This window comes from Malania oleifera, chromosome 6, assembly GCF_029873635.1.
Source record: "Malania oleifera isolate guangnan ecotype guangnan chromosome 6, ASM2987363v1, whole genome shotgun sequence".
Lineage (NCBI taxonomy): Eukaryota > Viridiplantae > Streptophyta > Magnoliopsida > Santalales > Ximeniaceae > Malania > Malania oleifera.
The window spans coordinates 79,291,123-79,363,211 of NC_080422.1; the positions used below are offsets into that span (position 1 = coordinate 79,291,123).

General features: G+C 36.7%; 2 protein-coding genes across 2 annotated transcripts in view; one reads left to right on the forward strand and one right to left on the reverse strand.

The window, feature by feature from the left end:
* The first annotated feature begins 7,826 nt into the window (after positions 1 to 7,826).
* On the forward strand, positions 7,827 to 26,038 carry LOC131158665 (RING-H2 finger protein ATL52-like). Its single transcript, XM_058113533.1, has 4 exons — positions 7,827 to 8,355; positions 13,201 to 13,271; positions 13,316 to 13,438; positions 25,796 to 26,038. The coding sequence occupies exons 1-4, from the start codon at positions 7,827 to 7,829 to the stop codon at positions 26,036 to 26,038; spliced, it is 966 nt and encodes a 321-aa protein (XP_057969516.1).
* Positions 26,039 to 66,646: 40,608 nt separating this feature from the next.
* LOC131158351 (vacuolar protein sorting-associated protein 2 homolog 1) overlaps positions 66,647 to 72,089 on the reverse strand; it is a 6,187-nt gene continuing 744 nt past the window's right edge. Inside the window, exons 2-5 of the mRNA XM_058113155.1 lie at positions 71,605 to 71,735; positions 67,738 to 67,842; positions 67,234 to 67,494; positions 66,647 to 67,043 (exon numbers count right to left, since the gene is read on the reverse strand). Coding sequence (XP_057969138.1) covers positions 66,906 to 67,043; positions 67,234 to 67,494; positions 67,738 to 67,842; positions 71,605 to 71,735 — 635 coding nt within the window. The 3' untranslated portion in view covers positions 66,647 to 66,905. The remainder of the gene's footprint in view (positions 67,044 to 67,233; positions 67,495 to 67,737; positions 67,843 to 71,604; positions 71,736 to 72,089) is intronic.

Here is a 72,089-nt window from a genome sequence, read left to right on the forward strand (position 1 = left end):
CTCGGGAGAATTCTTAGCGGTCTGGTCTACCGAACCAGCCAGTTCAAAATGACCTGGTCGACCGAACCTCAAAAATTTGGAAAATCGCCTTGCCCCGGTCGACCGACCACTCAGTTCAAAATACCCTTGGTCGACCGTACCACTTGAGTCCTGGTCGACCGAGACATTTCTGGTCGACCGGACCTCTCGGGTTGCCCTGATTTTTACCGCAGTTAAACATTTTTTAAATAGGGTTAAAATATTTAAAAGGTCATTAAACTTTCCTAATTATTCCCAATAGGTCCCCAACGGTCAAAAATACCTCCTTGCCTATATATACCCATTCATTTATCATTATTAGCAAGGATTAGCAAAGCTTGATTAGGACAAAACTCTCTCAACTCTCAAAATCCTATATTAGCCAAATACTTCTTGAAAACACTCACATACTCTTCAATCTTGATTTCTCTAAGCATTGTGAGTATTTCTATAAGGCTATAGTGCGTAATCTCTCTAGCTCATACTCTCTTTTGGTATAAACTTTGATTGATTTTATTTGAGAGTATAGCATAAAGTTCTTCCACGGATTTCATTTGATAAATCTTGTGTGGGAAGACTTTGAGGGTTGTGGTTCTTGCATTGTTGTTGCAAGATACCTAAACCTAGATTTTGTGTGCAAAAATCCTTTTGCAAAAAGCTAGTCTTTCAAACAACTCCATTGTGCTTTAAACATTGAAATATTGTATTGAGTTTGTTTGATCTATCTTGCTTAGCATATTTAAAACCCTGATCCGATTTTGTGATATTCGAATATTGTGTTTCAAATCTTGCTTAGATACACACTCTAGATCTTGATTGATTATCATACTTGATTGAGTGTTTAGCACACATTAGAGCACTGAGCATATCTACATATCATTCGTGCTTGCTTTATTGATTGAGCTGTATTGGTGCACACATCTGCTTTTTTAGAAGCATCTTTCTGTGTACAAATTTTATACACAGCTGTTGTATTTCCAAGCACGGGCCTGAAGAGGGAGACTAGCCCTGGAATAGTCCCGGATTGGCTTAGACCCGGTTAGGAAAGTTAGGTGCGTCGTCCTGTTAAGGCGTGTAGGTTGAGGTCAGCCCCGCTAATTAACCTGGTTAAGGTTGAGGTCAGCCCTATGTTAATTTGACCTGGTTGTAAATGGTGTCGCTCCAACCTTAAGTGAGCTATTAGTGGAATCCTCTGGCTTGCGAGCTAGAGGCGGGGACGTAGGCACAGTTGGCCAAACCCCGATAACATTTCGTGTGTTTGTTTCTATTTTTGCAGTTTATACTTACAGCACATGTGTGTTATGGGTGAATGATGTGTATGACTTAATTTCCACATTATACTTATCTACGCATTTGGAAATTGTATAGACTGACCCTAGGTGTGTTTATACTTTTGTTGGATAAATTAATCTAGGTGAAAAAATTGTAAATTCCAATGCACCCCCCCCCCTCTCGGGATTGCACCAAAGCTAACAACCCCAAAAAATATATTTTAAATGTAAGAAAGCAAGAAAGCCAAAGGTTTTGAAAACAAAGAGAAAAATGGATTTTTTATCTATTCAGGTGACTGAGGAATAAACCTCAGGCAATTGATGATTTTCCTGAAAGAATTATGAAGAGACAGTGTAGCCTCAGGCGACTGAAGTTGGACCTCAGGCACCTGACCTTGTTTTCAATAGAAAAATAAAATAGTGTGCTGAAGGCTCAGGTGATTGAACTTATAGTTCAGGCGACCAAACCTCAACAACGACTATATTTTTTTATATGTTTTAATTTCAAATTTAAATTTCTTACGCCCCCAACTTTCTAGAAACTTGGGGGACACTCCAAGTAATCTTGGGCAGCACGAATACGACCCTTTCTAAGCCTATAAATACATGGTCTATGAAATCAAATTATACCAAGAATTGAAAATCATCTCTCAAAGCTCTCTTACTCTCAAAGCTTTCTTGCCTACTGAATTGCTACTAATCAACTGAGATTATTCTGAGTTTCTAATTTCTTCTCTGAGCAAAAATTCTAAGTTCTTGAATCTTATCAAGAGAAGAATACCAGTGAAATAATTCTTGAGCTTCATACTTCATTCTTTTTGATATTTTGATTGAAGTATATTGGTGATTTCAAATTGTATTAACCAGCTCTATTTGAGATCATTCTTTGTACGCATATATTTGATCTTCTTCTTGTAGTTTTTGATGGTTCACATCTGTTTGGATCGTTGGACTAAGCGTGGGGTATCTCTTGGATAGGGGGCTCTACCCTTAAGGACGTTTGTAACGGTTTGTTCTGCCCGAAAAGGAATGGTATAATGGAAACCTTAGGTGGTATTAGCCTAAGGCGAGGACGTAGGCTGGGGATAATTCAAATCTCATAAAAAATCTCGGTCTCACTTTTAACCTTTTTCTTTATTTTCTGCATATATAAATTGTGTGGTGTGTATTCAAAGTACAGGAAGTCAAAACCGAGATTGAGAAGACTTTTGACTTAAGAAAGTACATTGATCTTTTGCGGAAACCTTAAAGGGAGTACGTTGATCGTTTGCGGAAATATTAGTTGAAAGAAAGCAAACAAATTTCATTCATAATAGGGCTTGAATCAAATTCATTCACGCAGGACTACAACCAAACTCTACTTTCAGTGTTTGGAATCAACAAAGTGCTGCAACTTGTTTGTTGTGTTGATTGAATTATTTGGTTGTTGTTTGCTTGTGTTGAGATTCAGTGTGGTTTGTGGATTTGTTAAATATCTAAGTATTATTGTGTGATTGTTAAAAAGGGTGTGAATTCATAAAAAGTTTATAAAGAAAATTTTAATAACCCAATTCACCCCCCCTCTTGGGACTACACCTCAACTTTCAGTTAATTATGTATGTGTCATTCTGAGTACTAGTTTGAATTTAGGATTAATTTCGGGGTATCAAGTTGATTAGCAAGGGAGTCAAGTTTGGACTCAAGCCAACTTGTTTTTTTGGTTTGGGTTACTTTGTTTCTTTAGGATGGAAGAAAAGGAGAATAAAATCAGAAGAGTGTAGGCAATTGAGAATGTAGAGGAGAGAGATTGAAAGCAAGGCAAAATAAAAAGGAAAAACGAAACAAGCAAATATGTGTTCGACACAGGGAATAAAATATTTCAAAGGAAAAAGAAGAAAATAGAGAGAGAGAGAGAGAGAGAGAGAGAGAGAGAGAGAGAGAGAGTGTGTGTGTGTGTGTGTGTGTGTGTGTGTGTTAGTTTCACTAAGAATAGCTTTGGTGGTAGTGGTTATCGCCGATGAGAACAACTAGTGACATGGGCAAGCAAACGACGATGTTATGAGCTTGAGGAGGGGTGACAATGCAGTATAAGCCAAATTTCTTCCCCACTATAATCTGCTTTGAGTCCTTATCTTTTTGATTTAGTGATGGACCAATTGACTAAGAATATTCAAAAGGAGGTTCCATGGTGTATGTTGTTTGCAAATGATATTGTATTAATTGATGAAACTAGGGATGGAGTAGAGACTAAGTTAGAATTATGGAGAGAAGCTTTGGAATTTAGAGGCTTTAGGATAAGTAGAAATAACATAGAATATATGAAATGTAGTTTTAGTAATGATAGGAGGAATATTGGAGACAAAGTTAAACTTGATGATGAAGAAATAAATAGCACTTGTAGATTTTGATACCTTAGATATATTGTAGTGACCCGAAGAATAATAGCATTTTAATAATAAGAGGCAGAGAAAATGGATACAGAAACAAAAGGAGGCCGTAGACTTCGTCGACGAATGGGGAGCGTTCATCGACGACATTGCATTTTGGAGATAATATTAAATAATCATAAATTCAGGAAATTACCTAGCTTCGTCGACGAACACAGGGTCTCGTTGATGAAGGTCTTCAAAATTTCGTTGACGAACACAGGGCTTCGTCGACGAGAAAATACCGAGAGACGGTTCGGGCTACTCTGAATTTCGTTGACGAACACAGGGTCTCGTCGATGAATTTTGTGAAGGGCTCATCGACGAGGTGATGTGTCTCATCGACGAACTTGGCCCTATAAATAGTGGAAACCCAGGATATTTCTCATTTCTCTCGCCGCTCTCTCTCTCTCCTATGACTCTCTCTCACTTCTCTCTTCGATTCCGACCCCACCAGTCACCGAATCGACGATCCGAAGCTACCACAACACTCCTGACGGAGTTCTTTGCACATCTACCGTAGCGGATCATCGGGAAAACAGAGTTGGATTTCATCCCAAATTCAGGGTAAGGCCTTTAGCTAGTTTTTGGCTTTCTGGCGGTTATAGGAAATGATATAGACGGAAAAATACTGATATTATGTTCTGGCATATGTTGGTTTCAAGGTGTTTTGTAGGAGGCTCTGCGGGTGTTAGGCTTGTATTCCCTAGGGGCTTTCCAGTAGTCAGGTAAGGGAAATATGCTACGCTAGGAAGTTTTAAAAATATTATACAGTTTATTTAAGGATGAAAATTATGTATTAATGTATCGTGTGGCTTTTGAATATAAACGTAGTACGAAGATATGTTCTATGATATTTTGTGTTCTGATTTTACGATATTTCAGTACCTTGACTATACGATATTTCAGTAGCATGATTTTATGATTCTCAGTACCATGATTACACGAATTTCAATATTATGATCATGTAGCTTCAGTATTATGATTATTCAGTTCTCAGTATTACGTATGAATTACAGTTATAGTTTATGCAGCATCATGATTATTTCAGTACTTCAGAATCATGACAAATCAGATATATATATATATATATATATATAGAAATATATTATATGACATTAGACCCTGTTGGACTTGCAGCTATAGAGCACGGTACTGTTGCTATAGATACTATGTTACTTATTTAGTGCAACCACCTATTCAGATAATACGTGGTAAAGTCGACCACCTAGGCCCTTGAAGAGGTTAGGCTCCCCATCCAGATATGGGTTGAGGTGGGTAGGTCGACTGACGGAGTCGGTGATTTATTCCTGGTTGGCCAGTCAAGGTAAATCCAGCCTACGGGCTACACAACCTTGTCATGAGGGGGCATGTCATGACACAGATAGCCACAGGGAACAGTTTCAGTTACTATTACATAAGTACGAATTTACAGAAACAGGGATTCTACTTATGTACACTAGAAGTATTTTGAATTATAACCATAATACTGTATGTTAAGCAATAGGGAAAAGGGGTGGTGTATTTTATTATTAGTACTGTACTTTGTATTCAGCTATTCATGTTTATATGAACGCAGATTTCATGATATATATATATATATATATATATATATATATAGTAGCTCATTTGCCACACACTAGTAATAGCATACTTCTCTTTACTGAGTGTTGGCTCATCCCAGTGTTGATATATTTTTTTCAGGTGATCCAGGTAGGCGAGCAAACCAGGCTCGCAAATAGAAGGGCTTCAATAGTGCCCTGCCAGAGAGTGAGTATCATTTTTGAGAGCATTTTTTGTATAGCCCTCACCAGTTGAGGTTATTTTGGGAACAATGATATATGTATATATTTTGAGAAAACATTTCTGAACTTTGGTATTGTATGTAATGATTTATGGTTATGTTACATGATTTCCGCTTCTTGCTGCTTAGGTTTTGGTTGGGTTTACCCCCAACATGGTATCAGAGCATGTAGAATATTAGTGTAAAAAAATATATATAATACCTAGTTAATTAGGCAGGTCATTACATCTATTATACAAGCTGAAGGAGAAATTGAAGATGATGTAATGGATAGAGTTAAAGTAGGTTGGGTAAAATGGAGAAGTGCTTCAAGTGTGCTATATGATCGTAGGATACCCTTAAAATTGAAAGGGAAGTTTTATAGGACAGCTATAAGACCAGCTATGCTATATGGATTGGAATGTTGGGCGACGAAGAAAAATAATATCCAAAAATTAAAAGTTGTCGTGATGAGAATGCTTAGATGAATGAGTGGTATAACATTGAAAGATAAATTAAGGAATGAACATATTCGTGGATAGTTAGGTGTAGCTCCTATAGAAGATAAGCTAAGGGAGGGACGACTCAGATGGTATGGACACTTGCAACGTAGGCCTTATAATACACCTGTGAGGAAGAGTGACTTAGTTACTGTGAGGGGCAGTAGAAGGGGTAGGGGTAGACCTAAAATAAATTGGGAGGAGATAGTGAGTAAGGATTTAATATCCTTGAATCTATCAAAAGAAATGGTCCATGATCGCATAAATTGGTGGAAAAAGATTCATATAGCCGACCCCACTTAGTGGGACTAAGGCTTGGTTTTGTTGTTATTTTGTTGTACTATAATTCAAAGGATCCACAATCACTCTTCAAGATTTAACAACACTAGCTTCACTAGTAAGCTATACACTTAGCCAATAAAATTGAATTAAATCAAGTGTTAGTTTACATAAGCGAGAAACCAAGCAAAAGTGCAAGAGAAGCTAGTACTTGGCAATATATTATACAACAATGTAGAGCATTCTAAATAGAAAAAAAATTTTAATCAAAATTTAAAATGATAAGGGAAGTGCATATAAAAGTGAAATAAAAAAGGGAAGGAAGTTCAACTACGTGAGTCGCATACAAGCTTAGAAGGTTGTGAATCAACTTGACAATTCATGAATAGTATAGTCATAGAGGCACAAGATCACAAAGGAATAGGAAAGGAATTAACTTTTGCTTTGACTTCGAAAGGACCAAACCAAGAGAAAAAGGCGGTGTTACCACAAAAACCTTTATGTCGTAAAGGCACAAGACCACAAAGGGATAGGAAAGGAATTAAGTACTTCTGCTTTGACTTCGAAGGACCAAACTAAGAGAATAAGGTGGTATTACTACAAAAACCTTTATGTCGATGAGTAAATAAACAAACTAATCTGGCCCATGTCAAGAAAATCAAGCTCAAACATTAGGAAAAATGGTGCTCAAAAACTGGAAAGTATTATTGCTAATAGGGAGATTAGTCTCGCCATGTGATTATGCAGTTGGTACCAAAGTAACAGTGAACGTCACTCTCTAAATTTACTTAATTTAATCGACATTAAATTCATTTCAAGCAAAAGAATGAAATGTTGACACATGACAAGCACTCTAGCAAATGCACAACCAATATCAACAATTAATCCATGAATTTTTTGGCAATATAAATGAGAAACTTAAAGTATTTTTATTTTTAATCAATTTTCGAAGGTTAAGAGCAATTCATTGCCACAACTTTTTAGAGAGAGGAGAAATGCTTAGAAAGGTTGGTACCTCCCCCGACTCCCCCGAACAATTTGAAACCCACACAAGTTATCTTCATGTTTTGGCCCACTAAAATCTTATGGGACTCACATCATTAGCTTACACATCAAACTATAAATTTTATTGTGTCGGTTTAAGTGCTAATATGATACCTTTCACTTGATAAGTTTTAATTTTTATATGCAAGAATCGCCCCGTAATTATCCGGGAGAGAGAGAGGGAGACATTTATCATCCACCTCACTACAATCCCAAAATGGGGCCAATAATAATTAATAACCAATCTTAATTGTTCATATCTATCACACAAGATTTAATTAGGTTTCAGTAATCAAGTTTTTTTTCTCTCTATTTTCCCCAAAACACCATAACCACCACTTTAATTTGGATGGGAGTGTTGGGTAATAGATTCTTCAACTATTAATTTAATATATAAGGCATAAGAATTAATCTTACACAACTAAACACTTGGCAGAATCTCAAACTTCAATTTCCCCTAAATGAGGTCTATATATTCCCCCCAATACAGTCAATTTAATTAAACCCTAACGTCCCAGTGATTTCAATGGGAGACCTTCCGTCCTCCATGGCTCCATCTCCCGCAAACTCAACCTCCACCACTCCGTCAAACCTCAATTTGACCATGTTCTTGCACACTCTCGCCGTCGTCGGGACCGCCGCCGTTGTCTTCACCGCCTACAACTTTATCGTCATCCGCTGCTGCGCGAACCGCCGGGGCCAGTACCGCGGCTTCCGACCGGAGCCGGCTCGACTCCGTCTAGAGAGCGCGAACGCAAAGGCCTGGGTGCCTAGTTTCAGGTACGAGAAGAAGGCGGAAGGGGACGGCCGAGATCAGGGCTTCGACGGAGACGGAGACTGCGCCGTCTGTCTTTCGCCGTTCGAGGACGGCGACGAGGTGCGGCGGCTGCCACGCTGCAGCCACTGCTTTCACGCTCCTTGTGTGGACATGTGGCTCCACTCTCACGCCGACTGCCCGCTTTGCCGCACCGCCGTGGAACCGCCATCTCTCGCGCCTCGGCAACAAAACGCGGTGGTTCAAGAGAGGAATTCGAGTGGAGTGGTGGATTCAGCTGGTACAGTTTGATTTTTTTTTTTTTTTTGGAGCTTGAATTTTGTTGTATCTGAATATGTATTATAGTTTGTTGAAGCTTAAACAAATTTAAATCTATATTTTAGGATTCATGTTCTTAAATGCAATTTTTTATTTTTTTAAAAGCATTAATTGCATTGTCTGCTGATTTATTGTTTCTGGTAAATTATATATTTATATATATATATATATATTGTTTATTATAAATTGATGGACACATTATGCCGAAGGTATAGTATTAAAAAAATGTTTCCTTGTAAATATTATTGTAAAGTTCATTTTATATTAACTAATTTTAATTGACAAGTATAGCCTCTATTATAGGAGTCAAAAATCAAGTCATACAAGTTGGGAATACAACAACAACAACAACAACAACAACAACAAAATCAAATCTTAGTCTCATTAGATGAGGTTGATTATATGAATCTTTTTCCGTCAATTTGTGTCATTACCATTTCTTTTGATAGATACAATTTGGGAATAGTTTTTTTTTTTTTTTAATTCTTATGTATCTATATTTTACATTTTATAGCATTTGGAACAATAATCCCTATTGACAATAACAATAAAATCTATACTACCAATAAAAAGACAAATAAAAAATAGGCATTTTTTCACATTGGTTGCCTAAGGAAAAATGACATATTCTAATTGTGTTTTTTAAGAGTTATCTACTTTAATAAAATATACCTATTCACAAAAGACATATGTTTTCACATTAAAGTGCTTTGAAAATGTGTTTTTTGTTGAAAAGTAAACTTGACAGTGGCAACAAAATTTGACGACGGCTGCCGCACCAACCAACCGCCTCTGTTGATTGGCGATCACCAACCTCACCTACTAGCCACAATCGTTGATAATTTGATTTAGAATTTTCTATAAATAGGTGTGTGTGTGTGTGTGTGTGTGTGTGTGTGTGTGTGTAATGTAATATGAGGTGTAGAGAGGGTGAATAGTCAGTGAGCGAGAGTGATTTTGATTCCCCTGTAATTCAGTTTTTGAAATAAAATGGATAGTGTTTATTGTGCAAATACTCACTGTGTTTCAGTCACAACCAGTGATTGAGTGTCCCCTCCACCTATCAGTGGTATCAGAGCGTCCAGGTATGCTGAAATCCGCCAAATAGAGACGAACAGAGGAAAAATTCAATTTTCTCCCAGATTTGAAGTTGCTCAAAATTTAAAATTGAGCCTACCACTATGAAATTCGCGTCGAGACAATTCTAACGGTGAAAACCACGTCTCAAACGGACTCCAGGAGACACCATACGTGCTCACACGCGCCCCCAGCGTATTCAGCGTCCTCCCCACGCGCCGCATGTGCCGATGAAGACTCCAACAGCCAGCGTCATGCGCTCCATGCGCCCCACACTCGTTTTCCTCGCCTTTTGGTGAGATCCGACCCAGCCACCCGATCCGAGACCCAGTTCAGCGACTCGCGCCTAGCAACCCGGCTCCATCCCCTCGAGCACGACCCGACCCGACTTCTGACCCGCGTCTAGCTACCGACACACGGCACGCGCATAAGCCGCCATGTAGCCCTACGGTAAGTACTAACGCCGTTAAACGGCCGTTAAGTTAAACCGACCTAGTTTAAACTACCAGAACTTCCTATAGCCGGTTCGGTGATTTTTTAACTGGTTCTTTGCAACCCAAAACCGGTTCCTATGATTTTTCAACCTTCTGAACAAATTGGTGGCATCAGATTTGCCAAAATCAACCCCCATATCTATAAGAACCGGAAATATGAAAAATGGGTTAAATATTAAGAGATGGGCAAAATTAGAAATTGCCCGGGTCAAAGGGTTATAAAGGAAATTCTCATTTCTTCCAAGTTAAGCAAAGTTAGTTTTTTATCTCTCTCTCTCCCTCTCTAAACCTCTCCCTACTCTTTCTCTCTAGAATTCTTCGTCGATCATGGACGGAATCGGAAAACGGAAGCTACCACGAGGATCATGGAAGGATTCTCTACAACTTCTACCGATCGGAATCTCATTTCGGAGATTTTTGGGTTTTGGCGTAAAATCGAGGTAAGGCTCGGTTTTCAATTCTAATCCGATAGATTTGTAGGTAGTATTGTGAACATATTCTGTACTGTGATTTGTAGGTTTTGGAACTCGGTTTGCTGTTTAGGGACCTTGGAGTTCGGGATTTGCTTACGGGGTTAAGGTAAGGGGAACTATGTTTATATTGGTTATTTTTTAAATCGAATTCGATGGAACTGTAGTCCACGGTCCTGTGTGTGTTTTGGTTACTCATTTGGGGGGATCTAACGAGGAAAACTATAGGTTATTCATTATTACAGTTTTGGGAAAAAGGGAGTGACGGGTTGAATCCCGGGTTTTGTTGAAAATCGAGTATATATGTGATTTATACTGTGATATTGGGATGACCGTGTCTTGACTTTTTTTAAACTGTATTTGTTTGGAAAACCATGATTTAGATTACCAAATGAGTATGGTTTGTTTGGTTATATGAGCATGTATGTGTGTGTGATATGTTGAAATGCTAGTAGGAACGCGGTTTCAAAATTGTCTCAAGTACTGAAAGTGTCCGGCTCTATATCCGAGGGCGTGTTATCGCCTGCCATGTAGGCAAGAGTGTCCGGCTTTATATCCGAGGGCGTGATCCTATTTCGGCAGATCAGGCCGAAGGGTGTGGATCCACCAGTTTAGCGCCGGTATGATGCCATGGGAGTCAAGGACTAGCCATGTGCCGGTGGAGCCGTATTTGCGGGTTGGCTACGGGCCAACGCTGTATGTCGTGGGCCAGCTTCGAGCCGAAGAGTGCGACAACACTGAGGATTACTGATCATGTGTATGTATTGTGACGGAACTGCGTATAAATGGCCGTCGTATGTGTGCATGTATGCACTGTGTAATTAGTACTGGAATGCATTTAACTGCATGTATGTTGTATCATGATAACACTTAAATGTCACACTGCGATATAACCTGTGTTCTTCCTTAGTGAGAGGTGTCTCACCCCTACTGTACGTACATTTTTATAGGTCCTTCGGGTAACCGGAACTAGCGTCTTGGTGTAGGGAGCGTAGTGGCCGGTGTATTGCGTTAGCGCTTGGGTAAGTGCTAGGACTGTAGTTTCGTTGGGTTGCCATTTTGAGTTGTATTTGGGTACCCAGTTTGTACGTTTTGTTAGAGCCATGTTCTACTCTTGTATAGACTCAGGTATGGTACTGCATATGTTGATATAGAATGACTTTTTCTACTGTATATATGATTATGATTGGATGTGTTTAGGGTGCCTGGGAACCCCACGGGGTCGGACCCTCATCCTTTGTACTGTATCTATGATGATTTGTGTGATACATGGACATGTTAGATTATATTTTCACCCTCAGGTCCCATTTCCGGGTTCGGGGCGTGACAACTTGGTATCAGAGCTAACCAGGTTACTAGATCTTGTAGACTTGGTTAGGCTTAGTTATGAGTACATACCAGAGTATATGGAATGAGTAGAGTTGGTTGAGGGTTGTTCGGTTGCTAGACCAGGAATTGTCGATGGTATTCCGTGTTTTTCCTGGGATGACGATTCCAGTAAAAGCAGGACAGATCATTGATGACTTTCGTATCGGTGTGATAGGACAGACCTAAACTTGACAGGAAGTAGTTAACACGATTAGTATAGATCATTGGGTTAACTATATGTGTTATAGGGATACTGATAGATTCCTATTATGTTGCAGAATGGAGCCCAAGGATAATAACCTGGGAAGTGGCTCCGAGGAGACTGCGAGTGATGAGTCTCCTTCTGTGCCTCGAAGTTTGACGAGGCAGGTATTGCGGGAGATCGGGCGGAGTGTGAGGAGACGCGAGCGCTCTCCTACTGCTGTGGGTGCACCATTGAGAGGTTCACACGCATGCATCCTCCGACGTTCTCTAGAGGACCTAACCCGACGACAGCAGAGGACTGGATGGAAAAGACTGAGAGGATCTTGGAGGTCCTGCACTGCACGGATAGGTAGCGAGTTCTTTATGCTACCTTCTAGCTATCTAGGGAGGCGTTTCGAATGTGGACTGCGGTGAATCTGTTGGAGAAGCAGAGAGCTGGTCCTGAGGAGATGACGTGGAGCCAATTCAAGGAAATTCTTTGATAGATACTTCCCGGCTTCCGTACGAGATGCGAAGGTAGATGAGTTTTCTGCGCTGACTCAGGGGAGTTTGACGGTGCAGGGGATGCAGCTCGATACATAGAGTTGTCTTGCTTTGCACCATGTATGATCTTAAGCGAGTATGAGAAAACTCGGAGGTTCGAGAAGGGTTTGAGGAAGAATATCCGCAGACTAGTGGGTATGCTTCTGATCCGCGAGTTCTCGGTGTTGGTGGATAAAGCCACGGTGATTGAGACTGGTATCCGAGAGGACGAGGTGGATTAGGAATCAAGGAAAAGGACGGTACCTTCTGGTTCTCAGACGGGATCTCGTTAGGGATCATGGAAGAAGAGGAGTAAGGGCTCGGGTTACCACCAGAATAGCGAGCGCCAGGACTCTTAGATGAGCCAGACTGGTGGTTGTTGTACCAGATGTCACAGGTGGCACGAGGGAGAGTTTCGGTCATTTAGGGGTAGTTGCTACAATTGTGGCCAGTCAGGCCACATGTCTCGTGATTTTCGAGCACCGAGGCAAGACGTGCCTGCAGTTAGTGGGGACCGAGGGAGTAATCAAATACCTCGGGGAACCGCTCATACGAATACAGCTCCGGCCAGAGTATACTCTCTTACTCCAGCGGACGCTGAGCATGCAGGTAACGTGGTGATAGGTACCTTATTATTGCTTTCGAATAAAGATTTTGTTCTGTTTGATTCAGGTGCAACCCATTCTTTTCTATCTGTAAATTTTGTGGGACAGTATGGGATTGAGACCCGAGACATGAATGAGGTATTAGCTGTTACTACATCATCTGGGAGTGTATCTTTCTGTAGGAAGATGTTGATAGACTATCCAGTGAAAATTCAGGGAAAGCTGTTACCGATGGATCTTGTGGTATAGACATGTCAGGGTTCGACGTCATTTTGGAGATGGACTGGTTGTTCTCCAGTTATGCCGTGATCGACTGTCATAGAAAGGTGGTAGTTTTCAGACCTCCTAGGGAGCAAGAGTACGAGTTCGTGGGATCGTGTGTGCGTTCAGTGCCACAGATTCTGTCGGCACTACAGGCGAGGAGGCTACTCTTGGATGAATGTCAGGCGTACTTAGCTTGTGTGGAGGAACCGCCGCGGGATGAGTTGAGACTTGAGGATATTCGGGTAGTCAGCGAATTCCCGGATGTGTTCCTAGATGATTTACTCGATTTACCTCCGGATCGTAAGGTGGAGTTTGCGATAGAGTTGCTGCCTGGTAAGGCGCCGATTTCTAAAGCTCCATACTGAATGACTTTAGCAGACTTTTGGGAGTTGAAGGAGCAGCTGCAGGAATTACTGGACAGGGAATTCATTCGACCTAGTGTTTCGCCCTGGGGAGCTCCAGTATTATTTGTGAAGAAGAAGGACGAGTTGATGCGGATGTGCATTGATTACCGTGAGATTAACAAGGTAACTATGAAGAATCGTTATCCTTTACCTCGTATAGATGATCTCTTTGACCAGTTGCAGGGGACGCGGGTCTTTTGGAAGATCGATTTGCGATCAGGATATCATCAGGTGAGGGTTAGAGCGGAGGATGTAGCGAAGATGGCTTTCCAAACCAGATATGGCCACTACGAGTTTTTAGTCATGCCTTTTGGATTAACGAATGCTCCGGCGGTGTTCATGGATCTGATGAACAGGGTTTTCCATGAGTACCTAGATCAGTTTGTGGTGGTATTCATTGATGACATTCTGGTATACTCGAGGAGTACGGAAGAACACGTGGAACATTTGAGGTTAGTGTTACAGATTCTGCGAGAGAAGAAGTTGTATGCTAAGTTGAAGAAATGTGAATTCTGGTTGAGTCATATTGCGTTCTTAGGCCATGTGGTTACTGGGGATGGAATATCAGTTGATCCTAGCAAGATTGAAGTTGTGGTCGATTGGGTAAGGTCGAAGAATGTGTGGGAGGTTCGGAGTTTTCTAGCACTAGCGGGATACTATCGTCGGTTCATAGAGGGTTTCTCTAAACTGTCTGGACCTCTAACTCGATTAACCAGGAAGGGAGTCTAGTTTGAGTGGACCAATGATTGCGAGCAGTGCTTTCAGGAGTTGAAGCACTGGCTGGTTACTGCTCCAGTGTTGACCATTCCTTCGGGGGATGGTGGATTTGTGATTTATAGCGACGCATCTCTGAAGGGCTTAGGATGTGTGCTTATGCAGTAGGGTAAGGTTGTGGCGTATGCTTCTCGGCAACTGAAGGAGTATGAGAAGAATTATTCTACGCTTGATCTGGAGTTGGATGCTGTTGTGTATGCACTGAAGATCTGGCGACACTATTTGTACGGGGTGCAGTGTGAGATCTTCACTGACCATAAGAGCCTTTGGTATTTCTTCACGCGAAAGGAGTTGAATATGAGGAAGAGGCGGTGGCTAGAGTTGATCAAGGACTACGATTGCACGATCAGTTATCACCTAAGGAAGGCAAATATGGTGGCTGATGCGTTGATTTGGAAGTCAGGACCTACAGCTGTATCTGCGGTTGTAACTCAATGTCACATTAGACGGGATTTGGAGAACTCAAGTATAGAGTTGGTGGTTGGTGATCATCAGACTTATTTTGCTGGTTTGGTGGTCCGACTGACCCTATTTGAGCGTATAAAAGCCGCGCAGGCTAATGATGCAGAGTTGGCAGAGGCTATGGAAAAGGTTTAGCAGGGATTGGCTACAGAGTTTAACATCTCTGAAGGAGTTGTGTTGAGGTTTGGGACCAGACTATGTGTTTGAATGATGATGAGATCAGAAGGACGATTCTAGAGGAAGCGCATCGTTTTATGTATACGGTACATCCTGGTAGTACAAAGATGTATTGGGACTTGCGCGAGACCTTCTGGTGGTCTGGTATGAAGAGGAAGATTGTTCAGTTCGTGGAGCAGTGTCTGACGTGTCAACAGGTGAAAGATGAACATCAGAGGCCGGTAGGGCCATTGCAGCCTTTGCCTATTTCGGTGTGGAAATGGGAGCATATTTCCATGGATTTTGTGACTGGATTGCCACTAACGCTTCACGAGAAGAATGCTATCTGGGTGATCGTGGATAGATTGACAAAATCTGCTCATTTCATACCAATGAAGGTTAGCTATCCTTTGAGTAGGCTAGCAGATTTGTATGTGCATGAGATTGTGAGAATGCACGGGGTACCGGTGTCCATTGTGTCAGATCGAGATCCGAGGTTTACTTCTCGATTCTGGACGAGTTTGCAAGAGGCATTGGGGACGAAACTTACTTTCAGTACAACGTTCCACCCCTAGACTGATGGACAGTCGGAGAGGACGATACAGATATTGGAGGATAAGTTGCGAGCTTGTGTGTTAGACTTTGGTGGTAGTTGGATACATTTTATGCCACTTGTGGAGTTCGCTTATAACAATAGCTTCCAGTTTAGTATCGGGATGGCACAGTTTGAGGCTTTGTATGGTCGGAGGTGTCGATCTCCCTTGTGTTAAGATGAAGTTGGTGAACATCAGGTGTTAGGACCTGAACTTGTGCAGCAGACGTCTGAGAAGGTGGGTTTGATCCGGGAGAGGATTAGATCAGCTCAGAGTCGGCAGAAGAGTTATGCAGATGTTCGCCGCCGTGATTTAGAGTTTGAAGTGAGAGGTAAGGTATTTCTGTATATTGCTCCGATGAAAGGAGTGATGAGATTCGACAAAAAGGGCAAGTTGAGCCCGAGGTATATCGGACCATTCGAGATACTTGAGTGAGTGGGTCCGGTAGCCTACAGAGTTGCATTACCTTCAACACTTTCGAGGGTCCATGATGTGTTTCACGTCTCCATGTTGAGGAGGTACGTGTTGGATCCTTCACATATTATTAGTTATGATAAGTTGGAAATTGGGGATACTTTAGCGTATAAGGAGATACCTGTTCAGGTTCTGGACCATAAAGTTCAAAAGTTTCGTACCAAAGAGATACCATTAGTGAAGGTACCGTGGCGAAACCACGAGGTTCAGGAAGCTTCTTGGGAACTAGAAATGGAAATACGCCAGAAGCATCCACAGTTATTTTGAGCACTTGTACATGATCCTACTGTGGGTTGGGATAGGTGGTTAGTCGTCGGGAGTGTGAGTATTGTGAACTCCTGAGACTGTTGTATATGTAACCACGATATTCCTCCGCCAAAAGTGAGGGTATGTATGTGTATGTGTATGATGGGACTACGCTGTGATGATCGCCAGTTCGCTCTTGAGTTGTGTCTATGTGTATGTGTATGATGAGATTGCGCTGTGTTGATCGTCAGTTCGCTCTTGAGTTGTATCTATGTATTTGATTGTATGTATGAATCTAGAAATGAGAGATGACAAATTTCAAGGACGAAATTTTTGTAAGGAGGGGAGATTGTAAGAACTCGAAATATGAAAAATAGGTTAAATATTAAGAGAGTGGCAAAATTGGAAATTGCCTGGGTCAAAGGGCTATAAAGGAAATTTTCATTTCTTCCAAGCTAAGCAAACTTAGATTTTTATCTCTTTCTCTCTCTCTCTCTCTCTCTAAAGCTCTCTCTACTCCTTCTCTTTAGAATTCTTCGCCGATCGTTGAAGAAATCGAAAAATGGAAGCTACCACGAGGATCATGGAAGGATTCTCTACAACTTCTACAGATCGGAATCTCATTTCGGAGATTTTTGGGTTTCAGTGTAAAATCGAGGTAAGGCTCAGTTTTCAATTCTGATCCAGTAGATTTGTAGGTAACTATCTTGTGAACATATTCTGTATTGTGATTTGTAGGTTTTGGAATTCAGTTTGCTATTTAGGGACCTTGGAGTTCAGGATTTTCTTACGAGGTTAAGGTAAGGGGAACTATGTTTATATTGGTTATTTTTGAAATCAGACTTGGTGGAACTGTGGTTCACGGTCCTGTGTGTGTTTTGGCTACTCATTTAGAGGGATCAAACGGAGAAAACTATGGGTTTTTCATTATTATAATTTTGAGAAAAAAAGGGTGACGGGCTGAATCTCGGATTTTGTTGAAAATCGAGTATATGTGTGATTTATACTGTGATATTGGGATGACCGTGCCTTGACTTTGTTTAAACTGTATTTATTTGGAAAACCATGATTTAGATTATCAAATGAGTGTGGTTTGTTTGGTTATATGAGCATGCATGTATGTGTGATATGTTGAAATGCTAGTAGGAACGCGGTTTCAAAATTGTTTCAGATACTGAGAGTGTCTGGCTTTATATCCAAGGGCGTGTTATCGCCTTCCATGTAGGCAAGAGTGTCCGGCTCTATATCCGAGGGCGTGAGCCTATTCCGGTAGATCAGGTCGAAGGGTGTGGATCCACCAGTTTAGCGTCGGTACGATGCCATGGGAGTCGGAGACTAGCCATGTGCCGGTGGCGCCGTGTTCGCGAGTTGGCTATGGGCCAACGCCGTATGTTGCGGGCCAGCTTCGGGCCGAAGAGTGTGACAACACTGAGGATTACTGATCATGTGTATGTATTGTGACGGGGCTGCGTATAAATGGCCACCGTATGTGTGCGTGTATGCACTGTGTAAATTAGTACTGGAATGCATTTAACTACGTGTATGTTGTATTATGATAACACTCAAATGCTACACACTGATATAACCTGTGTTTTTCCTTACTGAGAGGTGTCTCACCCCTACTGTACGTACATTTTTACAGGTCCTTCGGATAACCGGAACTAGTGTCCTGGTGTAGGGAGCGTAGCGGCCGATGTACTGCGTTAGCACTTGGGTAAGTGCTAGGACTGTAGTTTTGTTGGGTTGCCATTTTGAGTTGTATTTGGGAACCCAGTTTGTACGTTTTGTTAGAGCCATGTTCTGCTCTTGTATAGACTCTGGTATGGTACTGCATATGTTGATATAGAATGACTTTTTCTGCTACATATATGATTATGATTGGATGTGTTTAGGGTGCCTGGGAACCCCACGGAGTCGGACCCTCATCCTTTGTATTGTATCTGTGATGATTTGTATGATACAGGGACAGGTTAGATTATATTTTCACCCTCAGGTCCCATTTCCAGGTTCGGGGTGTGACAATATCTCTGTTTTTATATATTAAATTCCATGGCGAACGGTGTTACCCAATCGGTCATTCCAAAGTTGACCCAGGAGAATTATGACAACTGGTCTATTCAAATGAGAGCCATTCTAGGTGCTCAGGATGTCATGAATATCGTTGAAGATGGGTACAGAGAAAGCCCATCAAAAGAAACCGAAGCAACTATGTTCGATGCTCAAAGAACAATCTTGCGAGTCGATCAAAAGAAAGATTGCAAGGCGATGTCCATAATCTACCAAGGCCTTGATGAGGTCACATTCGAAATCATCGCCTCCGTCAAAACATCCAAAGAAGTTTGGGACTCTCTCTAGCGAACACACAAAGGTGCAAACAAAGTAAAGAAGATTCGTCTTCAAACATTGCGAGGTGACTTCAAATCTCTAAAAATGAAACCTACTGAATCTATTGCTGACTACTATACACGAGTTATGGTAGTATCAAATCAATTGAGAAGAAATGGAGAGACTCTCAATGACGAGAAAATTTGTGAGAAAATTTTGCGATCTTTGGATTCAAAATTTGCTTATATAGTTGTGACCATGGAAGAAACAAAAGATTTGGAAACCATGTGTGTAGAAGAACTTGTGGGCTCATTCCAAGCCTATGAGTAGAAAGTCAACAGAAGGAGTGATGATATAGCACTGGAGCAAGCCCTCCAAACGAAATTGTCCCTCACTGCAGATAGATACGACAAAGGGGGGACGCCACAGCAAGGAAGAGGACGAGACCAAGGATCTCGTTGAATAAATTCTAAAAATTTTGACTCTAGAGGAGGTGGCAGAGGCGGAAGAGGTCCCATTAGAGAAGGACGTAATCAACAGAACTATGTCCCATGAGGCAAAGGACAATGAAGAAGAAGATGATACAATAACTGCCTGAACGTAGACAAAAGAAACGTTTAGTGCTAGACACTATAATAATGAGTGTTGGAGGCGACAATAAGAAAAGGTTAGTGAGGAAGCTAACCTTGCCGAAACTGAACATGTAGATGGAGAATCATTGTTGCTAATGGCACACAGCTCGACCCAAGACCAGGTTGAAACTTCCAAAGATGCAGAATTAACGCTTGAAGAAGAAGAACCCACATAGACAAAGAAGTGACTATCGAGTCACAAGTTCCCGAAGTGCATACACCTCCACACAGTTACCATTCACCACAGAGGAATGGAGCTTCATCACCAATTGAGCATGAAATTTCAGACATGAGGCCTATAGGTGCCTGTAACCTAGCTAATCTGTATGAAAATACAAAACCAATGGAAGAGTATGTTACTCTATACTGTCTATTGCTAACTAGCGACCCGGTTAGCTTTGAGGAAGCTAACGAAGAAGATAAATGGAGAAAAACAATGGATGAGGAGATTTAATCCATCGAGAAGAATAAGACTTGGGAGTTGACAAATCTCCTAAAGGGCTGTAAAACTATTGGTGTGAAATGAGTCTATAAGACCAAGAAGAATGTTCAAGGAGAAGTTTAGATATATAAAGGAAGAATTGTTGTCAAATGCTACAAATAGGAGGAAGGGAGTGATTATGGAGAAATCTTTGTCCCGATTGCCAGGCTTGAAACCATTAGATTACTAATTTCACTATCAGCACTAAATGGATGGAAGATTTACCAGTTAGATGTGAAATCGGCATTTCTAAACGGCTTTCTAGAAGAAGATATCTATATCGATCAACCACCTGGATATGTGAAGAAGGGCAAAGAAGATAGAGTGTACAAGCTGAAGAAAGCACTCTATGGCTTGAAGCAGGCACCTCGTGCGTGGAACATGAGGATTGATGACTACTTTCAGAATAATGGATTTGAAAAGTGTCACTACGAGCATACGCTATACATGAAGATGGAGACAGACGGAAGCATGCTGATTGCCTACCTATATGTTGATGATCTGATCTTCACCGGCAACAATCTAGAGATGTTTGTCGTTTTCAAAAGGTGCATGGTCAAAGAATTCAAAGTGACGGATATTGGCCAGGTGACTCATTTCCTTGGCATAGAAATCGTGCAAAGCGAGAAGAGAATTTTCACCTCCAAGAGCCACTATGCAAAAGAAGTACTGAAGAAGTTTGGGATGGACAAATGCAACCCTGTGACAACTCCGGTTGAAATGGGATTGGAATTGAGAAAAAATGAGGAAGGAGATGTTGACCCCACATATTTCAAGAGTTTGGTTGGAAGCTTGAGGTATTTGATGTGCACTAGACCAGATATACTCTATAAAGTTGGACTTGTCAGCAAGTACATGGAGACTTCTGACCAATCCCACTTGAGTGCAGCGAAGAGGATACTCTGCTGTGTCAAGGGTACCATCATTGATGGTATGTTCTATTCATCAAGAGGTGATTGCTAGCTTATCGGCTATTCAGATAGCGATTGGGGAAGAGATTTTGATGAAATAAAAAGTACGACGGGATTCACATTTTTCATGGGAGATACAGCGTTTACATGGTCATTGAAGAAACAACTCATCGTAACGTTGTCATCATGTGAAGTTGAGTATGTTGCTGCCAGCTCAACTGTTTATCATGGTATATGGATTAGGAATGTACTGAAGTATCTAGGAATTTCTTCAAAATAACCCCACAGAAGTCTACATCAACAACTGATCTGCGATTGCACTTGCATAAAATCCAGTTTACCATGAAAGAAGCAAACATATTGATACTCGGTATCATTTTATCAGAGAGCATGTCAAGAAGAAAGAAGTGAAGTTGATATTTTGCAAAACGTATGATCAGATTACTGACATTTTCACGAAGCCACTCGAGCATGATATTTTTGCAAAATTGAAGACAATGTTCAGAATGACAAAGTTAGGAGAGTCAAGTTTAAGAGGGGATGTTAAGTTAGGAGAGTCAAGTTTAAGAGGGGATGTTGAAGAGTAAACTTGACGCTGGCAGCAAAATTTGATGACGGCTGTCGCACCAACCAGCTGCCTCTATTGATCGACAGTCACCAACCTCACCTACTAGCCACAATCGTTGATAATTTGATTTAGAATTTGCTATAAATACTTGCGTGTGTGTGTGTGTGTGTGTGTAAAATGTAATATGAGGTGTAGAGAGGGTGAATAGCCAGTAAGCAATAGTGATTTTGATTCTCCTGTAATTCAGTTTTTGAAATAAAATTGATAGTATTTATTGTGCAAATACTCACTGAATTTCAGTCACAACCAGTGATTGAGTGTCCCCTCCACCCATCATTTTTAACATTAGGTTGCATGACATCCTTGAGTAGTTGAGTATGAGGCTATAGTTGGGAGCATCAGTTTCAACATCGAGTTTTGGATTTTGACAAAACTTACCCTATATCTTGAGATAATGAATTTTAGGCCCTTAAGTTAAATTTGTGTAGATTTACACCATACTTAATATAATTTTATATTATATTTTATTCAAATCAACAAAAATCCAAATGTAAGGTTCAAAATTCAAGCACGCATAGATGTTAGTAGGGTTTTATATTGCCTACTATCCAAATTTTAAAAAATCAAAATTTAAACCCCAAGAACATAGGATGAGTTTGCACAAGTCTACATAAATCAAACTTTAAGGTTCAAATTTTAGATTCATGATTTTCAAATACAAAAGTATCATGCAAAAAGGGATGACAAATATGTTTTACAAAAATGATTTTCTTTGTTACGTAAAAATTCACACCCACATTATTTTAATTTTCCACAACATGTCATTCTAACCTCTTAATCCTCAAAATTTTCAATGGAAATTTCAAGTTTTTAAAAATCGTTTATGCATGAATAATAAGTGGCGAAGAGTTTTCTTCTTAATTAATGTAATATAAAATTAAGTTAAAAAATACAATAACAATTCTTTTAAATGTTTCATTATTGTAAAATATGATTAAAGTCATGAAAGACTTCTATTATGCAATAAAAAAACTTAATACTAAATTTTAGGAAAAAAGACACCAACCTTTTCTAAGGTTTGGCAAAAAAACTACATTCCCTAAGATTTCAAAGATTCCAAAAACCACCCTTAAGATTTAAAAAATGTCAGAGTTTTCTTCTGAAATTTGTCAAAAAGATACAAATCTCTTTTTCTATTTTGAAAAAGGACAAATCTTTTGGGAGGAAGTTTGTATCTATTTTTTGACAAACCTTAGGAAAGATTTTTGGCATTTTGAAACATCATAAGAGGTCAATGGAATATCTAAAACCTTAGGGGAGGTCCCTTTCCTTTTACTAAATCTCAGGAAAGTAAGTGTCTTTTGCCCTAAATTTTAATATATACATACACTTGTCGCAATAAATCATTAATTTATTTTTAATGTCAAGTGTATCTTTTTAGCTCATGGCAATATGCTTTTATACAATATATATATATATATATATATATATATATATATATATATATATTTTTTGGTGTGTTACAAATTAGTTTATATTTAGGCTTAGTTTGACTCTCATTTAATTTTTGAAAAAGAATTTTTAAGTGTTTAATAAAAATAGCTACAAATTTCTAAAAAAAAAAAAATACAAGAATTAAGATTTAGGATATTGATAGTTTTTTAATATTTTTAAAAAATAAGGTCAATGTAAAAATTTAAGAAGTTGTTTGCCAAAACACTGTTTTTTCAAAAACAAAAGAAAAAGAGAAGAAAAAAAAGGGTGTCAAACGTTTGCCTATATATATATATATATATATATATATATATATATATATATATATATATATATATATATATGATTAAAGTCTTGAAAGGCTTCTATTCTGCAACAAAAAAACTCAATACTAGTGACCCGACTCAAACTTGCCTAACCTGTTTAATAAATGGGTCAGATCCTGTAGGGAATTAACACGAAATTCCCAGATCGTGTGAGAAACAAAAAATAGAGAAACAATTCAAGCCAAAGAAAAATAATCACAAGTACAAGACAATATTTTATGTGATTCGGCGATTTTACCTATGTCCACGGAGTTGCAGGAATTTCATTATGATCAGAAAGAAAAACAGATAGTGCGACTATACAATGTTTTCTCTTTTGCTCTCAAAATTATGAACAAACCTAATCACCAAAAAAAATAATCGTTTTATATGCTACGTACACGGTTCCCAATGGGCTACAAAACGGGCCCAAAAATTTTTTCCTGGGATGTTGCCCCTAGACCCCCACGAATACAACTTGGGCCACTTAGTCCATGGAGCGAAGGTTTGGGCCGACAAAACCACGCAGCATTAATTTGAGTCGGGCCATCTTCTGGATCAAATACAACTAGACTCCACAAAGTCCAACAGGTCCGAATTAACTCGTTTATAAACGAGTCAATTGATATTAAACTCAAAACCGATTTAAACGGATGGGCCACGAATTACTCATCAGGTTTCAACCCATTTTGTCATCCTTACCCCTTTTTTTTTTCTCAAATAAGATCATATACAGTCTCATTAAATTCTTAAAAAGATTCTTGTATAATAAACTACGTACGATAGTGAGCAATTCATCCATTTGTAGTTTCTCCAAGTTCCCTAAATAGTTTCAATGAGTTATCTGAACGACAAAGGGTTAAGTAACACAAACAAAAAAGTTATAAATTTTTTTTTTTTATATACAATTACCCATAATAATAAGTTTTGTTTAATAAATTTTGCAGTATGCCTATTTTTATTAAGATAATAAAATAAAATAAAAATAATAAAATTTGTTAAAGTTTTTTTTTTTTTGAAAAAAAAAAACCACTCTTGCAAAAGGGAAAAAAAATTGTGTTATTTACCCAACATTGAATATATACTAAAAGAATGATTATTTTTATTCAAAAATTTAAACACACTATATCCTTATTTATTTAATTCATAGCAAATTTTACATTGTCATATGCATCAATATGACAATACACATTTTTTTCATAAGTTATCAAACCTTTATATATGATCATTTTATTTCTAATAATAGATATTTCGTATTCTAAATGTAACATTAGTTATGAGCATTTCATAAACTAAATGCGCATTGGTCATAAACATTCACCTGATCGTAAATTTTAGAATTTAAAACTTGTATTTAGATTTGTTTGAATTTAGAAAAAAAAATATATAATATAAAATTATATTGAATTTTATGTTAATATACACAAATCAAAATCAGTGGTTCAAAAAATTCCTAAACACAACCTCAACGTGGTTTAATTGTAAATTATTGATTCACTTAAACATACCTAGTTGATTTCTAGTTTATCTTATATAAATACATATGATTATAGATATGTTGAATATAGAAAAGGATTTTTAAATATTAATATTATAGAATGATGAACTAATTAAATAACAAGCAAGAATATCTTATTATGCATTTGATTAATTAATGAATTTTGTCACTGTGGACATCGGGTTCAAGTGGCCCATTTGAATGCCAACTAATTTGGTGACCCATTTGAAAACCAACTTTAGACAATTAAACCATTGACTATCTATATTACCCTTTTTATTTTAGAAATAGGGTGACCACTTTATTTTAATTTTGAAAAAGCAAACTAAAGAAAAACTTTTTGAAAGAGATTTAGGTTCGGGAGTACAATTGTGAATTGGGAATGTAATCCCCTCAATTATTTTTTAATATAATTTGAAGAACTAACAACCTACAACAGTCATTTTATGAATGGCTACCACTCTAAGCTTTTGTGTGTCTCCCTTAAGAAAAGCTAAATTTCAATAGAAATGAGTGTTTACCCTTCCTCTTTCTTTTCAACTCTTTTGGTGTGTAACAACGTCCACTTCTTCTCATTCCACCAACACTAGATAGATTATCTATATTAGCTTCATAAGCTGAATTCACAACTTATGATTCATATTTTGAAGGCGCGGTTTGATTAGAAGAGTATGAAAATGAAACAAGCGACTTGATGATTACTAGTTCCATGTTTAATGGAGATGGTGTGTGATATTGGATGTGTAAGGGATGGTGATGGATGATGTGGGTTGGTTGTGATTATGGATCTCACAAACTTCTAGAGCATTAATTACTGTACTTCCAAGATCAAATAAAGGATTGGTGTAGGAGTATCAAGCTTGATCTGGGATAGATTCAGGTCGTCCATTCTTCCTCAGATCCAATGGCTGCTGTGTTTCACTCATTGTTAGCAGGGAGCTTGGATGTAATTTCATGTGTAATTATTTGTAAATGAAATAATAAAAACAGTAGGGGCGGGGGTTTCAATTGGGCTGGCAACTTCAGAACAGAGGGTCTTATGAATTTTTTATTTGCAACTTCCTGGAGAGAACAGCACCGCACGCTGGAGAGAGCCATCAACCACGCGGGAGAGAAGAGGGGTTTCTTCTTGCTTGATCTTCAGGTTTACAGTAGCGCAGAAGAGAGGTTTTCTTCTTCACTAGCCGCGAGATCCCTTCCCCGCCGAGAGAGAGCACCTGTAGCCGAGAGAGATCCTTCGCCTGCACACGGGAGAGAAGGAGACGGCAGGAGGGCGGTTGGCGCTGGGGATCTCCAGAGGAGGTTCACGCATTGGTAAGGCAAGGTAAAAACACAGATTTAGTTTCTTGGGAGGGATTTCTTGTAAGGAAATCAGGGAGGAATATAGGGAGAAATCTAGGGTTCTTCACAGGTGTGAAGGGGGGATTTCTTGGATTATTCTTGGGCTGATTTTCAGAGGAGATTGGTAAGACAAGAAAGGATAAATCTGTGTGTACTTGTGTTTATTTCCGCCGATTTAATATAGTGTCTCTGGAGGTGAGTTTCTGCCGTGGATGTAGGCCAATTTTTGGGCCAAACCATGTAAATGTGTTCATGTGGATTGTGATTGTGTGATTGACATGTTTATGTGTTGCTAAATATTATTTGGTGAACATATATTTTTCTTAATCAGGCTTAGCACACACACGTCAAAATAAACAGGTTTAAGTTTAGGTGTAATTGTGGTTGATGCTTGGACAAATTCAGATTATTATTGTGGCTTGCTTATAATTGATTGAGGTCTAAAAATTGGAATTAGCAATCAGCTGGTTATACATACAACAAGTGGTATCAGAGCCTGGCTATGTGTTGGGGACCGCTAGGTTTGAAATAGAAAAATTCACCGGTAAAAATGACTTCGTTTTATGGAGGATTAAGATGCATGCCATCTTGGTACAGCAGGGACTTGAGGAGGCTCTTCTTGGAGAAAAGAAAAGGGCTTCCACTTCACAAGAGGGAAAACCAAGTTTTCCCTCCACCGATAAAGTGAAGCCCGAAATCCTTCAAAAAGCACATAGTGCCATTATCTTGTCCCTAGGAGACAAAGTGCTTAGGGAAGTTGCCAGTGAGGATACGGCAGCTGGAGTGTGGTTAAAATTGGAAAGTTTGTACATGACAAAATCCCTAGCAAATAGACTCCATAAGAATACTAGACTCTACACCTTTAGAATGACCCTTGGAACATCGATTGATGAACATTTGGATTTATTTTGGATCTTGCTAATATTGATATTAGTATAGATGAAGAAGACCAGGCAATTCTTTTATAGAGTTCTCTTGATTCCACATATGACCATATTAAAGAAACTATGATGTATGGGAGATAGAGGCTAACTTTAGAAGATGTGCAAGCCGTTTTGCACTCTAGGGAATTGCACACTAAGTTTGAGTCTAAATCAGGGTCAGGGAAAGGGTTAAATATGAGAGGTGGGTCTGAAAAGAGGAACAAGAAAGGAAAAGACAAGAGGTCTAGATCAAAGTTTAAGAGTAAGGCACTAAAGTGTTTTGCATGTCATAAGGAAGGACATTTTTGGAGGGACTGCCCTGAGAGGGAAAATGGTGCAAATGCCACCACCTCTGAATCAAAGGGTAAGGCGGCTGTAGTTTTAGATGGGTATAATAGTGCGGAAGTGTTGAATGTCTCTGATAGAGATTCAGGAAAAGAATGGATATTAGATTCAGGATGTTCCTTCCACATGTGTCCATTGAAAAACTGGTTTGAGTCTTTTACATGCTTAGAAGGAGGTTATGTTATCCTAGGAAACAATAAGTCATGTAAAATACAGGGTATTGGGACTGTGAGACTTCTAATGCATGATGGGATGGAAAGAGTGCTAAGAGATGTGAGGTACATGCTTGAGCTGAAGAGAAACTTGATTTCTCTTGATAGCTTAGATAAGATAGGGTACACATTTAAGTCTGAAGGAGGTAGCCTAAGAGTTTGTAGAGGTTCACTGGTAGTGATGAAAGGGGTGCTAAAGAATAGGTTGTACACCTTGGTAGGAAAGACAATGATTGGTGAGGCTTCACCTATCAATCATAGTGTAGAAAATCAGGTTTCCTTGTGGCATAGGAGGCTAGGACATGTTAGCCAACAGGGCCTAAAGGAGCTGGAGAAACAGGGGCTCCTTGGAGATAGGAAACTTGAGGAATTGCCATTCTTTCAGGAGTGTGTCTTGGGTAAGTCTGCTAGGGTCAGTTTTAAGAAGTCCACTCACACCACGAAACAGACTCTTGATTACATACATTCAGACTTGTGAGGACCTGCTACGGTTAGTTCTCATGGTGGTTCTAGGTATTTTCTGTCAATTATAGATGACTTTTCTAGGAAAGTATGGGTTTATATTCTAAAACATAAAAGTGATACTTTTGAAAAGTTTAAAGAATGGAAAACCTTAGTTAAAAATCAAGTTGACAGAAAAGTTAAAACACTAAGAACAGACAATGGATTAGAGTATTTTTCAAATGAATTTTTTGAATTTTGTAAAGCTGGGGGCATAGTGAGACATAGGACTGTTAGGGATACTCCCCAACAGCATGGATTAGCTAAAATGATGAATAGGACTATTTTGGAAAGGGTAAGATGCATGTTAGCCACTTCAGGTCTACCCAAGACCTTTTAGGTAGAGGCGGTGACCACTGTTGTATACCTTATTAATAGGTGTCCTTCCACAGCTTTACATTATAAAACCCCTTTAGAAATTTGGTTGGGTAAGCCTGCTGATTACCAGGGTTTAAAATTTTTTGGGTGCGTAGCCTATGCCCACATTAAAACTGATAAATTAGAGCCTAGGGCTATTAAATGCATTTTTTTTGGGATACCCAGAGGGGGTTAAAGGCTATAAGATCTGGGTTTTTGAACCTGGAAAACAAAAATGTATTATTAGCAGGGATGTAGTTTTTAATGAAACTACAATGGGGGGAAAAACCAAAAAATTTAGATGAAAGTGTTAGACACTTTGATACTAGCGACTCGCAGCTTGAGGTGGAGCAACCCTCCACTTCTCATAGCCATTTGGAAACATATGCTGCAGTTTTTGAGGAGCAAAACTCAGAAACAGAAACCTCTGAATTAAGCAAAACTTACCTTCTAGCACGAGATAGAGAGAGGAGGGTCATAAGATCTCCTCAAAGGTATGGGGAAGCTGATATGACAGCTTTTGCTATTTCTGTTGTTGAAATAGAAATTGAGGTGGAGCCTTGGACTTTTAGGGAGGCCATGGATAGTAAAGAGGCTGAAAAATGGATTCTTGCAATGCAAGAAGAAATGGAGTCTCTAAACAAGAATGAGACATGGGTGATGGTACCTAGACCAGAAAAATAGAAACTCATAGGATCCAAGTGGATCTTTAAGAGGAAAGAGGGAATCCCTAGAGTTGAACCACCTAGGTATAAAGCTAGGTTAGTGTCTAAGGGATTTACACAAAGGGAAAGGGTAGACTATAATGAAATATTTTTCCCTGTTGTGTGGCATAGTTCAATTAGAATTCTATTATCCTTTGTTGTTGTACATGACTTGCATTTGGAACAACTTGATGTTAAAACTGTTTTATTGTATGGTACTTTAGAAGAAATAGTTTATATGCAACCTCCCGAGGGCTTTGATATGGAAATGAATAAAAATCATGTATGTTTATTAAAGAAATCTTTATATGGGTTGAAACAATCTCCTAGACAATGGTATAAACGATTTGATTCTTACATGATTCAAAATGATTTCTGTAGAAGCAATTATGATGGTTGTGTTTATTTTAAATCAAGTGGTAAATGTCATATATATATATATATATATATATATATATATATATGTATATGCTATTATATGTTGATGACATGTTGGTTGCTTCTGGAGACATGGATATGTTAAATCAAGTTAAGTGCATGCTTAAATTTGAATTTGAAATAAAAGACTTAGGACCTGTTAAAAGGATACTTGGTATGAAAATAACTAGAGAAAGGAATAAAAAACTTCTCTACTTGTCTCAAAAGTCTTATATTTCAAAGGTATTAAAAAGATTTGGAATGAGTCTTGTTAAAACTACTTCTATTCCTATTGCACAGCATGTTAAGTTGTCTAGCAAACAATGTCCTGAAACTGAAGATGAGTCACTGTTTATGAATAGAATACCTTGTGCTAGTATGGTTGGTAGTGTAATGTATGCTATGGTATGTTCTAGACCTAATCTATCTTATATTGTAAGTCAAGTGAGTAGATTTATGAGCAAACCTGGAAAAACACATTGGCATGCTTTGAAACAAATTTTTCAATACTTGTCCGGAACAAAACAACAAGGATTAATATTTGGTAAAAAGGATATGCATTGTGAAATAGGATTAAAAGGATAAGTAGATTTTGACTATGCTGGAAATCTAGATACTAGAAAGTCTTTATCTGGTATGGTCTTTTCTTTTTTAGGTAGTGCTATTAGTTGGACTTCAGATGTGATGACTAAAGTAGTACCTAAATCCAAGTTTGAAAATTGTTCGAACTTGGTTAACCTTGGAAACTGTTAGTATTTTGTTTTGCAGGAACCACCATAGGAGATGCTAAGGAGGTACAAGGGTCACAAGCTTGCCAAGGTGGAGAATTGTAGGAGTGTCAAGCTTGATCTGGGATAGATCTAGGCCGTCCATTTCTTCCTTAGATCCAACGGCTGCTGTGTTTCACTCATTGTTAGCAAGGGGCATGGATGTAATTTCATGTGTAATTATTTGTAAATGAAATAATAAAAATAGCAGAGGCGGGGGTTTCAATTGGGTTGGCAACTTTAGAACAGAGGGTCTTCTGAATTTTCTGTTTGCAGCTTCCTAGAGAGAACAACACTGCACGCTGGAGAGAGCCGTCAGCTGCATGAGAGAGAAGAGGGGTTTCTTCTTGCTAGGTCTTCAGGTTTACAGTAGTGCAAAAGATAGGTTTTCTTCTTCACCAGCCGCGAGATCCCTTCCCCGCCAAGAGAGAGCACCTGCAGCCGAGAGAGATCCTTCGCCTGCACGCGGGAGAGAAGGAGGCTGTAGGAGGGCAGTCGGCCCTGGGGATGTACAGCGGAGGTTCACGCACTGGTAAGGCAAGGTAAAAACACAGATTTAGTTTCTTGGGAGGGATTTCTTGTAAGGAAATCAGGGAGGAATATAGGGAGAAATCTAGGGTTCTTTGCAGGTGCGAAGGGGGATTTCTTGGATTATTTTTGGGCTGATTTTCAGAGGAGATTGGTAAGACAAGAAAGGGTAAATCTGTGTGTACTTGTGTTTATTTCCGCCTATTTAATATAGTGTCTCTGGAGGTAAGTTTCTGCCGTGGATGTAGGCCAACTTTTGGGCTGAACCACGTAAATGTGTTCATGTGGATTGTGATTGTGTGATTGACATGTTTATGTAAATTTGAATATTATTTGGTGAACATCTATTTTTCTTGATCAGACTTAGCACACACGCTTCAAAATAAATAGGTTTAAGTTTAGGTGTAATTGTGGTTGATGCTTGGACAAATTCAAATTATTATTGTGGCTTGCTTATAATTGATTGAGGTCTAAAAATTGGAATTAGAAATCAGCTGGTTATACACACAACAATTGGTATTGATGTTTATATTAGAAGCATCTCCAACTGGCCGAAATTTCAAGATGGTTGCATCGATAAAATCTTGAACTCTATGTTTAAAGACTAAGCAAGCATTGGTAGCTTGACTTGGAGTATTCATATGATACTCACGATAGACATTGGAATTATGAAACCACATATTATGTCTTAGTTTCAAGGGCAGGAGTACAATCTTTCCTTTAGATACCAATTGATGATATAAATCAACTAAAGGTATGGGTGCCGACATTAGATTCTACCTGGGATGCTAACAAAAGATAAAAGGTGATCCCTAGATGATGGGAGTTTTGAAAAAATAGTGAGTCACATGACACGGAGTTGCCACTTTATTTTTTTTTTAAATTACAAGAAAAAATAAATAAAAAACCTGAAAAAAGTATGCAAAAATCAGATTTTGAGTTGGAGAGTACTTTGTGCATAACAAAGTTGATTAGCTAACCATCTCAGTGATGATTGCTTTTCAGCACCCCTATCATTCGAGGAATGGTAACCGCATTTATGTGTGTATGCGTGTCTCCCAAAAATGACATTTCGAAAAACCTATATATGGGATTGAACCCTATGGAAGTCCCATTACTCGTATTTTTCAAAAACTAGTTTCAGAAAAAAAAAAAAAAAAAAAAAGGAGGGGAACAATTTTGGGCTAAACCTACCTCTTTTGAGGTAAGTTGCCTATGCCCCTGAAGCCAAAGATCAAGCCAATGTAGTTCAATAAAAAAAAAAAATTGGGTTTGGTTATTTTGAAATGAATTCCCATAGCAGAAAAGTTACTGTTAACTTTGGTGTATTCCCAAAAAGGGGTGAATTGGGTATTTAAAAATTTGTCTCCTAGGTCAAATTAACCAGCAGTAATATTACACAAACCTAGGGTCTTTCTATATAATCATAAACTCAATCAAAACATGTACAACATATAATGACTTAAATGTAAAACATACATGTGCTGAAAATGAAAGTGCAAAAAATAAATTGTGGGAATAAAAAACACACGCACGATATGTTATCAGGGGTCGGCCAACTGTGCATACATCCCCGCCTCTAGCTCGCAAGTCCGAGGATTCCACTAATGCTCACTTAACGGGTGGAGTGACACCTAATACAACTAGGTCAATTAGCACAGGAAAGACCTCAACCTTTACAAATTCTCCTTGCGGGGTGGAGAAGACCCTAGGTCAAATTCATAGGGCTGGTCCCAACCTAATCCTTCCGGGCTAGATCAAGCCCCCTCAGGCCACACCTAAAAATACAACAATATTCTTCAAAAAATAACCGGTACAATGATTATGCTTCTCAAGTAAAGCAGATATGTAACCAATACACGCAATCACATACACATAAATAATATAGGTAATGTAAGCTTAGTGATGTGTATTTTTGTGTATGCCACACTCAACAAGATATGATCACTAATATGCTCAAAAGTTTTCTAATCAAGCTATTTCTTTGAAATAGTATATATCAAATCTCAATAATAATCAGGGTTTCAAAGATGCTGCAAATATTCAAAACAACTCAAAATATTTTCTTCAATGTAATATGCTCAAGAGTTGCTTGAAAGAATAATATAGTTTGTAGAAAAATATTTGTGCACAACAAAATCAAGCTACAAAAATCTTTGCAATGACAATGCAAAGATTCTTAAGCTAATGAGTTTTTCCCAACACTAGATTTATCAAATAAAAATCTTTGGGAAAACTCTTGCTTGAATCCCCAAAAATAATATCAAACAATCAACTAAACAAATGGGAGTCTTAACACTATCTAATGAACACAAGGACAATCAATAAACTCTCACACTATCAAGATGTATCAAGGGAGTGAATATTTAAGAGTATTTTGGGCGAAATGAAATTTTGAGATAGACAGGATTTTTATTAATGATTTTGGTTAATCTCATACTAATCCTCACAAATGAACCTATATTTATAGGCAAGGGTAAAATTATAACCGTTTGGGACTTGTTGGGTATTATTAGAAAAGTTAAAAAATGCTTAAGCACATTTAACCCTCATTAACTCAATTTTACCTCAGTTAATTAATTTTTAACCCGGCAAGGTTCGGGTGGTTGAACCATGGTTCGGTCGCCTGAACAAACACATGAATAAAAGGTATTTAAATAGGTTTGGTCGCCCGTGTCATGCTTCAGTAGCCCGAATCAAAGTCAGTAGCCTTTGTTCGTAACTTCGGGTGCCTGGTTATAGGTTCGTTCGCACGAACTCATGTTTTCGGTCGCCCGAGGCTCCTTTTGAACTATATCTCTCGGTAACCCGAGTTGATGGAATGTCCCTTTCGAAGGGTTCAGGCGCCCGTGGACAGTGCACACAAAATGGTTCGATTTCCTGAGAGCCCAACTCAACTGTTGATTCTTCAATAGTTGATTTCAATTCGTTGAGGGGTATTCATGGAGAATGACTCCAATGACAGGACTACTGGGAAGGTATTTGTAGTAATCCGACCCAAGAAAAAAAAATTGAATTAGATTAATTATTAAATTAATTACTTAAATAAACAAATAAAATGAATAGTGTGATAAAGATAATAAAATATATTGGAATAAGATATATATATATATATATATATAATATTAATATAATATATGTAAGTAAGAAACTTCTTTAGGAAGTTTCAATTTCAATTTCAAAACCCCCACCCTCCTAGCCGTGCTTCACCCTATAATAACCCAGAAAAAAATTATAAAAAAAAATTAATTAATTAAAAAAAATTAAAATTAAGAGTAATTATTGATTAGTTTATTAGTTAAACATTATTAAATTAATGTATTAAATAAAAAAAATAAAGGAAATAGAAAAAAAAAAGAATTAAATTAAATTAAAATTATTTATTAGTAATTAATTAGTTAAACATTATTAACTTGAATTAATTAAATTAAGTAAAATGGTGATTATATATATAAGTTAAGTTAAAGTAAGTAAAAAAAAAAAGAAGAGATAAGGAAGGCTGAGAAGATTGAATTGCAGAGAGAGAGAGTTCTACGCTCTCTCTCAATCCGTCTCGCCTCTTAATCTCCGACTCTCTCTCTCCTCAATTTCGTCGACCTTCCGATCGGGAAACGGAAGGTGTCATTGGATTCCTAACTCCGCCATCGACATTTCTACTGGAGCGGATTTGTCGTGCGAGCGGCATAGGCACCATTCCTGGGGTAAGACAACTTTTCCTTAATTTTTCAATTTCTTGTTAAATCTGTTGTTAAATCGACAATCAGACACCACCATGGGGTCCTAGTCGTGATCGTCGTCATTTTGATATGAGTAAATTTTCAATTTGGGTTTTCTAGGCCTCACTCCAAAGCGAGAATGGGATTTGGAAAATTTGGCAAATTAGTTATATTTTAGGGTATAACTGTTTATTTTAAGGGCTTAGGAAATATTAAAATAATATTTTATTTAAGATTAATTTAATGGAATTAGGATTTTTGATTCAAGGTTCGGGTGAGCGCCGCAGGTATTTTTCGGGGTCTCTGTTTGCGTAGTTCAAGAAACCAAGTAAGAGAAAATTATATATTAAATCAAATTTTATGAAATTAAAGGTAATAATTTATGTTATATTATATGTATGTTTTGGTGTGAATTATTAAAATTCCAACCATGTAAAATTATGATTTCTGAGCCTATGACCACTTATTTAGTTATGTATTTGTGGAAATGAATTGAAGAAAGTGAAAGGAATTTTCTGGATAATTATGTAAGAAATCAAAATTGTATTTTCAGTAATTAAATGTTAAATGTGGGTAGACTTATTTTACAAGAATATGCATGAATTTTACTGTTAAATTGTGTGGTATGAGCAAATATATGTTAAATGTATGAGATGCATGCTAAGTAAAACATTGAGAATAAAATATGGTATGGACTATGTTGCTTGTGTATGTTAAATGCAATCATGTAAATGTAAGACAATTGAAAGACAACCATGTTAGCAGATTCTAGCACACTTCTGTGTAGACTAACTGATGACAGCTAAAAGGAGCTGTAGACTAACTGATGACGACTAAAGACCAACTGTAGTACGAAGGAAAGAAATGAAAATGCAATGTAATGACAATGAAATGATAAAGGAATGAAATGTGAAATGTGAATGATATGAATGGAAAGAGTCACTTAAAGTGAAATGTAATGTTATGTTTAAGTTATGAACAAGAATGGATGTGAATGATTGAATAATGACAGAAAGAATAATGTAATATGTTATTAGAAGTATTTATGTTATTAGAACATGTGACGTTTGGGTGAGGCGCACTCTTTGCCTGAGGGCTTGCTAAGTAAGGCGAGTGCACTAGTAACACTACGAACCCACGTAGAGGGTCAGGGCCTTACAGATGGTATCAAAGCAATGTCCAGCCGGAAGTGTGATTAATTTCACATCACCTGGATATGGAACTATTAGAGTATTAGATTAAGAATGATTTATACCAGAGTATAGGATTGAGTTGCGATAGGGATAAGGATGGGTAGATTAAGATATCGTTAGGAATTCTGAGTTGTATTTCGTAAGCTTAGGGGCAGAAATTGTAAAAACCCCAAAAAGAGATATAAAATAGTAGTGGATTGATTTCAAAAAAAAAAATAAAAATAAAAATAAAATTAAAAATTAAAAATTAAAAATAATAATAATTATTAATTAATTAATTAATTAAACGAATTAAAAAAAAGAAAAAAGAAAAAAATAATAATTAATTAATTAATCGAATTTAAAAGAAAAAGAAAAAGAAAAAAAATTAATTAATTAAAATTAATTTTTATTTTTTTAATAAAATATATTATTATTATTATTATTATTAATTAAATATATTTATTATTATTATTATTATTATTATTATTATTATTATTATTATCATTCCTGAAGCTAGAAGCTTCAGGAATGCATTTGATTGGCAGGCCACCCCCCCCCCTTCTTCCTATCTTCTTCTTCTTCTTTTTTCTTTATTTTCTTTTCTTTTCTTTTCATTTAACTTGCAGCTCTGCAAGTTTCTATCTCTCCTCACGTTCTCTCTCCCTCTCTCCTTGATTTCGCGACGGATTTTCGCCCGATCGAAAATCCGAAGATACCACTGGACTCCATTCGCTGCTGCCGTCATTTCTACTGGAGCGGATCGATGGTAGGAGCAGCGTAGGCATATTCCCTGGGGTAAGCCATTTCCCCCTTTTTCTTTAATTTCTTGCAAAATATAAGCTCAATTGACGAACGGACACCACCACGAGAATCTAGGGATGATTCTCTACAAGTCTAGTGGGACGAAATTCTCGTGGGGGTGTCGGGCCAAAACTCCAAATTTGGGGTGCGGCGATTATTAAGGGACTTATTTTTAATTATTTAGCATTAATTTAGAAATACTAAAATATTAAGCATCTGCGACTGAAATAGGATTTCTGAAATTTAGGACTCGGGTGAGCGCTGCGGGTGTAATTTTGGGACCCGCAGGCAAAATTTGAAAAATTAAGTAGGGATATTAAATAATAGTTTAAATATTAATTTGAGGTATATGGAGCCTAAGAAAGGCTAGATGAGTATTATTTTGGAGAAATAGATTAATAAATCTGGGGAAAAATGTAAATTGCAGGAATTAAATTTCGGGCGCCAAGGGCGTGAAATTTTGGGTCCTAAGGAATTTCTCAATAGTCAGGTAAGGGAATAAACTAAAGCAGTAATTTTTCATACAAATTATTATTGATTATGAGTAAATTTATTTTCAGAAAAGCATATGTTATATTGTATATTACGCATGAAATGTACGATTGGGAAAATACTGCTATGATGATTAAAATGTATATGTATGTATGAGATGTAAATAATTCACGTTTTTAGAATATGAAGTATGACTTTTAACAGCATATGTGTGGCATGAATATTATTTTATGTGAAATGTATTATGATGTGAAAGATTTTACGAACCAAGCATGATTTCAGGCATTTATGAAAATATGAGTTATGTTGTGATGGTTTTGACGATTGTGTGATAAATGAGGTATTTTCAGTATATATATACCTGAAACAATTTTGGCACGAGGCCATATATTTATGTTATCGGCACGAGGCCGTATTTATGTTTTTGGCGCGAGGCCATATATTTATGTTATCGGCACGAGGCCGTATTTATGTTATTGGCGCGAGGCCACGTATTTATATTTTCGGCACGAGGCCGTATCTATGTTTTCAGGACGAGGCCGTAATGATGTTACATATGATCATGTATTATATGTTTTCACAACCAGGATGTTAGTTTAGTTCAGACCAGGAGCTCGGTACCGTAGCTATGGGTTCATTTTGGCACGAGGCCTTATTAGTGCTACCGTCCCACGAGGGGATGGGAGATGGATAGTCGATGTGGCTTTCAGTACAGTGTGGACGTCCACCTGGCAGTCCGGACCAGGGTGTGGACTATATACGTATAAATGCACTATATACGTATAAATGCATTAAATATTCATGTTGCCACACAGCTGTATTTAGTTTATTTTCCCTTACTGAGAAGTGTCTCACCCCCAATATTATTACATTTTTCAGGAGTCCCTGAGAGACCGGCGGGTCAAGGCCGCCGTTGAGATTAGTGAGATTACCCCGTGAGGAGGGTAAGATTTTGTACTAGGGTTAGAATTATTTTGTGTTTGACCCTAGAGATATTTTGATGTATAGTAGTACAGTATCATAATGTTATAGAAAGCTCTGGTATTATATTTTATGACGGGATGTTTGAGATTTTATGTGTACTACTGCTAGGTTTTCCGCTGTGTATGACAGGTGTCCCCGCTACCCACGGGTTCGGGTTAACCATTTTATTTAGTATGTGATATTTTATGTTAAGAAATTGAGGGACGTTACAGAAATCCCTTGATGGTGTTTTGTATTTTTCTGAAGAAGTAGTTAACTTCAGAAAATCATGATAAATCCATCGATGGTAATGTTTCTGAGAAGAGAAATTAGAACTTGGAATTTGAATTTGAAGGTTTGGTTAATTGATTTGTAGAGGAAAATCTTTGAAGGAGAATAATTTAAATGATGTGATATAATGGTTTGTGGTTAATTTAGGTGTTTGATATTTAAATTGGAGTATATGGAAATGTGTGGTATGAGGTTGGTTAGTTGGTTTCAGAGGTTATGGTAGAAGAGGTGTAAGGTGTGTTGAGTTATGAATTTCTGAAATGAGGGAATGATTGATTAGCTAGCAAAATTTCGAGGACGAAATTTCTTAAAGGAGGGAAGAATGTAATAACCCAGGAAAAAAAATTATTAAAAAAATTATTTAATTTTAAAAAATTAATATTAAGAGTAATTATTAATTAGTTAAACATTATTAAATTAATGTATTAAATAAAAAAATAAAGGAAATAGAAAAAAAGAATTAAATTAAATTAAAATTATTTATTAGTAATTAATTAGTTAAACATTATTAACTTGAATTAATTAAGTTAAATAAAATGGTGATTATATATATATAAAAGTTAAGTTAAAGTAAGTAAAAAAAAAAGATAAGGAAGCCTGAGAAGATTGAATTGCAGCGAGAGAGAGCTAGTCCATCTCGCCTCTCCATCTCCCTCTCTCTCTCTCTCTCTCTCTCTCTCTCTCTCTCTCTCTATCTCTCTCTCTCTTCCTCTCCATCTCCCTGTCTCTCTTTTTCTCTTTCTGCCTCTCTCTATCTCTCTCTCTCCCTCCCTCTCTCTTTCTCTCTCACTCTCTCTCTCTCTCTCTCTCTTCAATTTAGTCAGCCTAACGAGCACCGATCGGGAAACGGAAGGTGTCGTTAGATTCCTAATTCCGCCACCGACATTTCTACTAGAGCGGATTTGTAGGCACCATTCCTGGGGTAAGGTAATTTTCCCCTAATTCCTTAATTTCTCATTAAATCAACTGTTAAATCAACGATCAGACACCACTATGGGGTCCTAGTCATGATCGTCGTCATTTTGACATGAGTAAATTTCCAATTGGCCTTTTTTAGGCCTCACTCCAAAGCAAGAGTGAGATTTGAGAAATTTGACAAATTGGTTATATTTGAGGGTATAACTATTTATTTGGTATTTAAGGGCTTAGAAAATATTAAAATAGTATTTTATTTAGTATTAATTTAATGAAATTAGGATTTTTGATTCAGGGTCCGGGTGAGCGCCGCAAGTATTTTTCAGGTCCCCTGTTGGCATAGTTCAAGAAATCAGGTAAGGGGAAATTATATATTAAATCAATTTTATGAAATTAAAGGTAATAATTTATGTTATATTATATGTATGTTTTGGTGTGAATTATTAAAATGCCAACCATGTAAAACTATGATTTCTGAGCCTAAAACCACTTATTTAGTTATGTATTTGTGGAAATGAACTGAAGAAAGTGAAAGGAATTTTCTAGATAATTATGTAAAAAACGAAAATTGTATTTTCAGTAATTAAATGCTAAATGTGGGTTGACTTATTTTACAGGAATATGTATGAATTTTACTGTTAAATTGTGTGGCATGAGATTCTGCGCAAATATATGTTAAATGTATGAGAAGTAGTCTAAGTAAGTAAAACATTAAGAATAAAATATGATATGGACTATGTTGCTTATGTATGTTAAATGCAACCATGTAAATGTAAGACAGCTGAAAGACAGTCATGTTAGCAGATTCTAGCACACTTCTGTGTAGATTAACTGATGACAGCTAAAAGGAGTTGTAGACTAATTGATGATGGCTAAAGATCAGCTGTAGTACGAAGGAAAGAAAGGAAAATGCAATGTAATGACAATGAAATGTGAAACGTGAACAATATGAATGGAAAGAGTCACTTAAAGTGAAATGTAATGCTATGTTTAAGTTATGAACAAGAATGGATGTGAATGATTGAATAATTGCAGAAAGAATAATGTAATATGTTATTAGAAGTATTTATGCTATTAGAACATGTTACGTTTGGGCGAGGCGCACTCTTTGCCTGAGGGCTTGCTGAGTAAGGCGAGTGCACTAGTAGCACTTCGGATCCACATTGTAATGACCTGAAATTCATATCATTTTATTATATTTTTTTTATTATATATTTTCATATGAACTATTCTGATACCCCCTGCTATGTAACTCGAGCCTCGGAAGGCATCGAGGTAATCATGTATACGATAATCATACCTACACAGCAGAAACATAAGTTATACAACCGTAAATACCATACAATACTAGGAATCTGTATCTCTAACCTATAGTTATATAATACATCTTTCTTCATAAATATCTATCCCAAAAACACAAAACCCTGTACAAACTTACCTTATAACTAGGGCAACCAAGTAAACTTTCTATCCGCGAGCCTGATCTGCTTGCCTAGCCGGCTCACCTGAAAAATGTTAAAGTCATAGGGCGAGTCGACGCTCAGTAAGTGGAAATATGCTATTACTAGTGTGTGGCGACTAAGTTAAATATACTTTGAATAACATCTAAGCTGTAATAAAGATAAATCTGTAAAGCATATCTTACATTTTTCACAGATTAAAACATAACTGTATCATCTGAGTTTTCTACTTTTCATACTACTAATATCATACTATATTTATCAAATACTGTAAAACTGTATCCATATACATAATTGTGTTTTATACCTGGAACTTTGTATGTCATGATTTGACCCCTCATGACAAGATTGTGCGGCCCGTAGGTGAGACTTAATCTGGTCGGCCCTCCAGATAAGTCACTATACTCTACACTACCTTAGTCTGGCCAAACTGCATACTCTCCTATGCGTGGGAATGGCCGCTACCTCGTCAAACTGGCCCCCTCAACCCAGCGAATTGGGGAGCTGCGCTCCGAGCACAGTTGACGGTACCCACACACTATTTGAGACATATGGTTGCACTCTATCTGTATTAGCAACGGTACTGTGCTTTGTATTCTGTATCTATATTTGACTGTAATCTTTTCACAGGGATTTGATACTTTATATATATATATATATATACATATATACTTTTTTACTGTTTTCATCATGTTTTCAAAATAACCATAACACTATAACTCTGTACTGTAAATACAGTAATATTTGTATATCTGTAGCACCTTGATGCTACTCTGTATAATCTATCTGTATAATCTGAGTGTTATGGCATTTAGGAAAACATGACATACTGTAAATACTGTATAAACTGATCTGTATAACTGTAATGTACTGATTCTGAATAAACTATAATATACTAATTTGAATAAACTTTTGTATATGTATACCGATCTGAATAAACATCTTGTTGGCCTAGTTAGGCTTACAAACTCTTGGTTTTGATGATAACAAAGTAAAAGTTATTTAATATATTTTCAAGTGATATGATTACAGGAAAAGTTGAATTGCTTAAAATACATATACCCTGATATGAAAGCTTACAAGAACCAAGGAACAAAGAGAAGTTCATGAGAATATCAAAGCTCTATAAATGAAAGCTCCAACAGAAGTCTAAGAGATTGAAGAGCAGCATTGAAAGGACTCAAAGCCAAGAAAATGTCAAATCAGCTTAGGTCAAAGTCTTTGTAAGTACTTCAAGTTAATTCAAATATGAATTTTTCATTTTGAAGCTCATTAGGTAAAAGGAGACTTAGAGACCATAGCTTAAGCCTTGGAACATGCTTTTAAAAGTTAAATAAGTTAATATTCCAAGATAAACTCAAACAAAAGAGAGAAAAATCAAAAAGGGCTTAAAGAGCAAAAACTACCTCGACAGACGACTGGCCAATTTAGCACAGCTTAACTGAAGACAAAAGCCTGACAGACGACTGTCAAGACTCTAACAGGCGACTGCCAGTGCAAAGTGAGAAGTCTATGAATGTTTTACTAGACAACTGTCCACCTTCTGTGTTATTGAAAAACTTAAAATTGTTCATGGACAGACGATTATCACTATATGGACAGACGACTGCCACCTCACTGAGTTATATTATACCTACATTATACAGGTGACAGACAACTACCAATCAAGGGACAGATGACTGCCACTTCTCTGCCTATGTTTTTACAGTTATAACATATGGACAGATGACTGCCAGGACTTCACAGTCGTCTGGCTCGCAGCATTTTTTGAAATTCCAATGGATATAATTTTTGAAATTCAAATAATTGGAAGCTCAAATAAATTTAATATTTGGAAACAACTCTAAGTATTTTCGGGGAACAAGCAAGGAAATTTTCTACCTCTATAAATACCCTCAAGGATCATTGTTTTAGACACCAAGAAATCAATTTAGCTCTTATTCTCTCTCAAAACCTACTGAAATTCTGAAAGTGTGTTATTACTCTCATCACTCACGAAATTTTCTGAAAGCTTTGCTGAAATTTCTCACTGAGTTGTGCATCAAGTTGTTGATTCTTTCATCCATTGAAAGATATCTACGGTGATAAGTTTCTAAGAGCTTCATTCTAAAATTCATGTTTTGAATTTACTGAAGTACATAGTGTTTCAAATATTGTACTAATCAGCTCTTTGAGGAGCAAGTTCTTATACGTCTTGTTTTATATCTTTGTAATAGGTTAGTTGACAGTTCGAGTGCTGAATCATTGGACCAAACAAGGGGATATTGTTTGGAGAAGGCGGGCTCTAACCTTACCCAAGGAGTGCTTGTAATTGGTCTTGTTCTGTCTGTTAAAGGAATGGTAATAGTGAATCCTTTGGTGGTTTTGCCAAGGGCAAGGACATAGGCTGTGTTGAAGTTGAACCTCGTAAAAATCCATGTATTCTTCTTTCTCTACTCTACTCTTTATTCTTCTTTTTACAAAAGATATAATCTTTGTGGATGCTTTAAATTTCAATTCTGAATGTTTGGTTGTTAAATAGACCGAAAGGTAATTCGTTTTGGATAAATTAGCATTGATTGCGGAAACCGAAAAGGACTACATTGGTTGATTATCCTTGACCTATTAATCTGAAAGTTTATTTAAAAACTTGACATTAGGAAGGAGAATAATTGTGATACAGGGCTTATAACGAGTTCAACAAATTTTCACATATATACAGGGTTATTGTTACATAAATTGAGTGATTGATCTTGCTATGTTGATCGTGATTGTATCTAAGTTTTGATTGTTATTATAACTCAAAAGAACTAAGACTAAAGGGAATAAAATTTTTAAAATCCAATTCACCCCCTCTCTTGGGGGGCTATTCCAATTTCAATTTGTATTTGAGCCTACTTATAGTAATTCCTAACAAGAAACTATAAAAAGATTGAATGACAAATATAGGAGTAGCACCCTTTGGTGAAGGCCAATCCTCAACCTGTCCACTAATTTTTTGTGGACATAATTATACGTTTTGGAAAAAGAGAATGCAAATCTATCTCCAACACATGGATTGAAAAGTATGGGAAATAGTTATGGATGGAGACCTTATTCCCACTAAAATAGTAGATGGAAAATAAATTCCAAAATAAAAAAAGGATATGACCGATTCAGACTATAAAGTGCTTCAAATCAATTCAAGTGCTATAAATGCTTTATACCGTGCCTTAGATGCTAACGAATTTAATAGGGTCATGGCATGCAAGATGGCTAAATAAATATGGGACAAATTAGAAGTGACATATGAAGGAATTATTGATGTTAGAGACAATAGGATAGACATGTTAATGAGCGAATATGAAGCATTCAAGATGAATTCAGATGAAACAATATCAAGTATATACACCAGATTTACACACATAATAAATTCCTTAAGTGCCTTAGGGAAAACTTATACTACCTACGAAATGATCAGAAAAATTCTAAGTGGCCTTCCCTCAATATGGGAACCAAAGGCTACAACTATCACTGAAGGTAGAAACCTTAAGACCACTTCTTTAGATGAACTCGTAGGTTCACTTTTTACCTATGAAATGACCTTAAAAGAAAGGAATCCTGAACCAAAGCATAAAAGATCCATTGCACTAAAAGTGTCTAGCCACAGCTCCAGTGAAGAGGAAAGTGAAACAAGTGACTTAGATCAAGATGAATTAGCATTCATCACTAAGAGACTAGGTAAGTTCTATAGAAGAAATAAGAGATTTCCTAGGAGGTTCAATAAAAAGAAACCTAAAAAAGGAGAGACCAGTAGGAAAGAAAATAAAAGTAAGAATGAACCTCCAATATGTTATCACTACAAGAAATTAGGGCATATCAAATCGGATTGTCCGTTGCTCAAGAAAGACAAGAAGAAAAAGAAGGAAGCTATGAAAGCTACGTGGGATGATTCAACCTCTAGGGAGACCGAAAATGGATCAAGCGAACAAGAGATGACAAATATATGCTTCATGGAGAATGAAGAAGAGGTATGTTTTAGGACAACTCAGTCAACGGATAAGTGGGACTTGGATAGCGGGTGTTCAAGGCACATGACTAGCGATAAGACCAAGTTTACCTTTCTAAGACAAAAGGATGGAGGATATGTCACCTTCAGCGACAATGCCAAAGGTAAAATTATCGGCATTAGAAAAATAGGTAAAAAACCTTCTCTCACAATTGACAATGTGCTATTAGTAGAAGGATTGAAACACAACCTTTTAAGCATTAGCCAATTAAGTGACAAAGGGTTTGAAATAACCTTTAATAAAGAAAAATGCGTTATCCAAAATCTTAAGAACAATGAAACCTTGTTTATAGCTCATAGGATAAATAATGTTTATTGTATAAATCTTGAGAACTTAATAAATTAGAACGTAACTTGTTTGACAGTAATGAATGAAATAAGTTGGCTATAGCATAGGAAACTAGGACATGCTAGCATGGACCTATTATCCAAATTATCAAAGAAAAATCTTGTCAAGGGACTACCTAATACCAAATTCATAAAAGACAAGATATGTGATGCATGACAAAAGGGAAAGCAAGTTAAAATAAGTTTCAAAAAGAAAAAATACATATCTACAAAAAGACCCCTAGAATTGCTGCACTTAGACTTACTTGGTCCAACTAGAACCTTAAGCCTAGGAGGTAAACAATATGCTTTTGTAATAGTGGATGATTATTCATGATTCACTTAGGCATTATTCTCAGCAAACAAAGATGAAGCCTGTGACATGCTAATCACATTATGTAAGAAATTACAAAATGAAAAGGGCTATAATATAACAAACTTTAGAAGTGATCAAGGTAGGGAATTTAAAAACAAAAATGTTGAAAAATTCTGTAATGAATATGGAATAAGTTATAATTTTTCAGCACATAGGACTCCACAACAAAATGGAGTTGTTGAAAGAAAAAATAGAACCTTACAAGAAATGGCAAGAATCATACTAAACGAAAATGGTTTACCTAAATATTTTTGGGCAGAAGCTGTGAATACAACCTGTTACATCATAAATAGAGTATCCATACAATCTAGCATAGACAAAACACCATATGAATTATGGAAAGGAAGAAAACCCAATATTTCTTACTTTCATGTATTCGGTTGCAAATGCTTTATCCTTACTACTAAAGATGATCTATGAAAATTCGATGCAAAATCTGATGAAGGAACTTTCTTAGGTTACTCAACAAATAGTAAAACTTATAGGGTTTACAATAAAAAGAACTCTTATAATTATTGAATCAATACACATAACGTTTGATGAATCAAATGATCATGTTAACAAAATTAAGATTGATGAAAAAGAAAATATTTCACAAAAAGAAGAAGATATTGAAATAAAAGAAGAAAATAATAATTAAGCTTCAAAAGAAAACACAATTGAAAATCTAGAACTACCTAAAGAATGGAGATATGCTAAAAGTCACCCAAAAGACCAAATTCTTGGAGAACCATCAAAAGGAATAACTACTAGAGCCTCATTAAAAAACATTTGTAATAATTATGCTCTCTTGTCTCAAGATGAACCCAAGAATATAGAAGAAGCCTTAAAAGATGACTCTTGGATCATAGCTATGTAGGAGGAACTAAATCAATTCGAAAGAAGTCAAGTATGGGAACTTATACCTAAACTCAAAGATAAGTCAATCATAGGAACTAAATGAGTGTTTAGAAATAAAAAGGATGAAACTAGGATAGTTATAAGAAATAAAGCTAGGCTTGTAGCAAAAGGTTACAATCAAGAAGAAGGCATTGATTATGAAGAAACCTTTGCTTCTGTAGCAAGGATGGAAGCAATAAGGATGCTTCTTGCCTATGCAGCCTATAAAGACTTCAAATTATACCAAATGGATGTAAAAAGTGCATTCCTAAATGGCTATATTAATGAAGAAGTTTATGTTAAACAACCTCTAGGTTTTTAAGACTCTAAAAATCCAAGTCATGTATTTAAGCTAACTAAATCCCTATATGGATCGAAACAAGTTCCTAGAGCTTGGTACGATAAACTAAGCAAATTCCTACTCCAAAATAATTTTACAAGAGGAAAGATAGATAGCACTTTATTTATAAAAACCAAAGATAATGATATTCTTATAGTACAAATTCATGTTGATGATATTATATTTGGAGCAACTCATGAAGACTTGTGTAATGAATTTTCTATAACTATGCAGAGAGAGTTTGAAATGAGCATGATGAGAGAGTTAAATTATTTTTTAGGATTACAAATCAAACAAGCTAAAAATGGAACTTTCATAAATCAAACTAAGTATGTTAAAGACATGTTAAAGAAGTTTGATATGGAAAAAAGTAAACCTATAGGAACTCCCATGAGCTCCTCAACTAGTCTAGATAAGGATGAAAAAGGGAAACAAGTTGATACCAAGCATTACTGAGGCATGATAGGAAGCTTACTTTACTTAACAGCAAGAAAACCAAATATAATGTTCAGTATGTGTATGTGTGTTAGGTTCCAATCAACTCCTAAGGAATCACATCAAAGAGCAGTGAAACAAATCCTTAGATATTTGTTAGACACACTAAATTTAGCGTTATGATATCCAAAAGGAACTGATTTCGAAATGATGAATTATTCAGATGCAGATTATGCAGGATGAAAAATAGATAGAAAAAGCACTAGTGAGACTTGTCACTTCTTAGGACACTCGCTAGTTTCTTGGTTTTCAAAGAAACAAAATTTCATAGCATTATCTATAGCTGAAGCAGAATACATAGTAGCGGGGAGCTGTTGTACTCAAACTTTATATTTGAAACAACAATTAAGGGACTTCAAAATTCAATACCAAACAATCCCCATAAAATGTGATAATATAAGCGCTATAAATATTTCAAAGAATCCAATATCACATTTAAGAACTAAACATATTGATATACGTCATCATTTCTTAAGAGATAATGTAGACAAGAAAGAAATAGTACTTGAATTTGTTAATACTCGTGATCAATTAGCTAATATATTTACCAAACCGTTAGGTGACGATCAATTTGTATTTATCCGACAGGAATTAGGCTTGTAACATATAAGAGAAGTTAACTAAAAGAGAAGGAGAAAAATTGGTCAGGGCAGACGACTGCCGGAGATCTGGTAGGCGACTAGTAGGCTACTGTCTGTGTATAAGACAGTGGACGCCCCCCCCAGACATCTGTCCATTCGTCTATCAGTCTCTAAATCAATTTCTCTTCCTTTTCTTCAAAGTTCTTTCTCTCATAAACTGCTCCCAAAAATCATCCATCATAACCCTAATCTATTCACACCTAGGGTTTCCTAAAAATTTAACTTCACCAGAATGGTTCGTACCAAAACCAAAAAATTTGGGAAAAAGGACAAAGCTTCATCGTCCTCTTCAAAGCAGACAAACAATGATGACATAGAGAAATGACTGGTTTCTTCGCATGCCAAAGCATTATATCAAAATCACATTTCAGCAATCGATCCAATCTTCTGCAAGGTACTAGATGTCACTTTCTTTGAAGAAGATTTTCCTGAAATTATCGAAATGTTCAAAACTATAGGATGGGACAAGTTCATTCTTCACCAAGTGAAGGGGTATTACCTAGATCAAATTAATATTTTTTATTCAAACTTGGTAATGAAATAAGTTGGAATTGCTACCAAAATTTATGGTCAAAAGATAACTCTTACCCCACACTATTTAAGGAAAATTCTTCACATCAAGCATGGAAATTTTGAGTGTACTCCAGTTGAAAAGCAATGGACTATGGATTACGGTTTCTCACCACAAGAATTTTTGCCTCTTATGATGAATGATGCACCTGTTTATTTTGGACATCCTCCACCATATAAACAGCTCAATCTTCAAGAACAATTCCTGCATAAGATCATTGCATACAATATAATTCCGAGGTTTGGATCCTTTGATCCTGTAACGTTCTTTGATTGTTTCATAATGTGGTGCTTACTAAAAGGGAAAAAATTACACTTATCTAGCATTATACTGAAATGGATGGTTATGAAGCTCGAATCTCCTAGAATTAGGCTTCCGTATGGCGGTATTCTTTCCTTGATCTCTGCTCATTTTCAAGTCCTCTCTCCAACTTCAAAAATAGTGAAATGAACTCATTACAACTTTTTCTCATCTACTAAACTGAAATGAATAGGTTACAAAAACTATACTAAGGGATGGATGTTTCAGGGTAATAGACCGGCAAGACCTGCACAAGAAGAAAGGAATCCCGCTCCTGAAGAAGCTGATATGCCACCTTGGTTTGTTCCATTTTATCAGAATCATACCAATTTTAGTTCTGAAATGCGGGAAAATTTTGCTTCTCTTCAGGATAAAATCTCAACCATTGATGACAAATATGCCTTGTTAGATAATCGAATTGTTAAAATAGAGCATCATGTCACTAAAAATGACACTGATTCAGATAACGGAGGTAATGAGAATTCTGATGAAGAAAAAGCTGAAAATGAAGAAGAAGAAGAAGAAGAAGGTTCACAGCAATCCAATCCAAAGGCAAAGGCATTGCTGCAGATAATGACACTGATTCTGAAACATAGACTTTTGATGTTTTTGTATGCTCCACATACTTCAGTTCTGGTTATAGTTTACCTTTTTGTTGATGTCAAAAGGGGGAGTATGGGGATTGAGCAAAGTGTAATGTCTATGTGCTCAGTGTAATGTATGCATTTGCTTATGTATTTCATGTATTTCCTATTAACTTATGCCTTATTGTGTCTTATTGAGTTTATTTTAAACTTATGCTTGTTGATAGGGGAAGCATTAAGTTTAATTTTTACATCTTTGCTCGTTTGTTGTCATCATTAAAAAGGGAGAGATTGTTGGCCTAATTAGGCTTACAAACTCTTGGTTTTGATAATAACAAAGTAAAAGTTATTTAATATATTTTCAAGTGATATGATTACATGAAAAGATGAATTGCTCAAAATACATATACCCTGATATGAAAGCTTACAAGAACCAAGGAACAAAGAGAATTTCATGAGAATATCAAAGCTCTATAAATGAAAGCTCTAACAGAAGTCTAAGAGATTGAGGAGTAGCATTGAAAGAACTCAAAACCAAGAAAATGTCAAATCAGCTTAGGTCAAATTCTTTGTAAGTACTTCAAGTTAATTCAAATATGAATTTTTCATTTTGAAGCTCATTAGGCAAAAGGAGACTTAGAGACCATAGCTTAAGCCTTGGAACATGTTTTTAAAAGTTAAACAAGTTAATATTCCAAGATAAACTCAAGCAAAAGAGAGACAAATCAAAAAAGGCTTAAAGAGGAAAAACTACTTGGACAGACGACTGTCTAGCTATGGACAGATGACTGGCCAATTTAGCACAGTTTAACTGAAGATAGAAGCCTGACAAACGACTTTCAAGACTTTGACAGACGACTGCCAGTGCAAAGTAAGAACTTTGTGAATGTTTTACTAGACGACTGTCCACCTTCTGTGTTATTGAAAAACTTAAAATTGTTCATAGACAGACGACCGTCACTATATGGAAAGACGACTGCCACCTCATTAAGTTATATTATAACTATATTATACAGGTGATAGACGACTTCCAATCAAGGGACAGGCGACTGCCACTTCTCTGTCTATGTTTTTATAGTTATAACATATGGACAGACGAATGCCAGGACCTCATAGTCGTCTGGCTCGCGACATTTTTTGAAATTCCAACGAATATAATTTTTGAAATTCAAATAATTGGAAGTTCAAATAAATTTAATATTTGGAAACAACTCTACGTATTCTTGGGAAACAAGCAAGGAAGTTTTTTACCTCTATAAATGCCCTCAAGGATCATTGTTTTAGACACTAAGAAATCAATTCAACTCTCATTCTCTCTCAAAGCCTACTAAAATTCTGAAAGTCTGCTATTGCTCTCATCACTCACAAAATTTTCTGAAAGCTTTGTTGAAGTTTCTCACTGAGTTGTGCATCAAGTTGTTGATCTTTTCATCCATTGAAAAATATCTACGATGATAAGTTTCTAAGAGCTTCATTCGGAAATTCATGTTTTGAATTTACTGAAGTACATAGTGTTTCAAATATTGTACTAATAAGCTCTTTGAGGAACAAGTTCTTGTACGTCTTTTTTTATATCTTTGTAACAGTTTAGTTGACGGTTCGAGTGCTGAATCGTTGGACCAAACAAGGGGATATTGTTTGGAGAAGGTGGGCTCTAGCCTTACCCAAAGAGTGCTTGTAATTGGTCTTGTTCTGCCTGGTAAGGGAACAGTAGTAGTGAATCCTTTGGTGGTTTTTCCAAGGGCGAGGACGTAGGTTGTGTTGAAGTCGAACCTCATAAAATCCCTGTGTTCTTCTTTCTCTACTCTACTCTTTATTTTTATTTTTACAAAAGATATAATTTGTGTGGATGCTTTAAATTTCAATTCTGAATGTTTGGTTGTTAAATAGACCGGACGGTAATTTGTTTTGGATAAATCAGCATTGATTGTGGAAACCGAAAGGGACTACGTTGGTTGATTATTCCTGACCTATTAATTTGAAAGTTTATTTAAAAACTGAATGTTAGGAAGAAGAATAATTGTGATACAAGGCTTATAACGAGTTCAGCAAATTTTCACATATATACAGGGTTATTGTTACATAAATTGAGTGGTTGATCTTGCTGTGTTGATTGTGATTGTATCTAAGTTTTGATTGTTATTATAACTCAAAATAACTAAGACTAAAGGGAATAAAATTTTTAAAACCCAATTCACCCCCCCCCCCTTTTGGGAGGCCATTCCAATTTCACATCTATAATAAACTATTCTAAAATTTACTGTGATATACATCAATCTTTATTTGTAAATACTATATAGTATGATATGCTGTAAAAAAAAGCTACATAGGTTCTATATCAAACAAATATCTACTCAGGCCACACATACTTTAAAAATTCATATTTTGTATATTAAATGGTATACATGCGTACATATATAAAATTTCTGTTAACGTAAGTAAATCTCCTAGCATAGCATATTTTCCTTACCTAATTTCTGAAAAGCCCGTACTGAACTTTGGCCCTACACCCGCAGCGTTCTCCACTTAATACCCTGAAAATGACATTCCCCGGAACAAAACATCAGTATTTTTCTATATAGAGCATTTTCTATAATTACAGGGAAAGCATATTCTGAATAAAACACCTTACCCTGAATTTGGGATGAATTCCAAACTAACTTCTCCAACGATTAGCTCCAGCAGACTTTCAAAGAACTTCACCAGGTGCGTCGTGGTAGCCTTAGATCTTCAATCCGGCAAGAAACGGACCCGGAATCGAAGAGAGAAGGAGTGGGAGACGTTTTAGAGAGAGAGAGAAAGAGAGAGAGAGAGAAGAAGTTTGCGCCAGTTTTCCACTGAAAAATCTGGGTTTTCACTATTTATAGCCCCGGATTCGTCGACGAGACACATCATCTCATTGACGAGTCCTTAAGGAATTTCGTCGACGAACTTCCTCCCTCGTCGATGAATTTCAGACTGCGCTGAAAACCTCTCTCGGTATTTTCTCGTCGACGAAACCTGTCCTCATTGATGAGCTCCTCTTATATCCTCGTCGACGAATCCCCTGTATTCGTTGACGAGAACCCTTCTAATTTTTTGGGTTATTACACACGTAGAGGGTCGGGACATTACACACCCTCTCTCTCTCTCTCTCTCCCTCCTCAAACACTCACTCCCTCTCTCTAAAATCTTTCTCCATTTGTACCTGTTATAAATCAAAATATAACGTGGGCAGGATTTGAGGAGGTCATTATATTGTCATTTATATAGATGAGGTAAGGTGTTGGTAGGAATGAGGAGGTCGTCTTACTGTTTTACTATGAATAGGGTTGTGTGTGTTGTGATTGTGGAGGGGTGCCCTGTGAACCACGGGTTATGAAGTAAATGTGCATTTTCAATTATGGGTGTGAGTGCATGAATGTGGATTGAATGTATGGTAAATGTGGATGTGTTGTGGTGTATGTGTATGCAGATTCTATGGTATGATTGCTGTTGAATGTGTGTGAGTACAGTTACAAGTGTCCTTACTACTATTGTTAATTAATAAACGAGTATATTTTGTATACACTAAAACTCATGTTGCCACACACTCATAATAATTTCTTCTATCCTTACTGAGAAGTATCTCATGCCAATATACAACTCATTTTTTAGGACTTTCGTGTGATCGAGCTTAGCGAGCTCAGGGCAAGGTTGGTTAGCGCAGTGTAGTGTGAGTGTTTGTAAGAACTTTAAAGTCTTTAAGTTTATGTTGTTTTAAAATTCTGGTTATGTAATATGGATATATGGAAATTCAATTTTTGGTCGTGTAATATAGCACTCTAGTATTTTATTTGAGAATGTTTAATTATAATCCGTTGTTTGAATGATATTTATGGTATCAGAGATAGGTGAATGGAACACATAACACCCTGGGCCCCACTTGACGGGTTCAAAGCGTTACAAAGTGGTATCAGAGCCTAGCAGTTTTACAGACTTTAACATATGATTTTACTAGAGTATAGATTCGAGTTAGGATGAAGATAGGAATGGGTAGATTAGGATACTGATAGGAATTTTGAGTTTTGTTTCGTAGCCTAGAGGAAGAAATCCCTTGACGAACTTCTGTGATTTTCTGAATGAGTCGATGGGTTCAGAAAACCACAATAAATCCATTTACGGTAATGTTTCCAAGCAGAGAAACTAAAACTTGAGAACTCGAATGTTAGGTTGGTTGATTTATGAGGATAAGCCTCTCAAAGAGAAATTTAGGTGTTGTGATTTGATGGTTTAAGTTCAAGTTGGGCGTTTGAACAAGTAATAGATTTATTTGATTCTAAGTGACGTATTTATGTATATCTATGGAGTATATTGAAATTTGTGGTATAAGGATGGTTAGGTAATTTTAGAGTTAGGTAAAAGGATTAATAAGTGAATTTCGAGGACGAAATTCTTAGAAGTAGGGGAGAATGTAGTAACTCGGCCTAAGAAAAAAAATTGAATTAGATTAATTATTAAATTAATTAATTAAATAAACAAATAAAATGAATAGTATGATAAAGATAATAAAACATATTGGAATAAGATATATATATATATATATATATATGTATATATAATATTAATATAATATATGAAAGAAACTACTTTAGGAAGTTTCAATTTCAATTTCAAAGCCCCCTCACTAAGTATAAAAATGTTCTTAAAACTAGGATGTTAAAAACTTGTCCCTTTGAAAACATATTTGAGTTTTAAGATTCATTTGACAAACTCCTGTTTTAACTTAGAAAACTATGAATTGTGAGTTTGTTACTTTTGTGCAGATCCTATATGCTCATGTATCCTAGTATGCTTATGCAATGGCTAAACTCTTACTCAGAAATCATGCAAGACACACACCACAAGAGTTACAATACACACTCACTTACACAACCCTTACTACAATTAATTTATACACAATAACTTTAGGATGTGCTTTGGTGCTTCGGAGTCGGCGTCCTTCCGATCTTTCCTGTTTGATGTCTACTCGGTCCGATCTTTGCTTCTGATTTGGTACTTCCATGTATCTGACACTTTGTACCTATACTAAATAAGATCTACAAAGATAGGAAAATACTAGGAACAACTTATAGGTTAATATCATCAAAATACATTAAATAATGATGGTGTAGCCACTAACACTAACATTCTCCCCCTTTTTTGATAATGTCTAACATATTACTAATTTACTTAATCTTTGCATTTGTATTTATACTAATCATATGCAAAGATAAGCTTACCTAGAACCACTAATGTGTTGTTATCATCAAAACAGTGCAATTAAGCTCACATAGCCTCAAAGGCTAACAATGTTTTTTGGGTATTCAGATATATGAAAATTGGATTTTGGATTATTATTATTATTATTATTATTATTATTATTATTATTATTATTATTATTATTATTATTATTAGTTGATTAAATTAGCGTTTGTGAGCCTAGGGATTTTATAATAATTGTCATTTCAAAGATTAACATATTAAATTGAGAATTTGGATATCGAAATACTATATATGATTTTTCTGAATTATTTAGGCATATGGAAACGATGATTTTTGGTTATTATATTATGGTTTAATTCTTAAATCATGTGGCATGAGATTAATATATATATATATATATATATATATATTAAATAAACTGGTTGTGATTATTGTGATGCATTTAACTAATATGTTATGGTGTTGTGTTGTTATTCATGTAAATTACAATATAACGTTGGTAGGAGTGAGAAGTTCATTATATTGTACTTGTTATAAATAGCAATATAACGTCGGCAGGATTTGAGGAGGTCGTTATATTGTCATTTATATAGATGGGGTAAGACGTTGGCAGGCATGAGGAGGTCGTCTTACTATTTTACTATGAATAGAGTTGTGTGTGTTGTGACTGTGGAAGTGTGTGAAGTAAGAATGTGGGGGGAACGATGGGGAGGGATGCCCTGAGAACCATGGGTTGTGAAGTAAATGTGCATTTTCAATTATGGGTGTGAGTGCGTGAATGTGGATTGAATGTACGGTAAATGTGGATGTGTTGTGGTGTATGTGTATGCAGATTCTGTGATATGATTAATGTTGAATGCATGTGAGTATAGTTATAAGTGTCCTTACTGTTTCTGTTAATTAATAAATGAGTATATTTTGTATACACTAAAAATCATGTTGCCACACACTAATAATAATTTATTCCATCCTTACTGAGAAGTGTCTCACCCCAATATACAACTCATTTTTCAGGACCTTCATGTGATTGAACTTAGCAAGCTCAGGGTAGGGTTGGTTAGCGTAGTATAGAGTGAGTGTTTGTAAGAACTTCAAAGTCTTTAAGTTTATGTTGTTTTAAAATTCTGGTTATGCAATATGGACAAATGGAAATTCCTTTTTTTGTGGTACTCTAGTATTTTATTTGAGGATGTTTAATTATAATCTACTGCTTGGATGATATTTGACCCGCAGAATAATAGAAATTAAATAACAAAAGGAAGGAGAGAAAAAGGAAATTCCAAAGGGGGACTCAACAAGGTCTCGTCGACGAACACAGAGCAATCGTCAACGAACAGCCTTCTTGGGCACGTCGACATGGACACGTGTCTCGTCGATGAAAAGATACTGAGAGGGCTAATTTTAGGGTTTGAAGTTCGTTGATGAAGGTTATAATATCTTTGGCGAACCTCCTTTTTGGGTTCATCGATGAGGCCACATGTTTCGCTGACGAGGCAACACTCTATAAATATGCTAAACTCGAGATTTAGCTAGAATTTTTGCATGTAACCTCTCTGTCTCTCTCTAGAATTCAACTCAATTTGACTTCTCTCTGGATTTTCGGCTTCGATTCTCACCGGTTTGACGATCGAAAGTCGTCACATTAGTTCTGAGAAGATTCTCTACAATACTGCTGGATCAGAATTTTGATTTGGAACAATTGGGCACCATCTCAAAATCTGAGTAAGTTGTTTATTTTAAGTTTTTTAAGTTATTGGGTACTTCTATATTAAGGGGAATGTGTGGAAGGTATTATACTGGTGTTTGTTGATTTGTTGACGAAATGTAAATTTCAGGGTGTTGAGTTGGGAACACAAAGGAGTAGGTTTGGTTAGATTTGTGGGTTTCTCAGTAAGTCAGGTAAGGGAATAAGTTAAGTGAGCATTTTTCATGAAATTATTTATTAATATAGAACATTTATTTTCAAAAATTACGTATGTTATAGTACAGTATTTTAGAATACTACAGTTGAACAGGAAAATATATTTAATACATTTTATTAGAAAATATGATTTTAGATTAGATTTTATGTTTAGAGTATTATTCACATTTGAAAGTACAGTACTTTGCTAAGTTGGTAGATAGAGCAGTTGTGGCAGAGGCCAATGAGCGGATGGGTGCTGAGGAGTAGGGACAGAAGAAGAGGTCCACGCCTTCAGGCTTTTAGCAGGAATCTAGTCGGGGCCCGTGGAGGAGAGGTAATTATGGCAGGGGTCAGAGGTAGGAGATGAGGGTTCGTGAGGTTCAGGCTATGCAGATCTACCATGTCTGTCTAACATGTGGGAAGAGACACTTGGGGGATTGTTGAGCAAGAAAGGAGTCTGTTATTGTTGTAGAGGACCGGTATGAGATTGCTCTACATCACCTGGTACCGCTCCTACTCCCAGACCTTACTGGGGAGGTTATCAGGCTCCCCGTAAAGGCCACTAGAGGAATATAGCCACAGCAAGGGTTTATGTATTGACGCCGAGAGATGCTGAGACCGCGGGTGACGTGGTGACAAGTGCCCTTACTGCTTCATCATATCAAGCTATTGTTTTTTTTTATTCTGGTGCCACCCATTTCTTTGTGTCTGCGGGATATGTTAAATTTTTTGGAGTCGAGACACAATTATTAGATATTGAATTGTCAGTAGCTACACCAACATGGTTAGTGGTGAAGTCTCGTAGAGTGCTCAGAGGCTATCTAGTAGATATTTAGGGGAGAATATTACCAGATAACCTAATTGTACTAGACATGCATGGATTCGATGTAATACTGGGTATGGATTGATTGGCAGCTAACTATGCTAGTATCGACTGTCATCTGAAAGAGGTGATATTCATACCACCAAGAAAGCAAGAATTCATATTTGTGGGGTCGCAGGTGCATTCCCCGCCTCAGTTAGTGTTAGCCATTTAGGCTTCTAAACGGATGTCAGGGGTTTATGGCCTATGTAAGGGAGGTGACAGAAAATGAATTGAAGCTTGTCAATATACCAATGGTAAAGGAGTTTCTTGACATTTTTCCAGAGGAGCTACCCGAGCTGACAACGAGGTAGATTTTGCTATTAATTTGCTTCCAGGGATGGCACCGATCTCTAAAGCTCCTTACCGAATGGCTCCAACAGAATTGGAAGAATTAAAGGATCAGCTACAAGATTTATTAAATAAAGGGTTTATTAGACCTAGTATATTACCATGGGGAGCTCCAATTTTATTTGTGATAAAGAAAGATGGGACTGTGAGAATGTGCATAGATTACAGGAAAATAAATAAAGTAACAGTTAAGAACAGGTATCCTCTACCCCATATAGATGATTTATTTAATCAGGTTTAGGGTACACAGGTTTATTCAAAGATTGATCTACGCTCTAGGTACCATCGGGTAAAAGTCAGGGTAGAGGACATCTCTAAGACAGCATTCCGAACTCAGTATGACCATTATGAATTTTTGGTCATACCATTCGGACTGACGAATGCTCCTGCTATATTTATGAATTTGATGAACAAAGTCTTTCATCAGTATTTAGATCAATTTTTTGTGGTTTTCATTGATGACATACTAGTCTACTCAAGGAGTTTTGAGGAGCATGAGACGCACTTAAAGCTAGTACTTCAGATGCTTAGAGAAAAGCAATTGTATGCCAAGTTTAGAAAATGTGAATTCTGGTTAGAGAAAATTGCGTTTTTAAGACATGTTATATCAAGGGATGGAATTTCAGTAGATCCCAGTAAAATAAAGGCAGTGGTGAATTGGGTCAGGCTGAAGAACATTTAGGAAATCAGAAGTTTCTTACAATTGGCGGGATATTACCGTCGGTTTGTAGAGGGATTCTCAGGATTGTCAGAGCCTTTGACCCGACTAACCAGGAAGAATGTCAGGTTTGAATGGAATGACAATTGTGAGTAAAGTTTCCAGGAATTGAAGCAGAGACTCGTTACTGCACCTGTATTGACCATTCCATCAGGAGGTGATGGTTATGTGATCTACAGTGACGCGTCTTTGAAAGGGCTCAGATATGTGTTGATGCAGCAGTGTAGAGTTGTAGCATATGCCTCTAGACAATTGAAAGAATATGAAAAGAATTATCCTACCCATGATCTAGAATTGGCTGCAGTGGTTTATGTATTGAAATTTGGAAACTTTATCTGTAAGGAGAGAGATGTGAAATATTTTTAGACCATAAAAGTTTAAAGTACTTCTTCATACAGAAGGAATTGAATATGAGCCAAAGGATATGGTTGGAACTTATTAAGGATTACGACTGCACCATCAATTACCACCCAGGGAAGGCGAATGTGATGACTGATGCTCTGAGCTAGAAATTAGGAGGAGCAGTACAATTAGTAGCAGTAATTCAGCACCCAATCTAGATGGACTTAGAGAGGCTCAGTGTGGAGCTAATAGAGAGTGATCATTAGACATTTATTGCCAACTTGGTGGTATGACCTACTCTATAGGAGAGGATTAAAGCTGCTTACAGGGATAACGTAGAATTAGTAGAACTGATAGCTAAAGTGTAGGATGGATAGGGAGAAGAATTTAGTATTTCAGATGACGGAACTCTGAGGTTCCGTACCAGGTTGTACGTGCCTATAGATGTGGAAATCAAAAGGACGATCCTAGAGGAGGCTCACAAATCCCTATATACAGTGCAACCTGGCAGCACTAAAATGTATCGGGATCTCAGGGAATCATTCTAGTGGAGCGGCATGAGAAGGGAGAAAGCTATATTCATAGAGTATTGTTTGACGTGCCATCAGGTGAAGTCTGATCACTAGTGACCAGCGGGATAGTTGCAACCACTTCATATCTTTGAGTAGAAGTGGGACCATATCTCTATGGATTTTGTTATAGGTTTACCACCGGCATTGCATGGGCAGAACATAATTTGGGTGATTATAGATAGACTGACAAAGACTGATCACTTTATCCCTATCAAAGTTAATTACTCCATGGACAGGCTGACAGAATTATATATTCAAGAAATAGTATGATCACATGGTGTGCCAGTGTCTAGAGTATCGGACTGAGACCCACGTTTCACATCATATTTCTAGAAGAGCTTGCAGGAGGCTTTGGCATCTTAGTTATCATTCAGCATGACATTTCATCCTCAAACTGATGGGCAGACGGAGAGGACGATCCAGATCCTTAAGGATATGCTACGAGCATGTGTGCTGCACTTCGGGGGTAGTTGACCTAGTACATGTCGCTGGTTGAGTTTGTGTATAATAATAGCTATCCGACCAGCATCGACATGGCACCTTACGAGACGTTATACGGTAGGAGGTGTCATTCTTCATTATACTAAGATGAGATGGGTGAGACGCGAATTTTGGGACTAGAGTTAGTGCAGCAGGCATACGATAAAGTCCGACTTATCAGAAATAGAATCAGTCCAGCTCACGCTGATACTCACCACCAAAAATTGGAGTTTGATATAGGAGATCATGTGCTTCTGAAAATAGTACCATTGAAAGGAGCTATGAGATTTGGGAGGAAGGGTAAGATGAGCCCTAGGTTTATTGGCCCATTTGAGATACTTAAGAGAGTAGGGTCACTTGCCTATCGGCTAGCTTTACCACCAGCTTAATCCAGAATACATGACGTATTTTATGCTTCCATGTTAAGGAAATACGTCCTAGATCCCTCCCATGTAATCAGGTATGCAGGGATAGAACTCAGTAATACTTTGGCATATGAGGAAACACCAGTGCAGATTTTGGATAGGAAAGAACAGGAATTGCGTAGTAAGAACATTCCATTAGTAAAAGTCCTTTGGAGGAATCACGCAGTGGAAGAAGCTTCATGGGAGCGCGAGGAGCAAATATGACGAAAATACTCGCACCTTTTCAGTGGGGACCAGTAGTAATCAAGAAAAATCGGGTAACTAAGTAACGTTTTTTTTGCAGGTTAATCGATACATGTATTAATTTCTATTTTGGTTGGTTATGAGAGAATTTTGTTCAGTTATTGTAATCTCCTAGAACCATATATGTATCCACAATATTCCTCCGCCATAAGTGAGGGTAAGTAATAAAATAAATAGTCAATTTTTTCTCAGAGGATGGTGTATAGTATGGATAGCAAATTTTGAGGACGAAATTTTTATAAGGAGGGGAGAATGTAGAGACCCATAGAATTATAGCATTTAATAATAAAAGGAAGGAGAGAAAAAGGAAATGCTAGAGGGGAACTCAGTAGGGTCTCGTCGACGAACACAGAGCGATCGTCAATGAACAACCTTCTTGGGCACGTTGACGTGGACACATGTCTCGTCGATAAAAGATACCGAGAGGGCTGATTTTAGAGCCTGAAGTTCATCGATGAAGGTTCTGATATCATCGACAAACCTTCTTTTTGGGTTAGTCGACGAGGCCACGTGTCCCGTCGATGAGGCAACACTATAAATATGCCAAACTCGGGATTCAACGAGAATTTTTGCATGTAATCTCTCTCTCTCTCTCTAGAACCAACTCTCTCTAACTTCTCTCTAGATTTTCGGCTTCGTTTCTCGGTAGTTTGATGATCGGAAGCTGTCACGTTACTCCTGGGAAGATTCTCTACAATACTGCTGGATCAGAATTTTGATTTAAAATATTTGGGCACCATCCCAAAATCTGGGTAAGTTGGTTATTTTAAGTTTTATAAGTTATTGTGTATTTCTGGATTGAGGAGAATGTGTTGGAAGGTATTATACTGGTGTTTGTTGATTTGTTGGGGAAATGTAAATTTCAGGGTGTTGAGTTGGGAACATACAGGAGTAGGTTTGGTTAGATTTGTGGGCTTCTTAGTAAGTCAAGTAAGGAGATAAATTAAGTTAACATTTTTCATGAAATAATTTATTAATATACAACATTTATTTTCAAAAATTACGTATGTTATAGTATAGTATTTGAGAATACTACTATTGAACAGGAAAATAGATTTAATACATTTTATTAGAAAATATGCTTTTGGATCAGATTTTATGTTTAGAATATTACTCACATTTGTGTGGCATGAGTATAAATTTCCATGAAAATTATGTTATATCAGAAAAATATGATTTTTCTAGAATAAAAATATTACAACAGTTTTTAGAAAAACCATAAAAACAGTACAGGAAATATGGTTGAGAATATTATGTTAAACAGTGCAGAAATTTCATGTTCAGTATGTTATGATATAGCCGGCGCAGATGTCGTGATTTATAGCTGGCGTAGATGCCATGATTTATAGTCGGCGCAGATGTCGTAATTATGCATGTTATGTCAAGAATCAGGAAAATATTATCGTGTCAGATATTACTTTAAAATATGAAACAACTATGTATCAGTAATATGAAATGTATTATATGTTATCAGAATTCGGATGGCTTAATTTAGATTTCAGAGCACGATACCGTAGCTATCAAGTTCAAGTATAAGTTCATGTTAGTGCTACCACACATCTCAAATAGAGTGTGGGAGATGACAGTCGATATGGCTTCAGTGTAGTGCAGGTGTCCCCCTTGCAGTTCGGACCAGGTAGGTCAAGCCCATCGTACTTACAGACTTATGTTTGACTTAGCGTGGTCGGCCAGCCATTGCTAGGTCCCGCCTACAGGCCACACAACCTAGTCATATGAGAGTAATACATGACATCAGTTAGCTATCCATCTTGGGTATATTTCAGTATTGTACAGTTATAGGAGATGTTTTCATGATTACAAAATTTAGTACGTTATTTATTATGATATAATGAATCATGTTTTACTCAGGATTTATATAGTCAGTTTTATCATATATATATATATATATATATATATATATATATATGTACAGTTCATGTTTAAGCACGATAATACTCATGTTGTCACACACTGATATTAGTTTATCTCCCTTACTAAGAGGTGTCTCACCCCAGCATTACAAACATTTCAGGAAATCTAAATAGGGGCTGATAGAGCTCCGCAGTAGTAGAGGTTGACCGAACTACCCTATCAGTAGGGTAAGTAGTCGAGCTAGGGTTAGATTAGTTTTTGAGTTATGACCATAGGGTACTTTTTGGTCCCTTTTTGGATGTTTGTATATATATATGACAATTATAGTAGAACTCTGGTATTGTGTCCGATGTTGTAAGGCATGTATGTAATTTATGTTTTCTGCTGCTTAGGTATCAGAGTTGTATGACAAGTATATTCCTGGTACCCATGGATCGGGGTTGATCATGGCTATATCAGTTTAGTAGGATACCAGAGTTATTATGAATGTTGCTATGTTGAAAAAAATATAAATAAATATGTATATATGTATATAGTAAAATAGGCAAGTCGTTTCTTAGGTGAATAAAACACATAACAACTCGGGCCCCATTTGGTGGCTTCCTGACATTACAGTATTATTGGCCGCACATATGTGATGATGTGGTTGATTATACCCGAACTTGTCTCATTTGCCAACAATGTGATGATGTGGTTGATTATACCCGAACTTGTCTCATTTGCCAACAAGACAAAGGGGAGCGAAGGAAGTTTGGTACATTCATAGAGGCACCAAAGTACAGTTCGGCAAAAGAGATAACACAATTGTTCCTTGGGACTGTTGTGAGACATTGGGGTGTTCCCCAAGTTATTGTTTGTGACGAAGACTTAATGTTCACTGGCAACTTCTTGACAGAATTTTTTAGGATATTTAGGTCACATCTCTACATCTCTTCGAGTTCTCACCGATAGATAGACAAAAGGATGAAGAGATTCAGAGAGCTACTGGAAGAGTACTTGTGCCATTTTGTCAACGACAACCAGAAGAATGGTGTTCAACTACTTGATGTGGCTCCGTTCTATGGTCAATGCCCAAAGGAGCTCGACAACCAACAAGAGCCCTTTTGAGATTGTTACAAGCCAGCAGCCGCTGTTACCTCACACGGTGGGTGAGCCATACAGAGGAAAGAGTCCCATGGCGTACATCTTCACCAAAAAGTGGAGACTGAATGCAGAGTTTGCCCGAGTCTATCTGGAAAAAGCTTTTAAGCATATGAAGAAGTTGGCAGATCAGGGGAGAAGAAGACTGCAACACTTCAACCAAACGAAAGGGCATCATGTGTTTCATGTCGGCTGCCTTAAGCTGTTCAACGCCTACACCGATGATCTGAGCAGAAGTCAATCAAACAGAGCAGAGTTGAAGACAGTGTCACCTGATAGACATGAAGTTGAAAAGATCCTTGCAGCCAAAAAGTTCATATCCTCAAGGAAGAAGCGGCAGAAGTTCCTAGTGAAGTGAAAATGCCTTGATGACAAAGAAATCAGCTGGATTTCAGTAAAAGATATGCAACCGTTCATGGATAAAGTTGAAGTGTGCCTAGCATAAAAGTCTACGAGGACGTCGACCGCATAAATGGGGGAGTGTCATGAGCTAAGCTTGTTCAGGGCATTATGCTTGCCTGTGACCACTTGTTTCGTGTACTTGGGATGGGTTTCCATCATGTAAATACTAGTGTAGGATTATTTTCCACTAGCAGTGTCTTTGTATGCCAAATAAGGCAGTATGACTCCTCAGTCACTTTGATGTTTCCTAGTGTCAGGATGATAATTACATAAAAACCTCTTTAGGGGAGGGTGAGTGTTCATTAGTCATTGTAAAACTCACTAGCTATTGTCAACGTGTTTAGCCTACTTGCCTCCCTCGCTAAACATACAATGTCAGCGAAGGTGTTGCTAATGAATTGTGTAAATTCAATGTTTACTGCTTGGTTGTCACTGCTTTCATGATTGCTTACTATTTCCGCTGTCATTTGATTGAATGCTAATGAAAGTATTTCGTGGATGAATGTTGGTAAACGATAGGCTGACTAGTTAAACAAAGTGCTTTAACTAACGTTGCATGGCCCTTTCACAACGGTGTGAAAATAGTTGGACCGTAACAAACACCCCCCCCCCCCCATCCCCTAGGGGATTTTATAGTGCAAAGGAAGTGGAGGAGAGTGGGAGAGAAATGAGGGGAGAAAGTGGAGGAAGTGAGAGAAAAAAAAATTCCTTTTAATTTTTTTTAAAAGGTTGTTAGGGATTTTTGGGAGGGTGAAGGTTAGTGGGAGAGTTAAAATAATGGGGTGGGAGGTTGGGAAGTTTAAAAAACAATTTAAAAGATTTTTCACTAGAAAAAATGGGGAAAATTGGGTCAAATTCTGGCCAAAAACGGACTTAGGAGGTTGAAGATAGCCTCGAGGCCAAAACGACATAGTTTCGAAAATTTCCTATATTTACATATACTTTTATTTTATTTTTTTAAAATGACATTGTTTGAATTAAAAAGTTGTAGGCACATGCACCCTTTTAATTAACTCAATACAAAAAATAGTGTTGTTTCAGACTTAGGTGCGTGCTCGCACTTGTGCGCATGGTCCACCACACGCAAGCATGTGTAGCCATGCGCAAAGACCCCTCCTTTTTAAAATTCTTTTATTTTTATTTTTTTTCTTTTTTTTTCTCTATCTTTTTTCTTTAATTAAATAAGTCGAATCAAATCAAATGAAACAAAATAAAATAAAAAATTCAAAAGTATAGGGAAAATACTAACAAAGCCCAGAAAAAATAAAATTTTAAAAATAAAAACTGAAAACCTGAAAAGGCAAATTTCTCAATTTTCACGCTAAAAACTCTGTTCGGATCACTCATAACCCTTTTGAACTATTCGGAATCACCTGAGACAATTAAAATTGGTCAAAAAGGAGCGAAAAAATCTAAAATGGGTTAAGCAATTTTCTTGATTTTCGTACAAAAAATTTAAAATTTGCTCCAGTTGTCCTAACCTTTATGGACTATTTCAGGTTTTCCTTAAGCCCAGGTGCAAATGTTACTTTATGTAGGAGATTTTCGCAACTTCCATGGAGTGAAGAAAAAAAAAAGTAAGATTAGGAACTTTTATTTTTATTGTTAAATGTGTTCATCAGATACTAATCTTCTATTTATTTATTTTATATATTTATAGGTCAACAAAGAGCAACAACCTAAAGAGATCTTTTGTTTGTTCCTTAGTGTTACTTGTAATTGATGTAATCAATTGTATACAAATTCTTTTTTTTTTTTTCTATTATTTTGAAAATCACAAAACATTAATGATTTTAGAATGTTTAGAATTTTAAAACTTAATCATTTTTATTTCACTGGTAATAATATAATTGTGACTTCACTTCTTTTATTTTTTATTTTCTAAGTTAACTATTACTTTTATACTTATTCCCGAGTTAAATGTCTAAATCATAGTTATATTATTTGTTTTATTTTATTTCAAGTTATTGCTTTGGTATGAGGGGAAAAAAAAAAAAACCAAAAAAAAACCTAGACTATAGAGGAGAATGATGAATATCAATAGGAATTGAAGTAGCATATTTGATAACATTTTTCTGTTTAATTAATTGTATTAAACTATTTGTACATTAAGTGCTTGCTAATTTGGGTATTACATTTTAGCTACAATTTGCAACCAAACTTTAATTGTCTTACTTTCTTTGCACTTGGCAAATTGAGATTACCATGATCAGACATTTTATTATGTTTAAAAAGTATTTTGCTAATTCATTATTAAGTTCGAGAAAAAATAGCAATCCAACATATGATAATTCAATTGAGCATTGATTTATATTATAAATGTTGGCTGAAACTCAATTTTAGCTCAAGTCAATTGAATAAAAGTCGAATCAAGCTCGAGCTTTATAAAATATTCAATGAGTCAAGTTCAAGTAATATAGAGTTGATCGAGTTCGAGTCAACTTTTGAACCCAATTTTGAATCATCAAATCAAGTTCGAATTTTGTATTTTATGGACTCAATTAAAATACACTCCTGGTTCATATACAAGTCTCAAATCCCTCAAGAACTTCCTTACTCCCCCCAACTCTCTCCCCCTTTAAAAAAGGTTGTGTAAATGGATTCAAGTTGTTGGTAGTTTCCAAACGAATTCAAGGTAATAGTTAAAATGAATTTTGTGACTCTAGGGGGGCTTAGAGCAATAAGTATAAAATGTATTTTCCAGCCCCAAATCCATCCCACTTCGAATACTACCATGCTTTATCAAAACTTGCCCCAGGTTCTAGTCTTGAGAGCTACAGCTTTTTATTTGAGATAATACCTTAATATTTAAGTGAAGAATGATAAGGGGGCAAGCCCATTACCCCAATGAATTAATCGAGTGTTAAAAAAGGTTTTGGACATCACCGTTTTAAAAATAAATAAATAAATAAATGATGCAAGGGGGAGGGGCAGCGCGCCGGCAATTCTCCATGAAAAAATTCCCTATGATAGACCGTGTCCATACAAAATTTATAATCAAATCAAAACATATACAAACAAAAATAAAAATAAAATGAGCAACATGAAACATAATTTCAATGAAATCTTCACTGCCCCCCAAATCCTTGAGGGAATATTAGCAGGCAAAATTATGAATACTTCACACTGGTATAATAAACTTTTGCCTTTTTACATTAGAGCTATTATGTACTATCATTGTAATAACTTTTACAAGAACCAAAACTACATTTTTCTTAAATTGTCCAATCTTGCCTGTAGGTCGCTGTCAATCCCAGCATCTTCACTTCCTGTTGCTTCAGCTTGTGCAACCTTGTTTTTCGCCGCTGGTGCAGCAACAGAGGCCGAGGGTGCATTCAAAAGCTGCATGTTGGATCAAATATCAAATAAATATCTGTTGTTGCTCGAATAATTAGGTTGTTTCTACACAAAATTATTAACACAAAATCCGCAGTGTGTAAAAACTTAAAATGATTATGCTAAGTTCGGGAGGATGGAGTTCCAAATCCAAGGCTTAAAATGTATGTTCACACAAGGTAACTGATGGAAGTACCTCTGAATTAATGTTGATGCCGATCTCGTCGAGAACCTGGCTCACTAGTTCTTCTGTTTCTTCCTCTTCCTCATCCCCTTCTAAGGCATCATCAATGGCATCCCCCATCATTTCAGTCGTCATTTCCATCTTCTCATTTTGTCTTTCAAATTCTTGCATTATCTTCTGCAACGATGGCAAGTTCATCTGCCTATTCATCTGACCCATCGCTTTAGTGACCCCTTTCATTGCCTCCCCCATTGCTTGTGTTGATTTCAAAGTCTGATAATTTTTTGAAACATTTCCAGCTTACACAATGAGATAACCAATAGAAGTTTTAACAAATTAAGTCTAAAACATTATGGCCCAAAAGCAAGAAGGAACATGTAGTTGAATCAGAATTAAACTTGCAATATACCAGAGTCCATGGTTACTTCTACTCTGAAGCCAGACAGCCCTTCTGAGAAAGACGCAACATGACTTGTGCAAAACAAAATAATTTGAATAGAATTAAGCAAAATATACCTGAATTCTGAGTGCTACACCCTGGAGTTGTGATTTAAGCTTATAGAACTTTTCAATCTGATGACGTGTTCTGATAAGATCCTTTGCCATCACTTTCACAGCTCCCTGAAACATAAGTACACCAAATCAGACATAATGTTAGGACCTGTTTGCTGCAGGAACTGGTCCCACTTTGTCCAATAAATACTTCATGCATAAATGAATGTGATAAACACTAGCTTCGAAGCATTCCAAACCTAGTAATTATTATATAAACAGTAGAGCATGCTATTTTGATTTTTTCAAACGCACTTGTTATGCAGAGATTGTTTTGCTAACTCCTGACATATAACCATTTTGCCCATATTATTCAAAGATTTCCCTTGCTAAGCCCTTATGGCTTGGTTTGACAATATTCAATAGTTCAGCAAGTAACTAGTGTTCAATGATAGTTGCCAAATATGTCTGCCAGCTATGTTCTAGATAATTGTTCCCCACTAGCAGAGTCCAGAAGTAAAGAAAGAAGGGTCAAAGGAGAGGGGAGTTTGATGCAGCCCAAACCTCAGCATGTTCGCCTAAACTGGTCACTTCCAATAAAATTCATACAATATGAAATAGGGAATGAATAATTCCATTCAGAAAAAACTAAAGAACATTTTGAATGAGGAGTGGACAGCTAATATCTCATTTCAATAGGATTAGGAAATGCAGAAGCTAGATGCCTCTAAAGGCTTAGCCCCTGTTGGGAACGTCTTAAAAAATAAATACTTATTATGAAAAGAACTTAAATTAAGTACATTTGTCAATAAATACGTTTGGTTTACTGTTAAGAGTACTTATTTCAAAAAGTACTTTTCCAAAATTTTTTTTTTTTTTCAAATTAGTAATTTTCCAGAAAAGTACTTCTTTATAAGTGGTTTCAAAAGATCCCTAATCACCAGCCACCGGCGTCTCTCAACTCACTCTGTGAGAATCCAGCCTATCCTCTTAAATATGTGTGGGGTCAATTTATTCATATTCAAAATCCTTTCTAGAAGTTTTCTAAACCGAAACGATTAATTTTTTGGCCCAGAAGCATCATTATGAATAGAGAAGGTAGGCCTTCAAGATGTCTTTAAATAAAATTTAAAGGCCTAACATCTTAAAACATACATTCTAAGAATTGTAACCATAATTACCCCATGTGAACGTGTGTGCATCTCCCGTTTTCAAGTTGGTGAACGTGTGCACCAATTTAGAGAAGGTAATCACGTGGCGGATTTCTTGACTCATCTAGGCTGAGAGAGGCAACAAAAGGAGATATTTTGCAGGTAAAATGAGAGGTCTCATTCGTATGGATAAGTTGAGTATTCCAAGTCTTCATCTTAAATTGTCATCATTTGGTTTTCCTCTCGTTTTCCTTTGGTTTTTGTTTATGTTTGATTTGTTTGGTTTTGATTCCATATAGGCATGTTTAGATTGGATTATTTGGATTATTGTATGGTTTTTTTATTGGTTTTAATGCCTGAAATGGTTTTTATAGTTTCTATGTAAATCTCATGTGTCCTGCTTGTTACCACGGTATTTCTCTGCCATAAGCAAAGACTATCAATAAAATTGAGGTTCTGTTAAAAAAAAAAAAATCTCCCATTTTGAAGTTCATTTTTTAAGGAAAAAATATCAACCACTAGCATGATGCTCACTACAAAACATCAAGACCCCCTTTGGTTAAGGATCCAAAAGCTTGCATCCAAATTATTAAAAGAAAAAACAGAAACTTCTATTTTTGTACATATTTTGTATTCAAAACTGCACTTGGATAATTAAATTTGAGTTTAGTTTTCTAAATGAAGCCAGAGAATGTGTGACAACTTTTTCTTCTTGTGTTCCTATTTGAGTGGCCAATGTTCGAATTTGACGATGGCTGTTAGTGGGGGTGGGTGGTGGTCGCCAACAGCAATGGGCATGGCAGTCGCTGGTGGGTGTGGCCATTGGGAGAAGTAGTTTGTGGTGCTTGGCAGCAGCGAGTGATAGTGGTGAGAAGAGGTGGTGGGAGGTAGTGGGTCGTGGTTGGTGGCAGTGGGTGGTGGTGAGAGGCGGCAGCGGCAGCCAGTGGTGTGGGCAAAAGTGGGTGGCGGGCAGTGCATGGAGGTTGGCAGTGGTGGATAGTCATGGATCATCTGCGTGATAAAAAAAGGGTTGGGAACATTGGATTATATCAGATTCACAAAAGAGCATCATTTTTACAGAATTCTAAAAAGGGGGGCTGTTTTGAAGATGCAATCTCAAAAATAGCTTTGTACTTTCTGCAATCTTTGTACCATTGTTCTCAGATCCAGAAAACTATATCCATAAACCAAAGAAGTCTAAAATTTTTACTTTTCCAGTAGGGCTAGTTCTTTGTGGGCTTGATAATGAAAATAAATTACACTTATTTAGGACACAGCATCATGTTCCAGTCGAGAGAGATAATTTTCCATGAAATAGAAACACACAACTAAATGCAGTCTGTGGCTTTAAAATTAGCAAATCACAGCAATAGAAGCATAGGTGAAAGCCTAATTCCTATCACTGTCTAATTAAGGAAATTCAAGCAAGATGCAAACAATAGAAGCTGAATTTTTGTACTTCCAAAATCATCTAAGGTCATCAAATTTAATTCAATCAACCCTCATGAAAACCAGTAAGATGGGGAATTTTGCACTGTCCTTTTTTCTTTCATTATTTGGTTTTCTTTTCAATCATTATTTGTTGAAAATTAAACCCAAATTTGAATTTGTATGATGTGTCTGAATCAAACTAGAGTAAGGCATCAGTGGAAAATTCAGATATAAATATGGGAATGAGCTGAGTAATGAGAAATATTCAGATTCAGTAATTATGTGTGCTTTCAATGACTGTCGAAAAAAAAAAATTTACAAAATTCAGAATTAAAATTAAAAATAATCACAAAGATGCACCAAAACACAAAATGTGAGCTGACTTGTTCTGACAAGTTTATCAATAAGGAATGATGATAAGTTGATAGCTATAAAAGGATCGAGTTATGAGCTAAAACGCAAGACAGAGGACAGGATGGTCAAGAGGACTTGGATAGACAAACAAGAGCCCAATCCAATCCATGGTATGAGGAAACAACTTTCATTACTTTTATACTAGCCATGGCATGCACTATCTGCGTGCTCTAGGGTTCCCAAACTCCTTATATTTTTAGTTTAAAAAAATAACTGCATTTTTACTATTGTATCCTTTTATTTTTATTTTTTCTTTCAAGTAAAGAAGAAGTGCAGTTGCAAGGATATTTTTGAGAATTTAAAAAGCTAGGCCAAACATAACCGTAGAATGGGAAACTACTTTTCCAAAGCAATAAATATTAAATCAGTCAGCAGTCCAATAAGTACATGTCCGAAGTTTAGTGCCAGGTAGTTTCCCTGGCTGCAACTTAGAATATAAAACATGAGCGTACAAGAATAAAGTGTCAAAGACAATAATCCTGTATCCTTCCTTACTAAGCTGCGGTACCAAATTTATTTTATTCCATGGAAAGACAAGATTAAGATTTTTTCTGATGAAATATTAGGTAGAAATATTTATGATATGTTGCAGAATTTAAAAATATGTTATTTTCATAATATTTCTATATCATATAAAAATTTATTAGAAGTTCTGAGATGGAGAAATGGTATTAGATATGTAAATAACTCTTGTACATAGATAATCCGAAACATGGATGAGCCATTTGCCTTTTTTCCCATCTTGGTTGGGTGGTAAGGCGTCTGTCTTTCATGGGTGGGGATGTGGTGTTCAAAGTAACTTTGAAATGTGGACCAGGAGTGGAGATACACACTATTTGAACTATACTTAATCTAAAACAGAAAATGGGCAAGTAATACAGCTAGAATAACATACCATCTGTCCTTGCTTAGCACTTTTCTTAATCTCTACAATAAGTTTTTTCTCTTGTGTTTGCAGACCTTGTCTCTCCCTTTCTATTTCTCTAATAGATTTGTCCAGCATCCTCTTGTTCTCCCGCAGAAGTTCTGAAAATCACAGACAATATATAAATATAAGAGATAGCCTTCACAGGATGTAAGTAATCATAATTGTGGTTTGTAGATGCATCATGAAACAGCATAACAAGCTACAATGCCCTATAACCTAAATCTAATCCACGTAGGCTTCGCAATGCTTTTGAATGTTCATGTATCTGGGTTGTCATGAAAAACCCTATATTAGTAAAGCAATGAATTTGACTATTGAATGGCCAGTTTCACTTATACAATTAAGTAGTAAAGCAATACTATTTTCTTACTAACACAGCGCGTATAAAATGATTATATTCTTCAACAAAACAAACTATTTTTTATTACAACCTAAGGAAGCAGTTTTAAGCC

Excerpts from the sequence above, each read along its gene's own strand:
- LOC131158665 (XM_058113533.1), top strand. The coding sequence starts at position 7,827 with ATGGGAGACCTTCCGTCCTCCATGGCTCCATCTCCCGCAAACTCAACC. Across the intron at positions 13,272-13,315 it reads AGACCCGAGACATGAATGAG|GAAGATGTTGATAGACTATC; the intron begins GTATTAGCTGTT and ends ATCTTTCTGTAG. Across the intron at positions 13,439-25,795 it reads GGTTGTTCTCCAGTTATGCC|CACCGCACGCTGGAGAGAGC; the intron begins GTGATCGACTGT and ends TGGAGAGAACAG.